This window comes from Felis catus, chromosome D2 (genome assembly GCF_018350175.1).
Source record: "Felis catus isolate Fca126 chromosome D2, F.catus_Fca126_mat1.0, whole genome shotgun sequence".
Taxonomy (NCBI): Eukaryota; Metazoa; Chordata; class Mammalia; order Carnivora; family Felidae; genus Felis; species Felis catus.
This window is the reverse complement of record NC_058378.1, coordinates 65,667,892-65,739,980: the sequence shown is the minus strand read 5'-3', so window position 1 is coordinate 65,739,980 and position 72,089 is coordinate 65,667,892. Positions and strand designations below refer to the sequence as shown.

General features: G+C 36.9%; 2 long non-coding RNA genes across 7 annotated transcripts; one reads left to right on the top strand and one right to left on the bottom strand.

The window, feature by feature from the left end:
- Nucleotides 1-46,239: 46,239 nt before the first annotated feature.
- Nucleotides 46,240-63,383, bottom strand: LOC123380908. 2 transcript variants are annotated; one of them, XR_006587305.1, is made up of 3 exons: nucleotides 63,214-63,383; nucleotides 50,925-51,030; nucleotides 46,240-46,297 (listed from the first exon to the last, which is right to left on the bottom strand). It is a non-coding gene; the product is annotated as an uncharacterized LOC123380908 (long non-coding RNA). The 2 variants fall into 2 exon arrangements; XR_006587304.1 differs by lacking the exon at nucleotides 46,240-46,297 and adding an exon at nucleotides 49,407-49,932.
- On the top strand, nucleotides 61,108-66,554 carry LOC123380907. Of its 5 annotated transcripts, none has more exons than XR_006587303.1 (3): nucleotides 61,108-61,376; nucleotides 63,316-63,483; nucleotides 66,036-66,554. It is a non-coding gene; the product is annotated as an uncharacterized LOC123380907 (long non-coding RNA). The 5 variants fall into 5 exon arrangements; XR_006587299.1 differs by lacking the exon at nucleotides 61,108-61,376 and adding an exon at nucleotides 61,727-62,011; XR_006587302.1 differs by lacking the exon at nucleotides 61,108-61,376 and adding an exon at nucleotides 61,728-61,991.
- The last annotated feature ends 5,535 nt before the right edge of the window (nucleotides 66,555-72,089 follow it).

The window sequence follows — 72,089 nt, the reverse complement described above, 5'->3', positions numbered from 1 at the left end:
AAAAAAAAGCATTTGTAGACCTTACCTTTCAGTATCCAAGTTATCCAGGCAGTGAGCAGCTCTTACTTAAATGCTACACGAGAGCCCATCCATGAGGGAGATATCTCACAGGGAAGCAAAGACTAGATCACTCACACATGTACTTTCTCTCCGCACCACTGTATAGATAGGAGGGGCCAGGCTTTGATCTGATGCTCAGTGAACACATATATGCTCTAGACTTGAATTTTCAATCTCATTTCTTTTCTCCATTTGGTATAATAGACCATAGCTTCTTTGTCACCAAGGTCACAATTGCCCTCCTTTATCCTAGTTCGTTCCAGAAGCTTCCCATTCTTAAGTAGTCTTTGAATTTGTTCTTATAGAGAGGGATACTTATGTGTGGGAAGCAGGATGGAAGCGAAATAACGGAGCAGATTTGGGCTTACTGCTATGCCCTCAAATGGAGCTGACTTTGCCGTGCATCTTGACACAGCCTATTTGTATGAATCCTGGAATGTCACGCCATACTACTTCTTCCAAGCAATTGCTCTGTCCTGTTTTCTGTCTTGACCCTCTACATTTTGATCATTTCTGTATCTACAATTTCTGACCACATTTCCTGGATCCTTAGAGATTTTCTAGTCCTTTACTTTTTTAAAAAGGCAAACTTCTTCCTCTGGCTTAGTAAATCCATTGACCATGTCAGTTCGGCAGCCGTGACCCTCACCTTTTGTCTGTGTATTTTTACTCTCACAATTCCATTTTAACAACTGTATATAAAATCTCCCTCTGGTAAAACCTGATTGCAAACACCCTAACGTCCAGCTCCCAGACAAGGAAGAAACAACCCACCTGAGTTCCGGAGAGCCGCTACTCCTCAGTGGAACTTATTTTCATCTATAAATGGGAGAGCTGACTATATTATCTAAGGAAGGAAGGAAAGGAGGGAGAAAAATAGGTTAGTATGTACACGCAAGATGAATGATCAGAATCTGAGAGGTAAAATGACATTGAGGGAAAATAAAATCTATTATTTTCAAATTTACCAATGGAGAAACTATTATGTCAGAAGGACTCAGATGGAATGGGTCATAGACCCTATTGAGTTTATATGAGAGCTATGAATATTTAACAGAAGAAAGTGTATGTATATATAATGTAGACACATGCATAGAAATTTACTGAAGCCTATCCTAACCTGAGGTTAAGAACCCTGAAATTGGAACTCAGCTCAAGACTCAGTGTAACTGGTGTTTGGGCCACATGTTTGGTAATTAATTTAGAAAAAAAATTTTATGTACTATATAATCATCTTGAATTTTTTCTAGTTGCTCCATATGTATTAAATTAGCATATTTAGGGGTGCCTGGGTGGCTCAATCAGTTAAGTGTCTGACTTTGGCTCAGGTCATGATCTCACAGTTTGTGGGCTTGACCGCGTTTTGGGCTCTGTGCTGACAGCTTACAGCCTGAAGTCTGATTCAGATTCTGTGTCTCCCTCTCCCTGCTCCTCCCCTGCTCACACTGTATCTCTCTCTCAAGAATAAATAAACATTAAAAAAATAAATACAATAATAAAAATAAATTAGCATGTTTAACTATGACACTTGTTGAAAATGTTCACATTAAAAATGTAAAGGAGGGGAAAAAAAACACCAGAAGGAAATATGTAACTCATATGTCAAAATACATACATACATACATACATACATAAACATATAAATAAATAGATTTATGGGTCAGACATCATTTTACATTAAATTCAATCATTTCCATAATGTTAGTAAAACTTTTTTTATTAAATATAGTTACCAATTAGCAAATAATAATAATTTATCACATGAAGTATTCTATTTTTAGTGTTGTAATATAATCCCCATATTGAGAGCTGAGATGATTTGAGTTCCACTTCATATCCCAAGATATTTGAAGTTGAAAGATTATCAGGTTAGGTTTTATATTAAATTGATAAAGTGCAAACTAGAGAAAGAAAGAGGTGCCTCTCTGCTTGGGTGATAAATGGTAGTGCATCTAAAATGTTATTACAATTTCACTGAATCATGAAACATAGCAAATATAATTAATCATAAAACCATACCAAATCTGCTGGAGACAGATAAAAAAAAAACTCAGCAATATTCTAAAACCTAATAAAGAGGTATTTAAAATGTTGCTTTAACCTTAAGTGTTTTCAGATGACTCCATATTGTTATTTAAAACCAGTTTTGTTATATTCCACAATAAGAACATATAATGTAATTTACTAGGGTAGACAAAATTAGGCCCCAAACTATGGGCTGTATCTGGAAGACAAATAAATTAGACAATATCCAAATGTCATAAAATTCTTGAACAAACTCATAAATTTATTTTTATTAACACGTTCAATTAGGTCAGTGGATGCTAAATTCTCAAGCTTTATCAGTGAAGGGGAAGTTGTCCAAATAATTCATGAGATCATAATTGCTGGTGCAGCAAATTCAGTTATGAAAATTCACAGATGCAATAGTTCTCCCTTGAATAAGGGGCTCAATATGATCATTGTAAAGAGAAAGCTTCTAAAGATCTTTGAAGTGAACACAAGTAAGAATTTATTTTTTTTATTTTTTTTTAAATTTTTTTTTTCAACGTTTATTTATTTTTGGGACAGAGAGAGACAGAGCATGAACGGGGGAGGGGCAGAGAGAGAGGGAGACACAGAATCGGAAACAGGCTCCAGGCTCCGAGCCATCCGCCCAGAGCCTGATGCGGGGCTCGAACTCACGGACCGCGAGATCGTGACCTGGCTGAAGTCGGACGCTTAACCGACTGCACCACCCAGGCGCCCCAAGAATTTAAATAAGTGGGGGACAGAGGGAGAGGTTTGTAAAAGGGTACAAGTTTTCAGCTATAAGGTCTATAGTGTATAACATGGTGACTATAGTTGAAAATAGTGAATTGTATAACTGAAATTTGCCAAGAAAATAAAACTTAAATGCATATATATATAAATAAATATATATATAATTCTAAATATATAAATAATGTATAATATAGTTATACCTAAATATTATATATAAAATATATACGTATATAATATACATATATATGAGGTGATGGATGTGTTAACTACATGGGAGGAATTCTTCACAATGTATGTGTGGGTGGGTGTATATGTCTAAATATCTTACATTTATTATTATATTATAATATCTTATATTGTATATATATATGTTCAAATATCTTACCATTTTATTTGTAAATTTTACCTCAATAAAGATGGAAAATAGAATTTAAGTAGTCTAGAGTCTATTTCTAACCTCGGGAATTTAAAAAAAAAGATTCATGTCAATTCCAGAATGGGATGTAAAGGAGTATGCATTCCTAGTCCAAACCATAATACAATTTCCCTGGATAGTTTTTGGAAAATCATAGATTCAGAACTGGCAGGTAGAGTATATACTATATTTGCTGGAATTAATTTTATGTAAAACAAAAACTTCCAACCCCAAACAGCTTAACAAATATAACAAAACAAATAACAAACAGGAATGTATATGATGTTGCACAAAAGTAGAAAGTCAAAGGAAATCTGAAGTCAAGTTTTCAGTCACACATGATTCAAAGACTGAAATATCATGGGAATTTTATCTTGTTCCTCATTATTCAAAAAAGGTATACCACTATATCAACCATAGTAACATATTTAAGTATGCCCTAAAAATCTAAGATAGTAAATAATTAGGTGATCTTTATTACCTGTTCTCATTTTTAGATGCAGACTCCAACAGATTCTAAACAAACAAATATCCAGCATGAAGGGTATTTCATAGTCATAATAGTTTGAGTTAATTATTTTATATCAATGTTGTAATTATTTTTGAGTGTGGCAAACTATCTCAGATTTTGTACTGTGCCCTAAAGACTTAGCTAGAGATTCAGGGTGAAGTCAGCAACAAATATTTAGGAAGTATCAGGAGATTTAGAGCCACATAATCCTGGGGTTAGATGCTTCCTTATCAGCCGTGTGACTTTGGTCAATTCACTTAACTTTTCTGACCCTTAACTTCTTCATCTGAAAAATAAGAATAATAATATCACCACCTACTCCAAAAGGTTATTTTAGTCAAAGAAATATATTATATGTGAAATCTACATATCACAGTGCCTTACACACAGAAAGAACCCACTCTAATTCCAGTCCTTTCCCTAAGCCTATATGTAACCCTAAAATGTCTATTTATTCAATAATACTTATTGACTGACTATGGACCAGATATTGTGGTAGACACCAGGAGTTTTAAGATAAGTAATACATGCTCTATATTGTTCAAGCTCTTAAATTCTTGTAAGATGAAAAGAGAAAAAAATATCAGGACCTTAATAGGTGCATCCCCTAAACCTTTCATGTTGTACTGCGAATCAACCATCTCTTCCCTAACAATCAGGCTTTATAAGAAAAAGCCCATCTCAATTAATTTAATGCAACCAGTTACAGATTTCTTTGTTCCTTCTCCATTCCATGGCTTCATTTGACTAGCCTATAAAGAAGGAAGGAAGGAAGGAAGGAAGGAAGGAAGGAAGGAAGGAAGGAAGGAAGGAAGGAAGGAACAGAAGGAGGGAGGAAGTAATGAAGGAGAGAGAAAGAGAAGTCCATCCCCCTGAGAATGGGGTTTTCCCCCACATACAAGTTGGTCCCATATACAGATAACTAATTAGCAAGCTACCCCACTGGTCAGTCAGACACACCATAACATATATTAATACTAATAGTAGGCAGATCACTAAATCAAGATGGTGATCTCATTATAAAATAGGAATTCAGAACGTGATAAAATGTGAGATGACCTAGCCCAAATATAACCTGGTAGCATACGTGTGTTGAAGCCAATTATTTACTACCTGCTAAGAGGAAGGCAGCAAAATTCTCTGATGGGCCCAGAAAAAGAGGATCTATATCAAGTGTAGCCAACTTGAATTTCATTAGTTTCTCCCAAGCACAAAGCCCTACAATTCAGCAGTAACTTCAGGTCCTAAGGGGATTTTATATGTCATTGCCACTGAAGGCAAAGTGTGTATTCAGCCTTCTTGAATATGGACTAATGGAAATTGTATTTGAACCCACAGCTCCTGGACTGAAAGAATTGCTGAGGGATTGAGTTTCTAAATATAAATACAATAACTCTCTTGTGGATAGAGGTGAAGTATCTCTCAGCCCCTTAACTTGATGTGTTCTGCCAATCACATTGGACAGTGGGAGACAAGTGTTGAATAGTAGAGATTTGGAAGTGTCTTTCTCAATTCACAATTTATTCATTAGCTTTACATGGATATATATGTAGGATATGAGACTACCACATTATAAGTCGTGAGAAAACATGATTCATGTCTATCATTTCTACCACTGTATGCTTAGAATCTGGTACAATCCCTGATATAATTTTTGCTCCGTAATGAACTCCCAGCAAGATCATTACATTACATAGAAAAGGGTCTTTTGGAGACAGTTATTCAATCTGTCACCTGCTTCCCTCTTCACACTCTGGGCAGCCAACTCTATGCTAAGTGCCATTCGATACCATCACTTTGCTATTCTATTTTATCTCAGTATTGAAGCTGGGCATCGTTCAGCAAACCACAATAACCTGAGGTTGAAATTCAGATAATGTAGGAGTCTCTGAAAGCCTGTTGAGCTAATCAATGCTGACAAAAAGTGATAGGAATGCATGGTTAGCACAAGAAGTTTTTAAAAAAGAAAAAAGAAAAGATACTACTTCATTCACGCAAAAATGTTTTCAGTATTGGAAATTTTTTTAATGTTTATTTATTTTTGAGGGAGAGAGAGAGAGAGAGAACTCAAGTGGGGAAGGGGCAGAGAGAGAGGGAGACACAAAATCCGAATTAGGCTCCAGGCTCCAAGCTGTCAGCACAGAGCCCGATGCACAGCCCAAACTCATGAACCATGGGGTTCTGAGCTGAAGTCAGACGTTTAACTGACTGAGCCACTCAGGTGCCCCATTTTCATTATTCTAAAAATAAAATGTTATGCTAATTTTAGAGTAATAAGGAAGACCAGAAAACTTCTTTATGAATCTGAAGTCCACCATAATGCCATACAAGCACATTGCTAAAGCCCAAACATCTCTTCAAATTATTTTACTTGATCTCTGTTTCCTCCTTTGTAAAATGTAGATATCAATTGTGCCTAACTCATAGGACTTCAAAAGACCTAGATCTTTCTTCCAAAGATTAATTTAGAAATTTCTTGTAAAACTCCTGAGACACAGTTTTTCTAAGATTACTTTTTTTCGATATTAAGAAGGGAGGAGCAAAAACTTTTGATTATCAATAACTTTAGAAGCAATTAATTACAACAAGTTAAACAGGTATAATATCTGTATCTCAGATCAGGACCAATAATATAAGACGTATTATAAATCTCCAAGACAGGGGTGTAGTATACCACATTTCCAAACTTAATCCCCTCATCTTCAAAACTTTATGTTCTGAAACAGCCAAAAAACTCTTGTTCTGTGTGTCCCACGTTGGGGACCACTGATTAAGACCAAATCATTCATTTCCAAGAAAGGGAAGAGAGCAGCGCCTGCATTGAAATTAAGTGAGATGTCTAGGGTGCAAAATGTAAGGAGGCACTCGTTCTTAGGGCTGACACTGCACTTTCACAATCCTGAGAGTTAATATATACATGTAAGGGTTTCCTTAAATTTTACATCCTGAGCATCTCACTTGCCCCATCCTGTCCTTGTCTTGGTACTGAGCCCCTGAGAATGAAAGTGCCTGCCCACATGATAAAGGTAGGAGTTGAATGCAAGCATCCTGGTTTCCATACAAATTTCTTCCCATATTATTACCTTTGGGGATAACTTAAAAACTCTTGAGAAACATCAAGCATCTGAAACACTAAACTGATCTGTAACAAGTCAATCTCAGAAGTGCTCTGCCAGTTCCCTCACACCACGTTAGCTTTGGGATCAAGTCTGGGACTTCATTAAGAAACTATAAAATATTAACTTGTTTAAATTTTTTTTTTCAACATTTATTTATTTTTGGGACAGAGAGAGACAGAGCGTGAACAGGGGAGGGGCAGAGAGAGAGGGAGACACAGAATCGGAAACAGGCTCCAGGCTCTGAGCCATCAGCCCAGAGCCCGACGCGGGGCTCGAACTCACAGACCGCGAGATCGTGACCTGGCTGAAGTCGGACGCTTAACCGACTGCGCCACCCAGGCGCCCCTATTAACTTGTTTAAAATAGGATTTAAAACAAAATAAAACTATTATGGATGGAGGCTTAAGATGGAAGCCTAGAAAGATGCCGAATTCCCCTCCTTCCATGGACACAACAAATCTACAGCTATTTACGGAATAATTTTCCTCTGAAAAGGACCTGAAATATAGACAAATAGTAACTCCACAACAAAAGACAAAGTGGACACATTGAGAGAGGTAGAAGAGGCAAAGACATGACCTCACCAGGAACCCCAGCTCTGATGCAGTGACCCTCCAATTGGGACGGATTCTCAAAATATGGAACTCTTCTTAGAGGAGTGAAGGGACTATACCCCACAACAAGCACCCAGACTCTGGGAGCTGACACTGAAAGGATGAATTTCCAAAATATCTGGTTTTGAAAATCAATGGGGATTAAGACCAGGAGAATTACAGAACTATAAGGAATGAAGATTCTTCTCTTAAAGGGCTTGTACACATGATAAAGCTAGGAGTTGAATGTAGACATCCTAGTTTCCATACTAATTTCTAAATTTTCTCAAACTGTCCTGAGAGCCAGTACAAACGCAATAGATTTAAAAGTTACTAGACCCACTTACTAATTTTAAAGTGGATGTCCAAGAGGCAGGAACTTGCAAGGAATTTACCAGGGAAGGATGAACTGGTAGAAGCCATTCTGGTGATTTCATCTTATCTTCCTAGTGAGACACCCACCAGGTACCATTTTTGTTGCCCTCTCTCTAGCCTGTTAGCTAGCACTGGAGGGCATGCTCTACTTACCCAGTGTCTAAATGGGCTGACCAAGCACCCCTTGGTGACTGTGTTCCGAACCCTGTCTTCTTTCTCAGCTGCCAAGATGCAAGAGGGCTGGGTGAGTGCTCTGAGACATACCCTCCACATACAGAGACCTAACAATAATCAGGAAGTGCAGGTAGCTTGAAACCTACTTCCCCATGGAATGGCTGAGCCACAACCAGGACAGGTGAGTTCCCAAGACCTGCCCTCCCTGCACAGTAGCCACCACCCCATCACAGCTGGCGGGCCCATGAAACCCACATAAGAGATGCCCAGAGAGTGCCTGGATCTGCTGTGAAAGGAGATTGTGCAACACAGAACAACTCCTTCTCAAGACCACTCCCTCAAGACTGAGAGAGGCAGCCACTTCATCTAATATATACAAACACAGAAAGACAGATATAATGAGGAGACAGAGGAACATGTTTCTCCCATTTTATCTCCAAATTCATCCCTGTTCTGTTTATGAGGACACCAGCCATATGGATTGAGGCTCACCCCAATGATATCATTTTAACTTGATAAATACCCTAATTTCAAATAAGCTTACATTTTGAGGAACTGGGGGTTAGGCAACATGCAAATTTTGGGGGGGGCATAATTCAATCAATAAAATCCACCAATAGCCTGAACTCATTATGTATTAGCTTTTCTAGCCAAAAGAGACTAAAAATGAAATGGAAAATACTGAATCACAATGTTATTTTTTTTTTACCTTCCCTAGGACAAATCTCTTGTCACAAAATGTAAGTATATATGTCTGTCATCTGCCATTATAGAACTTTGTTATCTGAATCTAGATATATTTTCATTCTTTGAATCAAGCTTCTGTCAGAGAAACTCTGTGTGGTAGAAAGATTAAAAAAAAAAAACTGTGTCAAGGAAACTTGAATTCTAGATCTGTCTCTAGTTTGATGTATGACCCTTAGAATTTTCTTTCGCCATCTTTGGTTCTTGAAATCAGGCAGATTTGACGATGTCAAAGCCCCTTATGATTCCATTTTTCTAGAGTCAATTAAATTAAAATGCAGTTTATCCTTAATCACTTACAGACTAAAAAGCTCCTACTAGTTTTTGTGTGTATTATGAAAACAAATAAAATTTTCTCATTTTCTGGAACATTGTCATGGTAAGTATGTAAATCTGTGTTAATTATAAATACCAGTGTTATCCCTTATAGTTGTTTACCATGAAATTTCCCAGGAGATTGCTGGGAAGGAAAATGTATGAAAAGGGGAATATGAATCATGGATAAGAAAGTTTCGCCTCTGAACCACCCAGAACACTAATATAAGTAGATAAGTCAGAACTTTCATGGAAAATACATTCAACTTCCAAAGTGGGCCCAGAACGGGGAGAGTTTGTGGAAAGTTTTATGCAAAGTTGTTTTTATTGTGTGACTACCACTTCTGTTCCTATAGCCACACCACTGCTGGTGGGCTGGAGTTCACTATTGGGCAGCATCTTCTGCCATTAGGACAATGAATTCCTTACCCGTTCATCATTATACCTAAATTTAGAGAGTAATGTCTATTGTTACTCCTGTGTTCCAAGTGAATTCCAAGTTTCTATGTTCAATAAATGGAACCCAGAGCCATAGCATAGCCTAACGGGTTATATTACTTGTCTAGAACTGCTGTAGGAATTACAAACTTGCTGTCTTAAAACAAAAGAAATCTGTACTATTCCCACATTTCTGAAAGCCAGAAATTCAAACTCAGGGAATGGGGAGGGTCATGCTCCCTCTAAAGGCACTAAGGGAAATTTTTTCCTTGGCTCTTCCAGCTGCTGGTGGCTCCAGGCCTTCCTTGGCTTGTGACAGCATAAGTGTGATCTCTGCCTCTGTTTTATATGGCCTTCTCCTGTAGTCTTCTCCTCTTCTTAGAAGGGCATTCATATTTGGGTTATCACCTAGATAATCAAGGATGAACTCAATTCAAGACCCTAAACTTAATTATATTGGCAAAATACTTTTTACAAATATGGGTTCTAGGTGGTCATTTCTTTTGGGGGTCACCATTCCACCTACTACATGGTCATTCTGGGAAATAAATTTCCCAACTTAATCAGGTTGACATAGTACAATCCAGAACTAACAATTTCTTTCAACTTGTCATTCATCCATACATCATTTAACCAAATTTGCTTCTACACAAAATCACTAGCAAAACCATGCTTCCTATAAGATGATACAATTATTCTTTGGAAAAGTGAAAACACACTAACCTTCTCCCCAGAGCAGACACAAAAATTATCATTTGTCATGTTTTCATATTTATTTTTATTTGGGTATATTTCTTCCTCATCTCGTTGTACTCTTTCTATATATTCTGAATTTACAATATTGAGATTTAAGTCTAATAATTATTACTCATTCTTAACACAACTTATTTTTAGATGTTTGATAAATAGTGAAGGAAAATTTTTAAATGAGTTTCACATGCAAAAATATTCATGTCAAGGCATAGAAGAAATATTCATAAACAGTAAAGGGCTCACTTATGTGATTGCTCACATGTTGATACCTGGTATTCAAAGCTTCTTTCATCCAATACCCACACCACATACTCTTTGCCTTCAGAAAGAATTTCACCTGGCAATGATTCCATGCCTGGTGGGATGACTCAAATGTTCACACCTGAAACATCTGGCTTATTAGAAGTTCTGTCTATATTTCATTGTCGATGTTTATTATTAAGATTTTTAATAGGCAGAAGACATCCTAATTTCAGTCATATCTTTCCATGTCTCTATTTTCTAAAAACATTCTAATTTCTCCTTGGTAATCAGGATCAATCATCCTAATTGTAGGTTCTCTCTTCTTTGTCTATTGGTTCATTGACATGAAAAGCCAGAAGTTGTCAATGACATTCTTAGCATCCAGTTAACAAAGTTACCTTATGGTGTCACATGTTGGAAGTATTTAGAGCAAAATCTTCTAAACCAGAAGAAACCAAAATTTTGTATTAGACAAGAAAAAACTTTTATCATAGATAATTAGAGCTTTAGTTAGGATAATGTTTACAAATTACATGCCTTGATCCCTGGATCCATGAATTCTGGAAGTAGAATAAAGATTACTGCATATTTATCACACACTCAGAGGATAAAATACATCCTGGAGGACATACCTCAGAGCCTCAAAGTGTTACATCCTGTGATGCTGTCAGTGCATATTTAAAAGGTTATCTTCTATTCTGTTAAGCTAGATGCATCATGATGATGAACAATGTGGTGAAAACAAAGAATTCCCTGAGATTAAATCTACTGGTACTCTTCATTTTCTACAAAATAAGCTTCCTAGTCAGAAGCAATGCTAAGTCACATGCGTGACAATAAATAAGGCATCCTGTGAACCTTTAGTTGGGAGTTTTGGCAGAATCATTGTAGTCAGGAAAGAAAATCTATATCCAAAACAAGTGCCCACTTCAACGAGAATAAAGTACTACCTATTTCTTGATGAAAATAGTCCAATGTAATCAACTAGCTACTTAATGGCTGGTTGGTTCCCCAGCTAATTGTGAGCTCAGTGTTAATCTGTGCTGTTGTCAGGCTGAGCACTCACCAGTAGCTGTGACCAGATTAGCCTCCATGAAATAAAATCCGAGTTTCTGAAACCATGCATAAACTCTAACCTGGTCATCATGGTCAATTTGTTCATGAGTCCATTGGACAAGGATAGGAAGGCCTAGACAGAGAGACTGACACTCACTGAATATTATCTTATCCAAATGATTACTAATATCATTGAGATTCCCTCCCAGCTGAGTTTATTCTTTTGTGAGCATTGGCACACACCTTCTCCCTATACCCATTGGTCGTCAATTTTTCCACTGTCTTCCTTCTAAATATTCGAACATTTAGGCAAACCATTAGTCACTGTCTGCAAATTAGAGTAATTCTGTATCTTTGGCCAATTTTCCTTAAAGGCAAAATTCACTGTCCTCTGGGTTGAGCATATCATTAATAATAAATCAACTCAAGCATTCCGATATCTAAATTTTGGGAAATCTTCTCTGTTTTAAACTATGGACATTCCCTTATCTGAGCTTCATTCAATGCAGAGCACCTCTGAGTTCAGTTTTCAGACATCTAACTAAGAAAACTGTGAGAACCATTCCTCACCGCTCCAGCTGACTGAATCCAGGAATTTTGTCCAGTGTACCCATTTGAAATAGTTGGCTTAACTCAACAATATGCTCTTTCCACTCTGACTCAAAGTTTTCATAATTTATCCTCATATATATTCCAGTTCTACTGAAGTAAATTAGCAAAGTCTTAAAATTATGTCAGTGCCTTCCATCCCCCTTCTGGGCTCATGCCATAGACCCAGTCTCCTGGAACCTGCTGGCACTAGATATGGTTATAAATATAGATGCAATGAGATATTGCATGGAGAAGTCTTGAACAGTATTCCCATTCCCCCACAAGTCAACTACCTCAGGAGAACCAATTACATGGTCAAGAAAGGTATAAAAATTCCATTCAGATAGGGTAGGATGAGATGCTTTTCCTGACAGTTGAGATTTGGCAGAATTTGGAGCTTCAAAACCTTCAGCCTCATCAGAATTTGCCATTTTATTTTTATTCTAATTTTCAATGTCCCACTCCTTCCCAATAATACCCTAGCATTAACATAAAAGAACCTGTAAAGTTTAGTCTTGAATTTAGATTTTCAACAATTTCAACACTGTGACTATAGGAGATATGGGTTATGTTCAAAGTAGAATGAAAATATTCTTTTTTTTTTATTCAAACATGTATCTGGAAATGTGATGTCCTATGCTAATTTTCTTTTTCTCAAGTACTTCACGACTCTTAGAAGCAACCGCAAATGCCCTCAATCATTATAGTCTTTATTTCCACAAATTGTTCTGTGGCTCTATGGCAGCAGCTACTTGACCACCCAAACTCTTGCCTTCTGAAAGCAATTTTCTCCAAATGACCAAAGGTCTTAAGTTAATAACTCTTTGGCCAAGGCCTAACAGGTACTGTAAATGTCCTATTTATCCCTGGCAGCAGTGTCATTAGTCCAACTAAATCTTGTCAGATGAGTAAACCAATTCCACATTTCTTTTCTTCAGCTTCTCTTTCCATGAAACCACTTCTGGTACCAGTAACCGAATCTTCAAAACTTTAGTCATAGAGGAAAAGTAGAGAATTAAGAGATCAAAGGACTTATTTTAGATATTAGACATGTGGCAAGAGATGGAGAGATAAAGGTCAGAAAGTAGGAGTCAGGATTAGAGAAAGTATCACTAATTGTTCCTCTGAAGCACTGGCACAGTTGAACAAATCAGAGCTTTGGGTGAAATCTGAAAAGCTAAGCAAAATCCAGCTGTTAAAGCAGATCTATAAAGGGTGAGCTCGTGAGGAGATTGACAGGAAGGTGTGCTGTTGGGTAATTACCACTCAGGGGTTCTGCAGTTGTTCATCTGGTAGAGGGCTGATGGCAGCAAAGTCTGCACTCTGGAAAATAAGCCAGATGCAAAGCAGAGGTCATCAAAGACAGATCGTATATGCTAAGCTGATCTCTGTTTATGAGCATATCTTCTCAAGACAACCTTCTGATATTAATGGGAGTTGCTGTATTTCCTCCTTCCAAGTTTCATACAAATTTCCCTCTCTCTCTCTCTCTCTCTCTCTCTCTGTATGATACCTAATCTGGTGTCATACAGAAGTAGGCATTCTGGGATACACAACTCCAGCTTAGCCAAATTTCCACCTTAATCAAGTTGACCTGGAAACATCCAGCACATATGTAGCAATGTTTATTTAAATAACTAGTCACTGATGATGTGCCTGGGTGGCTCAGTGGGTTGGGCATCTGACTTCAGCTCAGGCCGTGATATCACAGTCCGTGGGTTTTAGCCCCGCATGGGGCTCTGTGCTGACAGCTCAGAGCCTGGAGCCTGCTTCAGATTCTGTGTCTCCCTCTCTGACCTGCCCCCCCCCCCCCTTTCATGCTCTGTCTCTCTCTGTCTCAAAAATAAACATTTTAAAAAATTAAATAACTAGTCACTGTTTTCCTTGGTTTAGTACTGTAGGCACTGCCCAGTGCAAGGTAAAGCTTTCTGTGGACTACATCTAAACTCTCATACGTGCCAGGCAATATTTATCTTTCCAAATCTGAACTATAACTCAGAATTTATTGATTGCAGTTTTATTCTCCTGGAGATCCGCATTCCACAGACTTCTGACCTCCTACTGAAAAATAGATTGCATTCTGTATGTTTTATATCTACTGAGTGTAGCTTGTTGTTTCCCAGATTTTGATGCCATGATCTTTGCCAGTTTTTGTTTTGTTTAATCTCTGTGGTGGTTGTATTCCTTCTAGGTCAGTAGCTTTCTAAATAAATGTATAGAGGAGCAGAGGAAAAGAGGAGGAGGAGGGGATGGGGCAAGCAGAGAAAAAGAAGGAGAAAAGAGATTATGTATGTCTGAAAATTCTCTTTGTTCTATTGTCCCTGGATTATGAGTTTTGGTGAATATACAAGTCTAGGTTAAAGGTAATTTTTTTTCCTTAGAAATTTGTTGAACACATATATCTATGTTTTGTTTCACCAATAAGCCTATTGAGACTCCTGTTGTTATTCTATTTTCAATCCTATCTTAGCTCTCTAGAAATGCTTACAATCTTTTCAATTTTCAAATTCTGAAATTCAGCAAGGTATGCCTTGATTCAGATCTTGCTTATTCTCTGTATGGACTATTCAGCCCACTAACTATTCAATCTGGAAAGGAATCAATTATTTCCTAGTTTTTTTTTTCCTTCAAGTTAGTATTTTAAATAGGAAACCAAAATTAAATTTTGTTTTTCATTACTATTATTTGTTTATATGAAACACAACTCACACTCATTCAAATCTCTTTTTCTTTGTTAGGTTCTCTGGAGACTATGCTCCATATAACGGTTACCAAACTTATTGCTAAGTGCCTCCTACCTGATGCCATGTTTGTTATAATTGTGTAGCCCTTGCACAAGTTCTCTCTTATTTTTCATTCCATTCATCCAGACAGCAGTAGACTAAAAAGGTCCAGTGCCTGCTCCATTTCCCCAAGGGAGTCTTCTTAGTATCTATTTATTATTTCTCTCGCTGTGAACTCTTGAGCCCCACATGTTAAGAAGAAGGCATCATCATGTGCTGGCAATGTCTTTAAATTCAGGAGAGTCTGTTCATTTGAAATACATTTATGTAAATATTTCAGAAAGTTCTGGTGATAGATTATAGTGTTTTAATTTTAATTTTATTAAAGACTACCTTTTTAGAACAGTTGTAGATTTATAGTAACATTGAGAGAGAGGTACAGAGACTCCCCTGTACCCACTCCCCCCACACATGTGTATCCTCTTCCATTATCAACATTATTCACCAGAATGGTACATTTTGTTTACTGAAGATAAACCTACATTGACATATAAAAATTCATTTTATCATAGGGCTCATTCTTGATGTTTTACATGTTATAGGTTTGGACAAATGTATAATGACATCTATCTATTATTATAATATCATACAGAGCATTTATATTGCTATTAAATTCTTTGGTGATCTGCATATCCATCTCCTCACTCCTACCTGCCCTTGGCAACTACTGATCTTCTTGTTGTCTCCATAGTTTTGCCTTTTCCAGAATGTCATACAGTTGGAATCACACAGTAGTAGCCTTCCAGGTCCTTTGCGTATACACTGTGGAGCACAACTACTACATCATATGGCAAGAGCATATTTAGTTTTGTAAGACACAGCCAAACTGTCTTCTAAAATGACTGTACCACTTTGTATTCCCACCACCAACGTATGAGAGTTCCTGTCGCTCCCCATCTTTGCCAGCATTTGGTATTGTGAATTCTTAATTTTGGCCATTTCAACAAATGTGTAGTGGTACCTCTTTATTGTTTTAATTTTCATTTCCCTGATGACATCTGACATAAACCATCTTTTCAGATGCTTATTTTCCATCTGTTTATTTTTAGTGAGGTATCAAACTCTTTGGCCCACTTTTTTAATTGGGTTGTTGGTTTTCTTATTTTTGATTTTAAAAGTTCTTTGCATATTTCAGTTAACAGTTCTCTATCAGACAGGTATGATAGATAAATACTCTTTCACTTTAACTTTTTTATGTTTATTTATTTTTGAGAGAGAGAGAGAGAGAGAGAGAGAGACAGTGAAAGAGAGAAGGAGAGGGGCAGAGAGGGAGACACAGAATCTGAAGCAGGCTCCAGGCTCTGAGCTGTCAGCACAAAGCCTGATGCGGGACTCAAACCCAGGAGCAGCGAGATCATGACCTGAGCTAAAGTCTCACATTTAACTGACTGAGCCACCCAGGCACCCCAATACATCTTCACTTTTGAAGGATATTTTATAGAATATAAAGTTCTAGATGTGTGTTTTTAATCTCTTAACACTTTAAATATTCCATCTACTCTCTTCTTGCATGCAGGCTTTTTGAGAATTTGCATGGAATTCTTTTTTGTTTTTTCATCCACAGATATGGTATTTTTTCTTCTAGTTTCTTTCAAGATTTTTCTTTGTCTTTGACTTTCTGAGTTTTGCCCATAAAATGCCCAGGTATCTTTTTTTCACTTATTTATTATTCTTGGCATTCTATGAGCATTCTGGATCTGTGATTTGGTGTCTGCCATTAATTTGGGGCAAGTTCTCTGTCATTATTGTTTCCAATATTGCTTCTGTTACTTTCTCTCTTTCCTCTGCTTTTGGTTATTGAATTGTGTGTATTTTGCACCTTATTGTAGTTTTCCTATAGCTCCTGGATATTCTGTTCTCTTTTTTCAGTATTTTTTATTTTTGTTTTTGGAAATTTATAGTGTCAGGTCTTTAAACTCAGAGGCTCTTTCACAAGCTATGTCTAGCTTACAATGAGTTCATCAAGGACATTCTTCATTTCTGTTACAGTATTTTTTAATCCCCAGCATTTCTTTTTGATTCTTTCTTAGAATTCTCATCTTCTCACTTATATTAACCTTCTGTTCTTTCAAGTTGTTTACTTTTTGCATTAAAGCCATTAGCATATTAGTCATAGTTTTTCTAAATCATTAGTCTGCCTTTCAACAACATATTATAGGGCATACTAAAAGGTAGCAAGACATCTTTAATAATGTAATGAATGGGGAAGAATTATACAGTAGTCCTATGATTGGGTCTTAGTCTTTTGATAACCTGTGTCCCTAAATGATGAACTTTACCACAGCTCTTCTCAGTCTCCTCCTTCCCCTTAAGTAGGACAGGAAGGTTGGAGAGGCCACAACTGTGTATTTCCCTTCCCTTATGGGGAAGTCTAGAGGGGTTGGAGTCAGGCTGTTATGGAAACTTAGAACTGACGAGAATTCTGTGAACTAGGTATCACTCCTTCTACCTCCAGGTAGGTTAGTCTCTAATAAAACTCCAGCAAGCTGAGTTCTAGTAAAATTGTTTCTCCTGAGAGTTGACTTTGTCAAGAAGAATGGAATGCTGTTAGGTTTTTCAAAATGAAACCTTTCCCCCATCTCCTGCTGAAAGCAAAAGGGGATTTTTCTCTGATATTTACTGTGAGGATTTGGTAGAACTCTTCGAGGTAAAACTGACAAAAGTTCAGAGACCCCTCTATTACTAGATTCCTCTGAAGTTTTTAGCTCTCATATTTGTCTACAAGAAGCCTCCAGCAGTGTATCAATTATAATTCAGGTTTCCATACCCTGCCATTATTTCCCATAGAGGTTTGTGCTCCAGTAAGTTATTCTTCTCTGCGTCTGCCTGTATGATCCTCTAATTTGGGGGGCAGTGGTTTTCCCTGAAACATCACATCTCTGCCAGATCCAAAAATAACTGTTATTTTTTCAGTTTATTTAGTGTTTTCCTTGTTTTTAGGATGGAGTGGCAACTTCTAAGTTCCTTATATTCTGCACTAGAAACCACGAGTCCATAATACCTTAGTACTTTCATTGTTATAAAGAATTGAAGATTTTCTCAAATCTTCAATTGGAATGATCTTCAGCAAATTCATGTCTAGTAAACAAATACGCAAAAACAACAACAAAACATTTCCCTCAAACTTTATCATAAAAAGTAATCATTTAAATAACTTAGAAATATCCTTTGTAGAGATAGCAAACAGGATTCCTTTTTAATTCTAATAAAAATCTCATATGAAAATTAAATTCTCACTTGCTCATGATGAGTGTAATAAATTTTTGCTCCAATGAAAAGAAGCTTAAATCAATTTTGGTATTCTCATTGAGCTGCAAAATTGTTATTTTTTCTCCAGTATAATATAGATGCCATAAGCCATGCCTAAATGTGCAGAAGACATTTACTTCCATTAGGTTTTTTTTGAGCAATATGAGACTTTATAAGTGAATATATTATACCTTGTAACTACATTTTAATTTAAATGTATTTTTAAACATAGCCTTAATCTTCCTAGCTGACCAAAGTGATTTAATTTCTAAAGTAATAGCATATTTTAAAAATCTCTTTAAAATGCTCTTAGGAACTTAACTACTTTTATTATTTTTAAGCTTACTTGATTGCTTGTAATTTTGTGAAATTTTAGAGTAGTGGAGTATGGAATGTGATTTTTGATTACCAACTTTTTAGCCTCCTTTCTAGGCTTATTATCAAAAGATTTCATAAACAGACTGTTTTCCAGAGAAAATATCTTCAAGAGGCCAAACAGTAAAAAAACAATATATATAAATATCTGAACGTTAAGGGACAGAAAAATAAATTTAATCATACATAAGTGTGTTTGGGGTGTGGAGTGAAGCAAATGATGAATTATCATTTATACACAGTACATCGGAGAAAAATTAATTTGTGGACGTTTCATATCAGCTTCCTAATTTTTGTATTCAATGAAATTGTCACTTCCAATGACTTTATTTGAGTGGATAGTGTGCTGTTCAAGAGAGAAAATAATTAGTTTCTGGGTGTAAACATCAGATTTACTGATGGATAAGTAAACTGATTACTTCCCTTGAAGTTTGTGCCTAGTAAGATGATGCCAATTCTACCCAGGGAAACAAATCTTTCCATAAGAATATAACTATTTTCTGTATAATCAGAATGATACTCCAAATCAAAATGTTCCATTAGAATATATCTATAAGGAAGGAAATAGTAAATGATGGGAGTTAAAGTGGATTATAGGTTAGGCTTAGAAAGAATAAAATGAGGGGCACCTGGGTGGCTCAGTCAGTTAAGCGTCTGACCTCAGCTCTGGTCATGATCTCATGATTCATAAGTTCAAGACCTGCATCTGGCTTTGTGCTGACAGCTCAGAGCCTGGAGCCTGCTTTGGATTCTGTGTCTTCCTCTCTGTGCCCCTCCCTCTCTCTCTCTCTGTCTCTCTCTCTCAAAAATAAATAAACATTTTTAAAAATTAAATGAAGAAAGAATAAAATGAGTAAAAATCAGATGAATAATAATATATGGCTAAGTAGCACTTAAATGTTAGTGGCAATCCCATGTATTTTACACATACTAACTAATTTAGTTCTCAAAAATGACACAAGGTAGGTGCTGTTACCATCTCCTTGAATAAAGTAATTAAAAACAAAACAAAACAAATACAGGGAGGAAATTGGGACACTGAGAATATAAGTGATCTGCCCATACTACAGTGCTTAGCAATGAACATTTGTTTCTCTTTTTAAGAAGCTGTGTAAGTGCTTTCCAAATGTTTGTAACATTTTCATCCCCACCATTAGTGATGGATCCCCACCATTAAAGAGAGTTCCACTTGCTCCTATCCTCAGGGATGCTTAATAGGATCAGTCTTCCTATGTTAACTCTTATACTGGAAGTATAGTATATCATTAGCGTTTAAATTTGCATTATTTTAATGACTAATGATGAACATCTTTTTATGTGCTCATTTTCCATTCACATATCTTTCTTATTAGGATATATGTTAAAATATTTTATTCCTTTTTATTAGGAATTTGTTTTATTATATATTTATATATAAATATATATATATATGATATGTATATTAGATATAGATATATATAGATATATATTAGATATATATAGACATATATTAGATACATTCTGTCTGTCAGATATTTGTTTTGCAAATATTTTCTCATAATTTGAGACTTTCTTATTTCTCTTAATAGTATATTTTGGAGAATAAGAGTTCTTAATTATGATTAAGCCAATTTATTTATTTGTTCTGCACTTTTTATGTCCTATTTAAGAAATTGTTGCCTAATTCAAGGTCATTATGATTATTCTCTTGCATTTATTTCTAAAAATTTTATAGCCCTAGATCTCATAGATTTTGATCCATTGTAAGTTCATTTTTGTATACAGTTTGAGGTAACAAATGTTTTTTGTTTGTTTGTTTGCTTGCTTGCTTTTAATATGACTATCCATTGTCCCAATATCATTTGTTGAAATAAAACTTACACTTTCTTCACTGAATTGCTGTGGCACTTCTATCAAATATCAATTTTCTATAAATATGTGGGTCTATTTATGAACCATCTATTCTATCCATTTAAGTCATATGTCTTTATTTATGCCAATACTTTCTTGATTACTAGAGCATAATAACCTTAAAATCAAAAACTTCAAGCCCTTTCAATTTGTTCTTTTTTCAAAATCTACATTTTACAACATTACACTTTTTTAATCTAAGACATTTTTCTTTCTAAAAGGAAAGCATTACTATCTTATTCTACAGAAAGGCCTAGACATCCAAGTTGGGAGGAAACTGTGTCTGTTGAGATGCGTGCAACTCATCATCTTTGACCACAGATCCCTCCTGAGATCAGAATGGTAGTAGTTCCACCAATGGCCTTTTACATTCCAATGACACACAATACAGATGAAGACAAAGAAGAACATTAGTAGAGCCACATAGTTACTTGTGTCTTATATTTATAGTCAGTCACACAGACAGCTGAAAGAATAATTAAATATCTATCAGTCATCTACATACTTACCCACCTACCTACCTACCTACCTCTATTGCTCTGGAAGATGAGAAAGACATCTTTTTTCCCACGAAATATTACTGTGTAATTTTTCTGGCTTCTGTAATCTTGGCATCTTGAGATACCATTTATGTGGAGACAGAATTGCTAGATTAGACAGGGAAGCTATTAGTTACAAACAGGATTCCAAGTAAGATCTCAGAAAAACTAAGAAGACCCTTTATAACTGAAGGCAAATAATTCTTAGATGCTTTCCCTGGAATAGAACTTAATAATTTATTCTTAAACTTCATTTTCACAACAAATAATTACTCTTTATATACATATAATGTGTGTGTGTATGTATATATGTATATGTATATGTATATATATATATATATATATAATGTGTATACATATATGTAGCAAAAAATCAGTTGTTTTATTTTTTGTTGTTCATTAGTATGGTATTTTTACTTTTTTATTTTTTCATCTTAAATTAGTAATAATACTTGCTTTGCTTTACCTCATATACCTGTTGTAAGGATCAAAAATGATAATGTGTATGAAAGAATTAGGTAAATTGTAACATGCCATATGTACGTGGGAAAGTGAAAAATAGATACTAAATATTCTAAAATAGTGAGATGGAACATTCCAGGTAGTTTGTGAAAATGCCAGTGGCTTTTTTTTAACACACTTTTAACATTCTCTTCTTACCAGCACATTGTATTGGGGGTCAGAGTGAAGATAAAACTGTCTATGATCATAGCTCAGAGATTACACATTGAATTCTCTTTGAAAAGTTCAGAATGCTTGCTTGGAGGTTTATGTTGCAAAAGGTTTTGAGATTTTTCTCAGTACTCTGCATGAGAGAGTTTTTTGGTAGATTGGTGATGTTTTATATGAGCAGAAGATGAGAGCGCTATGCATCTTCCTTTCATATCATAGGTTATATAGATTTCTTTAATTATTTATTTCTTTCCTCATAATTAAATTCCTAATCCTTCATCCTTGGTGTTGTGTTCCATATTATTTCATGAGACAGCTAGAATCCACCATAACCAAAATTATTGATGGGACTAAGTTATCAGAATTTCTCTTAGCACAGTATCTTCTGAGCATCTGTTTTGAAATTATGGCCAGTGGCCAATCTACCAACTCATCAGTGCTCTTTCCTTTATAGTACATGCTGTTCTTTATATCATAGCAATTTTAGAAAATCACCAAAATTGTAAGTTTCATTACCGCCCATATCACTTAGGGACTGAATAATTTATTACTATGGTGTTAAAAATGCCTCTTCCCTCTCTCCAATACATTTTGAATACAAATTTAAGCAGTGCTCTGCATAGGGGAAAGAGCCTTTGAGAAGATCTTCAGTAGATGAAAAAAATAAGGTAATGTTCAAGGCTCCTCTGGGAGCGGTGAGTCAGACATCTTTAGTTATCTGGAGCTGCTACTTTCAAATCCAGACATGTGCTTTGTTCATCAGAGGTTTTGCCCCCTATGAAAAATGATGGGGTAGGAAGGGAGCATATCCAGAAGTCTCCCGTGGGCTTGGTAAGGCAACTAGCTGTCTGTTCCTAAGAGTCACCATTGTTGACTTCCATTGTTACACACCTAGCAACGCAATGTGAGTTTCTAATTTGTTCCAAAGCCTACCAATATCCCTAGTCATTCATGGCTCTAAAAAAAATAGTGGTGATAGAAGCCACATCTCTTTATCTTCCCATTCTAATTGTGATAGATCATGAAGATATTCCTTCAGTCTATCTTTGGAATCAGCAGAAAACAGTGCCTTCTTTTCTGGAACAGAAGCAATGAGTGATTGGAGTAGGCATAAAAATCACTTTCTGCTTTATGATGTGTGAATTAATGAAGGTATTAAACCATTTTAATGATAGATAAGGAAATTATATCTGCTGTTGCTGAAAGAAATAAAACTGTTTTATCATAAATTAAAGAGGTTTAAAACGTTGCAAGCTCATCAATAGTGCATGGGCAACAAAGAGGTACAATTTTATAACCCATTATGAGGCACCTTAATTTCTTAACATCTATCATTTTTTCTGCTTCATATCTGTTGGTTTTATTCTTAAAAACTTAGAGAAAACACCAATTTTTGCAGAAAGGAAGAATAAATATAGGTCAGGCTATTATCATTTTTAAGAGGAATACTGGGATTTCCTTATTTTATTAGCATGCTGCATTGTTAATTTTTATTTCATTGACACTCTTCTCTAGATAGCAGCTGTGCCCTGAGCTTGAATGGCATGATTTACTGTGCAAAGGTTGAATCCAGATTTGTAATAAATGGTTAGATATATTCCTAAGCCATCACAGCAGGAATGTCACTCCCTCACATTGGTAAAATACTATGGAATTTGTTGATTCATTAACACAGGGTATTGCAAAGTATAATGTCATAAAAAGTGGATAGAAGAATATCTTTATAGAATTTATTTTGTCAAGGTGCCTTGGTGGCTCAGTCAGTATCTGACTTTTGATTTCGGCTCAGGTCATGATTTCACAGTTCACGGCATTGAGCCCTGCCTTGGGGTCTGTGCTCATAGTGCAGAGCCTGCCTGGGATTCTCTCTCCCTCTCTCTCTGCCTCTCCCCTACTTGCACATTCTCTCTCATTCTCTCAGAATAAATAAATATTTTTTTAAAAATAACTTCTTTTGTCTCTAAATGTATATAATCTCCACAGCTATGGTAACCACTACATGACCAGCTTTCTGCAAGTACAACCTGGTAGTACCTTGCCTCAGGCCTTGTGCCATGTAATTCTCACTTCTCATCTTGGAACTACGCCAATGCCAGGATAACAGATGCCTTTAGAAAACTATTCAAAACTCATAAATGTCCAATATGGCAAAACAATCTGGGAATGAAGAATTGGCATACTGTAGCTATTCTTGACAAACTCAGGATAAAAGGCATTGACTAGTCCCTTCTTTCATCAACAAGATAATATCCCTTTCACTCTTCCCTTACGAATGGCAAGTAAAATTTATGTATGCTAACCTTTTTCATCCTCTTATTTATCACTGATGAAAGATAGAGTTATTCTTCACTACATGGCCTCAGAAACTCATGTAAAACAGTGCAGATTCTAGGTAGGCATTATCAATTGATTGGAGTTAGTATCCTTGTCCTACTTTTTCTATCACTCTAAAGAGAATACATTTCATGGATTACCACGGATTCTCTGTCTTTTATTCATTAATCACTGGTTCCTGTTACCTGAAGAACTAAGACTGTCCACATGGAAAAGAGAGAGCACTCATTGTTACAAGGTGGAGTCAGGATAGTAAGTGGGGCTTGCTTTTCTACCTACTGACTCTTCTTATACTAATCTCATAGAAGTAATAGGTAATAATTTTACTTCATCTCAGTATAATCATACTGCATATCAGTATAATAATTATACTGCATCTCAGTATAATCACTACTTCACCATAAGGATAAATTAAAAAGAGTTAAAAACACAAATGTTGATTTTGAAAATGTCATTAATCTACGATATAAAATGTAGCCAAGAACAATCATGACCAAGATAAAGCCAAGCTTTGTTTTTGCTCCCTCCATGGACCAGACCTTTTGAGTTCAGAATTTCTTTGAAACGCTGATGCTGTTTTCTTCCCATTTTTACAAAGTTTGAAAAAGAGATTCATTAGTGGTTATCCTAGATTTACCCATTATATATTGAGTACATGACTAGTAGCTCCTGCCTTGTTCCATTTTGGGAATGAGCAATACTGGAAATGTTCCTAGTAGCATTGATCACCCATTGCCCATTGTAATAATAAATTTGTAACAAAAGTTTACGTTAGCTTTGCCTATTACTCTGTTACTACCCAATCCTCACACCCATTTGTTGGGATTATTTCCTAAGATAAACTAGCTGTGTGGGGTAATAAAGGGCCTTGCTCATCAGGTCCTGTATTTTAAGAGAAATTAAGTAAGACACATAACATTAGAATTAAGAACTTGCATAGCATGATTATTCTGAGGAATTCCAGTGGCAGCAATCTAACCTAAATTAATTTTAAGCAAAATGATATTATTTATTTGCTTATGTATATGTATATGAATAATGTGGGGAAATTAGATAGGGGCTCAATGAGTTTATTAGTATTGGCCTCTCTCTTTTGGGTTTGTGTGTGTGTGTGCACTTATGTGTGCGTGTATATGTATGTGTGTTGGATTCATTCTAAAACAGGCTGTCTCATCATGGTAATTTCCTATAGCTACTGGTATGTGCCCTGTTAATTTGTGAGTATAGCAAAGTGTGTGTGTGTATGTGTGTGTGTATAGTATTCCCAAAGTTTTTAACAGAAGGTATAGAATTGAGCATCATTTTCTCTGGTTGGCCTGACTCCATTCACATATTACTCCATGGCCAGTAAGATGACATTTCTGAGCTACATTCCAATATCTATAGGTAATGCCTGCCTCCCCTGACAACATAGTTTGAAAGTACAAACTAGTTGTTCACCAGGTAAAAACAGAACAATACCATAAGAATTGAAGATCAGTGTTGGGATGACAAAAACAAATAAATTTGCACAGTTCAATCATTTCATTCATACTGCACAGCCCCTTTGGCAGACAGAAGTCTTATGGGTTTATGGGGCACCTGGGTGGCTCAGTCTGTTAAGTGACCTACTCTTGATTCCAGCTCAGGTCATGATCTCATGGTTGTGAGATTGAGCCACACCCAGCATGGAGCCTGCTTAAGATTCTCTCCCTCCCTCTCCCTCCATCCCTCCCCCACTTGCCCACTGGCTTACAGCTCTCTCTCAACAACAACAAAAAAAATAAAAATAAATAAATAAAAAGAAGTCTTATGGGTTTGTGTTTCCTATTCCTGTCCCAATACCCTAAATATTCTGTTTGTTCTCTTGTCTCATTTATTCTGCTTTCCTGGCTAATATACATCATTTTATGAGCACTTCATTAGTTTTGATATTTGGCTCTGTGCTTTGGTGTATTTGAATGGTTTGTTTAGAGTCAGATGACATCCCCTAAATGTCTACTGTGGGACTTTTCAGTTTTACTAAATGGCAATCACTTTTTTTTTTTTTTAACATGGTGATCACTCTTAAAAAGGTTCTTGTATTATCAATATTCTTTTTCAGTGACTGTCTTTATGGTGACATTCAAACACCTGAAAGGGGCCTATTGAGGTCATCAGAAACTTCTTGATGTGTTACACCTACTATGGAGTTTTCATAATAAGCACAAGGGCAGGATATGGTGTTCTGATAGTTTGGTTCATCGAGTAACTAACAAGATAGATATGGTAGGATGGTGGCAGAGACATCATGGTGAGACGGAAGGAACAAGTTAGTGAAATTGCTGAAATTACCCATGATCTCTGTTAAGGAACGTCAACTTCTGCTCAAAAACATCTGTAATCATTTTGGATTGGATTTCAATTAAAAAGAACTATGAGTAAAGCATTCAGGGTGCCTTGGGTAGCTCTGCATCTACATAATGGATATACTTTAATATATTCTTCATTGTCTCCAACAATCCTCTACTGACTCAAGTCTGAAGACTTGCAAAATTACGTGCCAAAAATGCCATTAAAACTTATGTTGACCATTGCTAATGTATGGTACGGCATCCACAGGGACGTTTTAATTCCTGGGTGGCCAATTAATTTTAGCTCTTTCCATTACACCAGTGTTTAGCTCAAATCCTTACTATTTAGCTTTCCATCTGGTATAAGATTGTTGGCACAAAAATGGAAGGATAGGATACACTGAGCTCAGGGCTACAAGATCTCCCATGATGGAAGAACAATTCAGAAAGCATGCTTTATTGAAAATAAGTTGGGATAGACATCTTCAAATGTAAATAAATATAGATATTTGATTGGGATTCATATGTGAAGTGGTCATTTGACCACATCATAGCAATTAGCCAGAACACCTCATCCATTTATGTTTCCACAGCAAGAAGATGAAATCCTAAGGGATTTTGACAGATTATCTTTATTTTCAATGTCAACTTTCTAGAAAGTCCTACCTCAATCTATCAACACATTTTTTGCATAATATTAAAGAAATAAATCTTAGTTTTAAGTCTAAATGAGGTATACTGTGAGTCAATATTGGACAATTTATTATCTAAAATTAAGTCCTTCAACTGTGAAGAGAAGCAGGTACAATTCATGTTGTAAAGCCTATATATGTCCTTCAAAGAATTAATGATACAAAAATATCTATGGACCTTTCACATAGAAAATGGGTGCCCGACTTGTGCCTCTGATACTCATTTCTGGGATCCTAAAAGTTGATAGAAATCGCTGGATGGCAACCAAAGAAGGGCAGGCTTTAGGACATCTAGTGTAATGACTATTAGGCACTGAAAATTATTGAATTAACTAGTAAGTGAAGTATTCACTGTTTTGTGAACATTCTATTCACTTTGCTCACATATCCAAATAATACTGTCATTTCTACCCAAAAATCATTTTTGGAAGAGTTTGCCCTCTGCTTCTTTAACTCACCTTTTTATTCTTAATTCCTTACTCATCTGGATTGTAGCAATTGGGTGTTATTGATCTTTCCTGCCACTGTCTCTTCTCATTCCATCCTATCACACATACTATCATTGTATCTAATTATAATCATCCCCTATCCTTTTAAAATCATTGTAGATTTTTGATTGTTAGAAGATATCATGCAGACTTTTTGGCCCATCATATGAGAAATTCATATAGAGTGCCGCATGAAAGAAAAATTGCTCCAGACCAGTTATATGAGCAAGAAAGACTTTATTCAAGTCTCTTGCAGCAACAGAGAGAGATTGAACTCAATCCTTTTGAAACAAAAGGCTGTTTGTTTCAGAGAGTGAGTACATTATTGGGAAAGTACTAGAGGATGTTGGGGGCAGGTGAGTCAATATAAAAGAGGCCAGCAGGGTTTGCTAATTGTGTTTATCCAAATGCTAATCATACCCCCCTTCAGACATTGGGAGATAGAAGCTCTATCTTTCCTAATGGTAACATTTCAATGGGATGGCTCCCAGGTTTTTGAGCAGGGTATTTCTGTGTTGTAGAAAATTTACATCTCAAAGGAGAAGATAAAAAATTTACAATTGGAAGGTTTTGGAAGTAAATAATGCTCCAGGAAAAGGGAGATCAGGGGCCTATAGTCAGGAAGAAATCTGTCTGAAATTAGTCAAATGAAGAGAAGGGGAAGGTATCTTGGTCTCTCCTTACTCTGTGGTCAGAGACAGAAAAACTATACTGCTTAGTGCCTTTCAAATGCTGCTCTTCCCTCTTGTCCTTGTTGTTTCTCTCATGCTGGATACCTCTGTGTCACTTGGGATTAACCTTATTAAGCAGATTTTTTCCAATGGTAGGGATAAAATAAACAGAAAAGTTGTGGTTGTTTTCAACGTACAATTCAAATGGTCTGGGGAAATGGTCTGGAACTCTAGAGTCAAGAATGCTGATAACCAGCTCTGTCACCTTCATTTCTACATCTTTTATGTGCACCTTTTATTTCTCTGTATTCTAATATGGGTTGTTCCCGGAATTTTATGCCTATGTGCAATTTGTTGTGAGATTTTCTTTTTTTTTTTTTTTTTTTAATTTTTTTTTTCAACGTTTATTTATTTTTGGGACAGAGAGAGACAGAGCATGAACGGGGGAGGGGCAGAGAGAGAGGGAGACACAGAATCGGAAACAGGCCCGACGCGGGGCTTGAACTCCCGGACCGCGAGATCGTGACCTGGCTGAAGTCAGACGCTTAACCGACTGCGCCACTCAGGCGCCCCAAGTTGTGAGATTTTCTAATGGAGTTCAGAAGGCCTTGTAGAGTTCTAATTGTTTTAATTTTTAGAAAGTTTTTGTGAAATTTATGTTTTCCCAAAAATTAATTCATTGAGGGGAGAAGCTATGTTGAGGGTGTCATATCTCACAGTATCATGATCATTAATCATCAAACTTATTTATGGCTTACTATGTGCCAAAGTGCTGAGTGCTTTACATCCATTATCTCACTTAACTTTCCAATAATCTAGTAAAATAGCCTTTATGAATATTATAGTTTTATAGGCTAAAAAAAAGTGTAGCACACAGAGAAGTTTACCAATTTTACAAAGCTAGGAAATAATTGAATATGTTTTCAATGTTAGATTTTTCTGATTTCAAAGCCAAGGCTCCTTAGCAATATGCTACACTTGCTCCCATACGGACATTATAATGGCCATAATAACTGGGCCATTTTACAGCCCTTTATGAAAATGTAAATTTACTTTAAAGATAGTTTTTTTTTTTTTCAGTTCTCTCCCTCCCCCTTCCTCCCATATGCACACACAGTGCTCATTAAAATTAATCCTTCATATTTTACTCATCCCATGAAAATAGATCTAGAAACCTATTACTGTTAAATTTTCCATATCCAGGATTTAAAACTTCAAAATGTTTCCCATAGATGCTCAAGTGCTTTAAACTTTTCTTATTAAGAAACTACTAACTCATTCCTCCTTTTCTGTGCTACTTAATCATGAAACTTCCAGTACTCTGAACATTTTATTGACTCATAATACTACTAAAATATTTAGCCTTGGTAATCTACACATAAAAAGCATAAATACAATATAAACAAATAAGCTGATGTTCATAATTTGAAAACAAATAACTAAAAAAAAAATAGATAAGACTATTTTTTCTTTGAAAAACCCTGAGAAGGTGCATCTATAATAGTTTTTAATGACCATGCACAATATAGAATAGCAAATATAGAAATAGCAAAAAGTAGAACTTCAACGTCAAAATCAACCAGACCATCAGATATACACATGGAGAACTACCTACATTTCAGCTTTGGCTTTATAAGCCTCATAGTAGTGATAATAAATAAAAGACTTAGATGTAGGTTTTCTCCAGAAGAAAAGTGTCATCCCGAGTTATGATGCACACACATACACGTATGTGTGTACATATGTGCGCACACATACAATTATGTATTGCATACTGATTGAGTGCTTCCAATTTTTTCATGTTTTTTTTTACTTTTTTTTTTAGTGTAAGCTATTTTTAGTTTTTTTTTTTACCACATGTAGATAGACATTGTCTTGAAGAATATAGTCTTTTTTTAATTTTTTTTAACGTTTATTTATTTTTGAAACAAAGAGAGACAAAGCATGAACGGGGGAGGGTCAGAGAGAGAGGGAGACACAGAATCTGAAACGGGCTCCAGGCTCTGAGCTGTCAGCACAGAGCCCGACCCGGGGCTGGAAATCACCGACCACGAGATCATGACCTGAACCGAAGTCAGATGCTTAACCAACTGAGCCACCCAGGCGCCCCAAGAATATAGTCTTAAAGAATGGAAGAATGGTCATAATGTGGTTGAGGTGAGGCTTAGGTACCCATCTGCAGAGACATTTGGTAGATAACTGATAAGTGTATCCTTTATGTTCTGTTCATCTGCAGAGAAACAACTCCTTTGGCTTTAATTGCATAATTAATAAAACTGAGAGTCTGGGTTTTTACCTCTAGAAATGGGGCCTTGCAAAGTTCTAAGGAAAGGAATTTGAGATCTCTGGACAAAAGTTAAAGCAAGCAAAGACTAATACCTATAATGAAAACTGCAAAGTGAATGTTTTCCCCTTTGTTTTCTTTAGGATATAAAAGTGTAGTGGGAGCTGGGAAAAGATGCATAGAAATGCAGTTTTTCAATAACTAAACATCATTATTTAACTTGCAATGGCTGCTTCATAATTTCTTTTATAGACATCATTTCACATATTGCTGCTTTCAAGACAGCAACCCTTGCTTGCATGCTCTTTCTCCCTCCTTCTCATCCTCTGTCCTCAGGTAGCCAATTAGTCAACTTCTCAGTCTCTGCCTTGCTTTCCCTACATCCTCATTTGTTCATCTCAAAGAGAAAATGCTTTTACCCTTAGTTGACATATAACCCAGTCAGTGATTAGATAACCTAGTCAATTATTTTCTTAAAGAAATATAATGACTCTTAAAATATATATTTATTTAATAACACATTCTCCAGTTCTCATTTCACACTCAAACTAGAAACAATGACTTGCTTGTTTTCATATCTTAAAATTAAGCCTTTCCTCTTTATCTCTAGTCTCTTATGGTCATGCAATATTTAACAAAGGTAATATAATGGGTAGAAAGGAGGTGAAATCAAGTTAATAATGAGAGTGATCCATTATCATTCTCAAGGGATCTCCAGTTTTGTGTAGGCAGTAATAAAATAAGGGTTTTTAATTTCATAAACCCATAAGTAGGGTTCCTAGCAATCGATCTTTATTGTTACTAAATTGAGACTGGGACCAGAGTGCTCAGGCAGGATATTTTTTTTTTCATCATTCTAGAAATCATGTGGGGGAGGTACAGATTGGGATTGGATGAATGAAGATGGTATCCATTCCTGTGGGAAACTCTATCCTCAAGTATCCTTGAAACCATAGAGAAAGATTGAAGAGTGCCCTCACAATTATTAAACAATTGTCAGAATGGAACTCCAGCAAAGGTAACAGACATAGACATATTCAGATCAATTCAAGAACCTAGAATGGAGTAGAAATGAAAAAATGACTGCATGTCTAGGGCTTTTTTGCAAGAGAAGGTGGTGACCAGTGCTCAATATTTTCTGTTCTGGTGAACAACAGTCAATGAGCTTACCAGGAACCTTGGCTTAGATTAGGCTGCAAGGAAATTCCTTGACATGGTGAGTCAGAAGGTGTAGAATGGGTAAAAGAGGGTAGTTATTGATGCTCCAATCTCTCAAGATCCTGTCAGAAGTGATTCTCAATTGAGATTAAAGGATCTATACCATTCTCACAAATGCTTTCTTATCACAGAAACTAGGATATCAGGTGTGTTTTTGAGAGGAAGGCATAAAAAGAAATAGGTCCATTTTTTCAAACCTATTGTATTCTCTTGACTTAACTGCATGGGAAGAGAGGAAGGGAGGAAAGGATACAGAAAAATAGAACAGAAAGAAATGAGAAAATGGAACATAAAAAAAATGGGAAGAACCAAGGGAGGATAAGGAGGAATCACCTGAGTAAGAAGGCATACTAAGATCATGTGTGTCAACGATAGGTTGAAACAAACATCGACTGGCTTAAAGGATAAGAAAGAAAAAGAAGTGCCAACAAATGGACACTCATGGACTGGGATAGGAGAATGTAGTAGTTGGGAGAGAAATGTTACTATAAAGTTACCTACCATAATCTTCCTCAAAGTAGTATATATGACTAAAGACCTGTGGTCTGATTGCATGTATCTCTATTATCATTTTGTCCTGTTTGGACCTAAAACCTTTTTTTTTCTCTTTCTGCTTTTTCATTTTTACTGTTTATCATTGCTTCTAGTCATCTATTCTTAAGACCAGAACAAGGCTAAGCTAAGTGAACAAATTGGCTATGCTTTAGTTATTACTTGAATGGCAAGAGACAGGGTAGAGTTGGAGCAGTTGGGAAATTTATTTTTTACTAGTTTTAAATTAGTATAATACAGTGGTTAAATGCATCACTCAGATAAACTTGAGAGTGATGTCCAACCATTATAAAGTCAGTGACTTTTGGCAATCTCTTAATCTTACCATTCATTCTAAAACATGACAAATGGGAACAATTATAGTCTACCAGGAATTATAATGAGGATTAAGCTAAATACTGCATGTCATTTTTTCAGTATGGTTTTTGTTAAATTCTCAACCAGTGCTAAATGTTATTTTTGTTCAAAGAGTAATAATAAGGAATTCTTCAAGGAAAAATGTGAGGATTTTTCTACATTTCAACAACTCACACCTTGTTCCTGTTTAAGATCTTATGTTTAGGTTCAGTTTTCAACTTCAGTGTCCAGATATGTGTTAACACTACCTGTGTTCTGGAAGCTACTTGGGACTAGTAAATCTGGAGAAAATTAATTTTACCAAGTTGAGAAGATTAAATCATTAGTAAACAGCTTTAGAAATAAAAACAGAGCTATGTCTTATATCACCCACACTATGTGTGTGTGTGGGTGTGTATATATACATACATATACACACACACAGCCAAGAGAAGTCTTTACCTTTAAGGTATATGTATTTTTTCCAAAATAGGATTCACATGTCCATTAATTTCTGGGGGTGGCTGGGAGTATTTCACAATGACTTGAAGGAACTGCTCAAATAAAACATAAATAGTCTTAGCACAGAAGATAAATCTACATTCAGTGCCTATCGTCAGGGATAAGCAAAAGATCTGAGAATGATTGCTTGTCTATGAGGAAGAGGGAGAAAAAGAATGGTGCCCTATAAATAGCTTTGTGACCTTTGGCTGTCCTAAATTAATATTCCAAGCATGTTACTTACTGGCTACTTAGCATTAAACTCATGTCCTAATCTGGTTTCCATCCATCCATTTGTAAAATATAAATATTAATATTTATCTTATGGTTTATGTAAGAGTTAGCCAGGATGTTCCTTATTTGTTTTTAGTAAGTATTTTTAATTTTAATTTTAGTATAGTTAACATACAGTGTTATATTAGTTTCATGTGTACAATATAGTGATTCAACAATTCTATACATCATTACTCAGGGCTTATCATGATAAATGAACTCTATTTTATTTAATTTTATTTATTTACTGAGAGAGAGAGAGAGAGAAAGAGAGAGAGTAGGGAAGGGGCAGAGAGGGAGAGAGAGAGAGAATCCCAAGCAGGCTCTGCTGTCAGTGCAAAGCCCTATGCGGCATTTGATCCCGTGAACTGTGAGATCATGACCTGAGGCAAAATCAAGAGCCAGACATTTAACTGACTGAGCCACCCATGCACCCTAATAAGTGAATTCTTAATTCCCCTTCACCAATTTCACCTATCCCCTCACCTCCCCTCTGATATGCTTTATTTTAAATTAATACCTCCAGTTAAAGTTATTATTGTTTTCAGCAGGAACATTTTTTACTTGAAGCACACTTCAGAATACATGGTTCTAAAAGATATATATAAAACATTCCATCCAATAAAAAGAGAATACATATTTTCTTCAAGTACACACAGAAGAATTCCCTTGTTGAATCATAAAAAGAGATATAACAACTATTACAAATTTAAGAAGACTGAAATCGTATCAAGTATATTTTCCAACCACAATGGTACAAAACTAAAGGTCAACAATAAAACAAAGCTTGAAAATCCACAATGTAAATATTAAATATGTAAATATTAAACAACACACTACTGTACAAGCAATGGGCCAAATAAGAAATTAAGCAGCAGGTCAAAATGTGTCTCAAAACAAAACAAAATATTCCAATACCTATGGGATGCAGTAAAAGCAGATATTAGAGTGAAATTTATAGTATAAGTGCTTGTATTAAGAAAAACAAAGTTCAAATAAACAACATTACTCTTCAAAGAATTAGAGAAAGAAGAAACTTAGCTGAAATTTAGTAAAGGAAGGAAATAAAGAAAAATCAGAAACAAATAAAATAGATACAAGAATAAACAATAACATCATATTGAAAGTAATGACCAGTTGCTCCAAAAAAAATTAAAATAAAATAAACAAAATTGGTAACGCTTTAACTCATTAACTAAGGGGGAAAAAAGAAGACTCAAAAAGCAAGATGAGAAATAGAAGAGAAAATGATATGAAATAACTACAGAAATACACAGTGTGAAAACAGATTACTATAAACAATTATACACTAACAAATCATATAACTTATAAACAGCAGATAATTCATAAAAAATGCACAAGTGATCATAATTGAATTAAGGATTTTGAATCCAAGAAATAGGAAACCTTCTTAGAACAATAACAAGAATGAAAGATGAATTTGGAATCAAAAATCTCCCAACACAGAAAAGCCCAAGACCACATGTTTCATTGGTGAATTTTACCAAACATTAAAAAAAAGAATGACAATCTTTATCAAAATCTTACAAACAATTGAATAACAGGAACACATTCATATTATTCCGTGAGGCCAGTACTACCCTAATACCAAAGCAGGATAAAAACAATACAAGAATGAAAAAGCCTAGTTTATTTGATCTAAGTATTGCTACTCCAACTTTCTTTTGACAGCCATTTGTGTGATAGATGCTCTTTAAAAATTAGGGATAATGAAGAGGTGGAAAAGTTCAAGAAAGACAGTTATGGTAAAAGTATGTGTTAATTGTACGTTTCCCATTGCCTATGGAAATACTGGGGTAACAGCAAGTTAGTCCAGTAGAAAAAGCTAATCTCATGTACTAACCTGAATACAAGTTATGTAAACCTGCCTTTTAGTTAAAGAAATAACCCTCATTAGGAAGCTAGGTTCATACCTAAAACATAGAGCTAGTGAAGAGTAGAGTATCCTAATGACTTTTAGATGCCACTTGAAGAATTACCAACATAGCAGTGTTGAAAAAAAGGCAAGGTGTGGTTCAAAAAAGGAAGGAAGGAAGGAAGGAAGGAAGGAAGGAAGGAAGGAAGGAAGGAAGGAAGGAAAAAAAGAAAGAGTGAAAAAGAGAAAAAGAAAACCAAAAAAAAAAAAAAGAAGAAGAAACAGTCAAATAATGGCCTTAACAAGCTGTGGTTCCTTCTGTCCAGCTTCTTCATGGTCAGTGTTGCTGATGAAGAATACAGCCAAGCATTAGAAAGAAAATAGATCCTGGTGGAAAATGTGTTGTTTTTTTTTTCTGGTGTCTTTGAATATAACCTCTTTTTGTCCTCATCCATGCATCCCATCTTTCTCTTCCATTCTTTTTGGACTAATTCTTACTGTACCTTCAATTCTTAAATGTAAATTTTGCCAATCTAGACATGTCCAGATATGTACAAAGATATGTTCTATCAAAACCTCTTAGAGATTTCCAAATTTCTATATGACATAAGGCAACTGTCTAAACTTAAATTCAGTGCCTACACGTGATCCACTTAAATGTCATAGGTTCAGAATCAAAACAATGACTTCCATATCTTCAATCCTTTAAATCAGGGGACCATTCTGAAATGGGCAGATACTGTAAAGAGAAACTGGCTATAGGAATGTAAACTATAACAAGCCCCCACTTTCTACTTATCCATATATCAATTAGTGAGTATCTGTCAAGTTTCCCACCTCATAATCTTGGTTCAAATTAAATGTGTTCATGTTGAAATGCTGGAAGTTGGAAGCTGTGAATACTAAACTGAAGAGGGTCATCAAGAAGTCACCCAGAACTCTTTTCTCCATGAGTAACATAGACCCTTCCATTACTGGTACCACAGTTTAGTTTCACACCTGAAAATACTCAAATTTTAATTTGGAGAAAAATAAGACAGTATTTTCTCTTTCCTTTGTGTTCAAATCAAGGGTCTTACCTCAAGGTTATACCCTCAAAACAAGTTACCCACAATCTAATGTGGTTAGTTCTTTTTTGTTCTATAATTATCTCATTGAGGTTTTATTAATCTCCCCATAAGTGGTTGAAGAAATAGAATGGCATTCCTCCACATATTAAAGGAAAATGCTAACCCATTCTCTGCATTCTTTCCTCCAACACTCAGTTGTAAAGATAAATTCTCCTGTCAATTTTACTTCAGCACCTGTATGAATCTAAATATTTTATTATCTGAGCTTTTACATTGACAAATTTTGAAAATGAGCTAACTTTATGTTCTTACAAATCATCTTGCTGGGATAATGAAGATGAGTGTTCACAACAGGAGCAGATGCTACAGGACACATCAGTCATTCTTTGTTCTCTTCCTACTCAAATTTGTCATCTTGATTCCATCAAGTTCATTACTTCTGAATCTCATACACTGCCTCTTATCAATTAATCATGGTTATGGTAGACTAAATAAAAGCCCATAAAATTCTACAGATTCTACATATTCTACAGATTCTACTTTCTGGAACCTGTTCCAATGGTACGTTATATGGAAAAAGAGATTTTGCAGATGGGAATAAGTTAAGGATTTTGAATTGAAGAGATTATCTAGGATTATTTGAATAAGTACTAAATATAATCACCAGTATCCTTATATAGGGGGACAGCCATCTACTACTTTGGTATTAGCCCCATTAAATTGAGTTTCTCTTTTCCAGAACAGTAAGAGAATAGATTTATGTCATTTAAAGCCCATAATTTTGTGCCAGTTTGTTATAGCTGCAACAGTGAACTAATATAGTGGTGGTCCACATCTACACTGAGAAGGATCCCAAGCACTTTCCAGAACTCAGAAGTAGTGTTGGGATTTATTGGTCTTGGTTGTTGTGAGTTAGGAAGAAGTTTAACAGCATTTGTGCTGTTTATGTTTAGTTTCTGCACATTTTGAAAGATACTACAGGACAGACAGTAGTTTAAAATCAATTGTAGAGACTAGAAGTTATAAAATCTGGAGCCTGTTGTCACCATGCTGGCATTCACCATGTGAATAGTCATCCCTTGGCATTCTGGGGAGATATGTAAATCAGACACCTTGGCAAATCACCAGTTGTTAACATCACTCAAAATTTCCTAAGCACTATGGTGCCTGGTTGGTTCAGTTGGTTAAGCATCTGACTTTTGATTTCAACTCAGGTCATGACCTCACGAACTGAGAGATCAAAATCCACATTGGTCTTCATGCTAACAGCATGGAGCCTGCTTGGGATTCTCTCTCCCCCTCTCTCTCTGCCCTTCCCCAGCTTGCACATGTTCTCTCTCTCTCTCTCTCTCTCTCTCTCTCTCTCTCTCTCTCTTTCTCTCCGTTTCTCACTTTTTCTCTTTCTCTCTCCCTCTCTCAAAATAAGTAAACTTTAAAAATTTCCTAAGCACTTTTTATGTACCAATCACTATTCTGAAATACTTTACACATGTTCTCTTTCTTTTAAAAAAAATCTTCACAGCAGTCTGATGTATAGGGGTAATTATTATAACCCAGTTAATGTATAAGGAAACTGAGGTTTAGAAAAGTTAAAAAGTATAGTAAATAGTTGAGCTGTGATTCAAGTGCAGGCAGTCCAACTTCACAAGTCTTAACCCTTGTGCTATTGGGTCTCCAGCATGCTGGAGAACTAAAATTAATTGCGACAGGAAGTCAGGAAGGTAAGGTCATTCAGTAGGCTTGCTCATGAACTTCTTAACTTGCTACTTCATAGCAGTCTCATGACTACCTCTATTCAACCTTGGCTGGGAACTCTATGTACTCTGTTCTACTTAATCTCCACAACAGTCTTAGAGCATAGCTGTGATTTTTCCTAGACGTACACTTTCATGGTCTCTAGAAAATATTAAAAACTCTGAAACTCTAAACATCAGTGGACTATTATAGCATAAAATATTTTTCACCAATCTATTTAAAGATTAGGTTAGCTCTTGACAAGAAAACAGTAAAGGGTAGTAGGCAAGGTCATGATCATTTGCAATGATAGGAAATTTCAGTAGAAACGAAAAAAAAAAAGAGGTCAAGTTACAGAGAATGTGGATGCATGTTTTAGAGCTATATTTATCTTCCCTTATGCCCAGATAGCAGCATGTTTCTCTTCACTATATGTAACTCAGTTGTGTATACAGTACATTAGGTACCTAGTTTCTCTAAGTTATCTGTTATTTATTTTAAAGGATCAGATGATCAAACAAAGGAAAGACCATGAAAATATGAAAAAGCTGCCCAAGGGGTCTCCCTCCTCTCTGGCACTAGGGAAATGCTCAGAGCTGAACTCATGTGGTGGCACCCAAGTCTGAGTCACATCACTCAGTGTAGACAAATGCTGATATGTCTGGGGAGTATTTCATTGCTCCTTCTGGCTGAAATGTGAGATAATGTAGAGAAAAGAAAGGAAGAGGGCTGCTTAAGGGACATTAATATTTAAAGTTTAAATTGTATCTGCATTAATAGGGTTGTCTGTTTCATAATTCAAATATTAAACTCAGCCAAATTTGAATTTGTAATTGGATGTGGGCCAGGATAATTTGCTCACTGCTATATTTTACAAGATTTAAGAATTAACATATTTCTGTTTATGGTATTCTTTTTTTTCTTATTTTTATATTTTCTCTTTTTTGATAGAAGATGGAATGATAAATTAATAATCATATGATCAGTTTTTAATCCTGCTTCATCATCTTTAGTTTTATCACCTGGGATTATTTAGCTTCTCTGCCTCAACAACAAAGACTGGAGATAAAATACTGGCCTTGTCTAGATGAGGGAAATGCATATTTACATAAATAAAAATAAGTAAATACTTATAAAGATTACAAAAAACCAAATATATATTTTTACGTATGTGGAGAGAGAAAGAGAAAGAGAGGGACTATCAGTATTTTATAAAATAATGAGATGCAGTGTTTGTTCCCTATTCTATACTCACACAAATCATACTTTTCCTTTTCCTGTTGTGTTTTGTTTTGTTTTTGCCACACAGTGTACCATTTTGTCTTTTTCACTTTATAAGAATGCGTGTTCATGGAGGGCAGCGTCTTTTCCGTTGAACTTTCAGCAGTGCTGATCACAAAGTAGGTGGTTAATAAATGCGTTTTCATGCCATGCAAGAGCCAGATAGCCTAGTGATTTTCAGCTACTAAATAATATGATTTGGACTTCATCCTTTCCATAGTAGGCATTTTGGTTTCATGATTGAACCTCCGATTTTGCCCTTAGGTGAGCAGCCTCCATGAATGGTTTCTAAAGAATGGATCAAAGGCTTATTTAGGTAGTAAAACCAACCTATACTTCAAAAGGGAAGGAAAAGCAGGATTGAAGGTAATAAGACTTTTTTACAGAGTCTCTCTGGGCATTTTATTTCTGCCAGTGACATGGAAAGTGTCATAGGCAGAATGATCCCCCTCATGACGCTGCCAACAATGTGCGTGTGCTCATCCCCAGAATTTTTGAATGTGTGACCTTATAGGGCAGAAGGAACTTTGAAAATGTGGTTAAATTAAGGATTTTGAAATGGGAGATTAGCTTGGATTATCCAGGTTGATCCAATGTAATCACAAGGGCCTTTTAAGAAGGAAGCAGGAGGGTCTGAGAAGGAGCTGTGACAATGGAATGTCTGATGATGAGGGCAAGATTCCAGGGATGTGGGCAGCCTCTACAATCTTATACAAAGTATAAGGCTCCCTAGAACTTTCAGAGAGAACATATCTCTGCTGACAGTTTCATTTTACCTTATAAAACTCATAAGACTTCCTTAACTCCAGAACTGTAAGATTATACATATACATTATTTAAAGCACTAACTTTGTGTTAATTTGTTACAACAGCAATGTCAACTAATATAGAGAGGAATCTAAGGGAAATTCAAGTGTGTAGGAGAGAATAAATACCCAGGAAAGGGGCCATCCTGTCAGATCGTGTTCCTTTCTGTCCCAGTGGCCAACTGTTATTTTTGCTTTGTAGCTTGGATGATGCTACCCTGAGTTTAATCCTTAAAACTGAATCTCCTGGAGAGGAAATACCACTCAAAAGGTTTTCCAGCCTGCTATTTTCAGTCCTGATTTTGCGAATCCACAGAATTATTTCAAATAGCTCTTTACATTTCTGATATGAATTTTTCTCTACAATTATAATAAATGTCTTATGTTGTTTTCTTATTTATATTACCCTTTTGCCTCTATGGGTATAATATAGAAATAATTGAACACTTAGTAAGGTTGTACTTAAAATGATACACCTGTACTCTACAGCATTTTGCCACAGGATACATTATGCTACAGGATAAATGTGACCTACCTTGCTAGATAATATGATTTATTAGTATTCTGGGAGACTGTTATTATGGTAAGGCACACAGGAATATATGAACGAATTGCTCACATATTCATATATTATATGACAAACACAATATAAAATCCCCTTTTGTTTTTGAATAAAAAGTATAAGTCTTCAGAGGAATATTACAATAGACAAATTCAAACAACATCTCTACTTCCACGAAGAAATTGCCAAGGTTGTTGTACAGGGATTTCATGGAGTTACTTCATTTTGAGTAATATCTTTTGGCCACAGAATATTTTCTGATTTATGCATAAATAGGCAAATGTCTACTACTGCACTATCAATTTTGAGTCCCTTTAACGCAAGGATTTTACTTACTCTACCACTTGTAACACCTTCCATTCACTTTGACTTGATTGTTCACCGTTCTTCAAACTCAATTTACAATTTCACATCTCAATGCCTTTTTTCATTTTAGTCCACATTCCACGAAATCTCATCTATTCTTTCAGTTCCTGATTTGAGTCTGTCCATTCTTTAAAACCAAGCTCAAATTCTACTTCTTTCAGAAGGCTTTGTAAACCCTCCTTTCTCCTTTCATCACATTAAAGAGGAACATTCACTAAATAGGTATCTATCAATTCCCAGCTTTAGGCCAGGTACCACGCCAGGCATTGGGTATACAAATATGAACAGGGAAATATTTAGATGATTTCTCTTCTGATCTTTTTCTATCCCATATAAGTAATGACTTTATTGCCTGGTACCTTATTTACTTGAAAACATATAATATAGTTGAAAGAACATGGAGATAGGAGTCAGGCAGATCTAAGTAACAGTCAACTCTATGAATGATAAGTCTATGATATTGAAAAATCATGGAACTTCTCTGAACCTTCTTCTGTCATCTGAGTTATGTTGAGATTTTTGATCATGGTGAATTTTTAAATAATATGTATCAATAACTTTGCATGCTAAGTAGTCAACGATTCAAAAATATCAGTTCCCTTCTTTCCCACAAGCCTGCATATCTGTTGAGGGCAGTATTCTTATGTGGTTAATCATTATATCCTCCATAACACACAACCCGGTTCTAGGCAAAAAGTAAGTTCTCAGTAAAAAGAGGAAGAACATGTATCAGTACATTTGTCCTCCAGCAGAAGTGATACAGTCGTGGGTAATTTTAAGTGCATAGAAACTCTGAGAACAGTTTCAGGGATACAGAGAGCATTATTGAGTATGTGTTTGAAGAGGCTGGCAATGAGTCCTGGGCAATTAGTCAATGGAATACAATAATAACAGGTTGGCAAGAACCCTAAATGTATTACGTGTATCTCCCTCAGAAAATATGACCTTTAGTAAAATCATTCTGAAGAATCTGATTAGTCAGAACATTGGTTCATAATAAAAAGAGGGAGAAGTCCTTTAATAATAGGTGGAAAGGCTGAGGTAACATTAACTGAACACTTTATGAGACATTCAATACAGGGGGGTAAATGCTAATTGGAGAGTGAAATTACATCCTAACAAAGTGAAATCATTTGAGGGAGATACACCTCTGAAAAACTCATCTGGGAGTTCTAATTCAATCTTGAATCAATTTTGAAATAAACAAAACTACGTATTCCTTCTCATACTCCATAACCCTAGAAACGTTGTAGGTCCCTTCACTGAATAAGAAACTATATTGTCCTAAAAGGTGAAAAAGCAAAACAAAATGTATGGATGAAGAAACCCCCAACAACAACATGCACATCGGGAAACTGTGTGGATTGAGGATAGTCGTGGGGGGCGGTGGTAGATCCTGAAGGTCAGAGAGCATTCAAGGAATTTCTCCTCTTCAAAACATTTGAGGGCTACCCCATCTCAGTTACCACTATGAACTTTGCTTTACTGGTTCTCTAACCTCCCTGTCTCCTGCTTCTCTCTCGAGTCTTCGCAATTCAGCCTTCTTATGTATTGGACTTTGCCTCTTATCCCAATGTGTAGCCTTCCTCTGGCCATTAGATAAGCATTTGGGATAAAAGCCGACAGTACCTTTTTAATGCCAAGAGAAATGAAGCCTTCTTATAGGAAGTAGGCAGGATATAGCTACCAGAGCCTCTCCCAATAACAAATGCCTCCAGTTGCCACTAAGAATCCAAGCAATTTCTTCAGCAGATAAATATATGCATGTCCACACATCACTACCTCAACTGCCATCTCACCACTGACAACAATTCCAGAACCATGTGAATGAGTGGTACTGACTGAATCTGTAGATGGAAAGAGAAAAAGCAAAAATTTCTGATTTTATAAAATAGAGGAAAGAGGAGGAGCATGTATTAATTTTCCCACCTATCTAGGATATAGCAAGACAATTATTAAAAGTAACCAAAAATTCTGAGAATAGTATTCTGAATTTTGGACTACTAAAATTATGGAGGTTTTTAGTTACTATTTCAATAATAATTGACTATGCTAAGTCTTATGGGTTGATATTCCTTCACATGTACATTTTCACAGAGGGGCTCTTCTGATTTCCAGCTAGAGATATACAGAGGTTCCTAAATCTCTGTTTTTATCTTTGTTCTGGTTTTATCACTTTGGCCTGCACTTAGGTGAAGGTCTTGGTTGCTGTTTCAAGGGCTTCATTCTGTTTTCTATCATGTTAGACCCAAAGTAGGACTGTTTCAGTAAAAGGAGGAGATTTTTGTGGGTCAAATATCTCAATTTCACACTGGGTACACTGTAAACTGGATCCAGAGTTTTCCACTGAGAAGGTATTTCTACCAGGAATACTTTTGGAAACAGGACACTCAAGAATTCTTTATTCCCATTTATTCATAATTCATATCTTTCTCATCACCCACAATGTATTATTACCATCTCTCTCCATTTATCCATATTCTCCATATTTACATGGAAAATCCTATCTTCTGTTCATCCTTTAATAACTTGTGAAACTTTAAGACCTGTTTCAAATCATGTTACCTCCTTTTACAGATTATTCTGATTTACTATTAGATCTTTATCACTGAATTAGTATGGCATTTATCATTTGCATTACTCATTTTAATACTTAATCATTAGTATCTGCTGTTATTACATATAAAGAGCTTAATAATGTACACACTCTTAATGGTTGGTTCCATAACTTTGAAGTCCCTATGATACCTCCTACATGGTAAGATCTATTGCTGAAATGATTCCAATAGTATGCTTCCTCTGTGTGTTTCCTCAACTCTCAAAAACTTCTCAAAAGTTTTACATTATGGTGGCAGATTTCTGGGCTCTTCCCTATAGAGACTCTGAAGTTTGTTCACTACGAGTTTGAAATATTTCTTATATTTGCAGTCTCCAGCTCTATTTCTCTTTTTTCATCTTTTATGTATTTTCTTTTTGCTTGGTGTGGTGTTATTTTTGTTTTTAGTTTCAATGGTTACATCATGTAATTGTGAGGCAGGTGAGCCAAAGTACAAACTAAAATATTGCCATGCTTATTCCATACACTTTTATTCATGAGGCCCCACAGGCATTAGGAATTCCTTTCTAAAGAAAAAAATATCTCTGCTCACTGCGTGGGTTTTCTTATGCAATATTTGGTCATACAATCATCAATGGTATGTTGCAATACTCAGGGTTAAATACTTGAAACTGGAGAAACAAGAAAGAACATTGAGAATGTGAAGTGTGGCTGTCCCCAGACATGAGGTTGAGTAATTTGGATTTGGGGTACAGGTAAATTTTGCACATTATTGATTTAGCAGAGGTAAAACTACCCACTTAGGTGGCCAATGAATTGTGTAAGGCTCTTAGCAACATTTGAAAAGGCCATCATCTGCACTTCTACAGCCATTGATTTACCTAGTAAACCATGAAATTTGATTATCCTCTTTTTTTTTTATTCTTTAACAGTCATGGCTAATTGGACGTAAAACCATCTAGTCCTATTCAAGATCAAACTAAATATGATTCAGTGAGCCCTGCCCACACAAGGCGATTATGAGATTTCCCATATACAAATCTTTGGGGGTAGATTTGGTTATCACAAATGCTGAAAATGTTCAGTTGCTCATTAAGTTCTTGGATATAAGACATTTCAGAATCTCCCTACTCTATGAAGCTTTTAGTTAGCGAAGCAACAGAGACAGGGAATGAGGAAAGCAACTAAGAAATGGCAGGTGTGACAGGGAGAGAATATAGGAAAATTTCTGCACTAGAAGTTAGGAGACCTTGGTCCCAGCCCCCAGCCTGGAGTAAATCTCCATACTTAATATCTATCAAGCACTTTGCTAATAGTTTTCATATCTCTTCTTTAATTTTTCCAAAAAATGCAGTTGTGTTTGCTTTATAAATGAAACTACATCTCAATAAGTAATTTCCCCAATATTACATAGCTGCTAAGTGGTGAAACTGGGATCTGAAGTAGGCTGTTTAACTTGGAGACCTCTTAGCCACTGTGTTTCTCTGCAACTATTTGATTTATGGAAAAACCTCAGATAGCTTAACCTGTATATGTGTATGCATGTATATGTATATGTATATATGTTTTTGTGTATGTGTATTCCAGTTCTGTATTTTCTTAGTTCTCCTATAGCATATATTAAAATGTTCATCAAAGTATATGATACTATACCAAGGTTTGGTTCACAAATATAACTGTCTACAAGAATCAATGTATACAGAAAAGGTTTGGATTTTTGGATTTTTTTTAAATAAAATATGTCAGGTGTCATTGAGCTCTTGGAAGAAACCAAAGCAACAACCTATTGTATATGGAACACAGGCCTAAAATTTATAGGATCTCTCAATTGTTTCTACATAGTTTTTATATGAGGTCTCCTGATTTTAAAATATTGTGTCAAAAAAAACAAAGAAAATGCTCATCAACAAAAAATCTACAAGCTACTGACTTGAGATGCCTAGACTACCCAAGTGCATAGTCTCACTGTTAAAAAGAGCCCTTATATTACAAGGCAGGAGAATGATATTTTTTTTAAGTTTATTTATTTATTTTGACATAGAGAGCATGAGTGGGGGAGGGGCAGAGAGACAGGGAGAGTAAGGATCCCAAGCAGGCTCTGCACTGTCAGCACAAAGCCTGATGTGGGGCTTGAATTCACGAACAATGACATCATGACCTGAGCCAAAATCAAGAGTCAGACACTTAACCGACTGAGCCACCCAGTTGCCCCAAGAATGATATTTGTGTGGATTTGAAAAATATCTCCTGGGATCTCAGTTGTCAATGTACAAAATGGGTCTTGAAGTGGATTGCTTTATTAGCTTTTGCTGATTCTCCAAATCTAAAGTTTTAGATTCTCATAATAAAATGCATGGTCTTAACCTGACTACCACACATTATGACTGAGGAGATAGAAAACTCATATATAAAAATGATGCGAGGAACATTTTATAGCACCTTACAGACAAGAGAATCATTTCTCCCCAGCACTCAAGGGAAGGAGTGATTATAACAAAGCAATGCAAAAAATTCAAAAGATAAGCCAGATATTAGAAAAGAGAGACTATAGGGGCGCCTGGGTGGCGCAGTCGGTTAAGCGTCCAACTTCAGCCAGGTCACGATCTCGCGGTCCGTGAGTTCGAGCCCCACGTCAGGCTCTGGGCTGATGGCTCAGAGCCTGGAGCCTGTTTCTGATTCTGTGTCTCCTTCTCTCTGCCCCTCCCCCGTTCATGCTCTGTCTCTCTCTGTCCCAAAAATAAATAAACGTTGAAAAAAAAATTTTTAAGAAAAGAGAGACTATGAACAACTGCTATCCTGATAAGGGGAATATATTTGACAAGCAGGTACTACTTGACAAGGAGATATGACTACAGACAGTCAAATATAGACACTATAGACAAGATTACCTTGTTTTGTTTTTTTTTTTTTTTTGCACATCTACTAGCAACAGATTCTGTCAATTCTTATATAACCAGGAATATCTAATTAACTTTCTATTTTGGTAGTGTTTTACTGGGTATAGAATTCTTGGTTGAGAGGGTTTTCCTTTCATTGTGTTGAATATGTCATCCCATTGACTTCTGGACTGCATGGATTTTGATGATGGCAGATTATGATGTATCTAGGTGAGGATTTATATGGCTTTATCCCATGTGGAGTTTGCTGAACTTGGTTATCTGTATTAATATTTTCCATCAATTTGGGGAACAGTTTGCCATTAGAACTTCAAATATTCTTCCTGCTCCTTTCTTTCCTCTCCTCTTGGGATTCCCTTATATAGATATTAGTATGTTTTATGACATCCTGCAGTCTCTGAGGCTCTTTTCATTTTCCTTCATTGTGTTATTCTTTTTGTTCCTTGAACCAGATAATCTCAATTGAGCTGCATTCAAGTTCACCGATTTTTGTTTTCTTGCCTGTTCAAATCTGCCTTTGAGACCTCCATTGAACTTTTCATTTCACTATTGACTTTTCAACTCCATAATTTTTATTTGAATCATTTAAAAAAATTTCACCTATTTAGTAAGTCTCTGTTAGTCAAGACATCATTCTTTTTTTTTTAATTTATTTATTTTGAGAGACAGAACATGAGAGGGGCAGAGATAGAGGCAGATAAAGAATCCCAAGAAGGCTTCATACTGTCAACACAGAGCCCAATGTGGGGCTTGATCTCACAAACTGTGAAATCATGACCTGAGCCAAACCATGAGTCAGCCACTTAACTGACTGAGCCGCCAGGCACCCAAGACATTATTCTTACACTAAACTAAACCCATACTAAACTAAAAGAATGTTAGTTATTCAGATGTGATTTCCTTTAGTTATCTGAACTTACTGAAAATAGTTGATTTGCCTAGAAAGCCCAATGTTTGGGTCTCTTCAGAGACAGTTTCTATTAACTGATTTTGTTTTTTTTTTGTGTGGGCCATATTTTCTAGTTTCTCTGCCTGCTTCATTTTGTTGTTGAAAACTGGACATTTTACCTCATACAATATGGCAACCCTTGGAAACCAGATTCTCTCCCTTCTCCAGAGTTTATTGTTATTTATTTAGTGACTTCCATGATCTAAATATGAAGTCTGCATTCTTTGTTGTGTGTGGCCACTGAAGTTTTGGCTAGGTTAGCTTTAGTGACCAGCTAATGATTTCAGAAGCATTCTTCTAAATGCCTGAAGCCAATAAGTCTTCCAAATGAAACAACGTCTGTGGTGTTACACATTTCAATTTCCCAGAGATTGGAGTATCAGACAGCTCAGCTTTGTTAACCCATTTAGTTTACTTATTTTCCAAGACAGAAAAATAGAAACATGATAAACATTTTGTTTTATGTGAAGGACACCAAATTTTGCTAAATTAAATTGGTCTCTGGATATATATAGGTCAGCCTAGCACTTTTTTTTTTCACCATCAACAAATCAACATATAACTATGATTGCTGACAGCTCTTTTACCAAACAGAAAGGCTTGGAAATGCCACCAGAAGGGATCAGTGATGCATATATTATGTTACAAAATTGTGTATTTCTGAGGCTAAAGCCAACTGTATATAACATACACAGAGAGATAGATTCACAAAAGAGGTTTTATATCCTCACATCACAATATCTGGTAATTATGTAACCCATATAATAAAATGTGGATTTTTTACAGATGTTTTCCATGGTTATAAGAAATATTATATTAGTTTCCAGCCACCAATGAAATTCAAAGCTGTTGCTTTGACAATGAGCTGATCTCAGAGCTTAACATTTCTTTCAGAAAATGCTCCAGTGCAATGAACATTAGCCATGTTGTAGCCTTCATAGCCATCATCACTACTGTAACAGTCAAATGCAGTGTCCAGTACAACCTCTCTATAGGTTCTTTGCCATAATCAACAGGTGATATCTTACTTCACTGTGATGAAACTGCAGGCCATGGACTGTCAGTTTCCTATGTTCTTTTAGAAAACAGCCAGCATTTAGTACCAAGTAACCACCCAACCATTTCCAAAAACCACATTCAGATGGTTCTGCTAGCTTTGAAGAAGCACAGGAAGGATAGTTTGGAAAATAACAAAAGAAACTGGAACATGTAACACTGTCGATTGATTCTTGGGTGAAAGATTATTGCTGACAGAAATAGCAAACAAAATAGGAAGGAATAATTCCTGATTCCTTCCTCCTGTCTTCCTTTTGTGTCTTTTTTTTTTAATGGGACTTAAGAGGAAGTCATCTAATGGAGGAGAGATATAGTTTGTAGTCTCAGTTCCAGAATCGTAGAGTAGAGTACAGAAGGTTAAGTGTGAGGGGAAAAAGGAATAATGTAATAATTGGTAGAACTTAGCTGGCAGCAATGAGTCATTACTTAAAAGTAAGCTGTTCTTCAGGTCTGTACTATATTTTTGTATAAAATAGGGAATGAATCTCTAAGTTCAAGTAAAAAGATATTTATATATCTATATAACTGTATATAACATGTAATTATATTAATAATGTAATATAATTTTGCATAATATAAATAGCATATAATTTCATATAAGTATATATTAATTATACATACAAGTCACAAACTTTTAGTTTTCTATGAAGATAGTAAGGAAAACATGATTATATATGTGTGTTTCTGAGTTCTTACCTTTCCAGGTAGTATTTTAGATTAAACATAAAATTAAATTAGCATACATATTTACTCTAAACCATTTTTATCACTGTTTTTGGAAAAACATTGTTTTTTTATTGAATTAAGTATATGCACTACAGTATGTCAAATCATCACTAAAAATATCAGATTTAAGAAAATAAAACTGAGGGTATCAGAGTTTTTTTAAATTTATAACACATTTATTTTTTCCAAAAGAGTTCATCCTTTACAATAAAACAGTATAATGGAACTCATATGCAATAAGCCATCCAATTTCAGTGTCTGAAAATAAGAGTAAGGCATTTTGGACCTTTCACTAGCGTGTTTCATTGTATTTCTTTTTTGGGGCCATAAAAAAATAGGCTACTGGCCATAACATATTTTTGTGTGAACAATAGTTTCATTCTTCCTCTACAGGAAGTGAATGGAACCAGAGGTTTCTGCCAAACTCAAGGATTATGCACAGCTTGTGCCTTCTAGAGGCTAGAGTCTAGAAAAATGTACAAGAAGATCTTTAGAAGTGTTTAAGACAGATGAACAATAAGTTAAGCAAAGAATGAGGAAGAGGTAGATTTTGAAAGCCAAATCATACATTGGCAGGCACAACATGCTAGGCTACATTCAAGCATTTGTTTTATGAAGAGTTTCCCCAGTAATTGTCAGGTAAATCTGAGCAACAAGAAGGAAGGCTCCTGGAGTTGCTGGTTGCTGAAGGAAGGATTTCAGAAAGCTAATCTTGGTGTGCTGAGAGATCCTCCTGTAAAGTTTGAAAGCTAAAATTTTTTTTTGAAGATTTCCTGTCTCAAGTGCACACTAAGAGTGATAATCAAGTTCAGAGTATTTCAAAAAGAAATAAGAAAAGGGTGCCTGGGCTCCTCAGTTGGTTAAGCATCCAACTTCTGCTCAGGTCATGATCTCATGGTTCCTGGGTTCTAGCCCCATGTTGGGCTCTGTGCTGACAGCTCAGAGCCTGGATCCTGCTTCAGATTCTGTGTCTCCCTCTCTCTCCACCCCTCCCCAGCTTGTGCTCGCGCTCTCTCTCTCTCTCTCTCTCTCTCTCTCTCTCTCTCTCTCTCTCAAAAATGAACAAATAAACTTAAAAATATAGAAATAAGAGAGGGAAAATAACGTCCTTTATAATGAGAGGAGTTTTAAAACTACAGATGACACCTCAAGTTAAAAGAGCATATTTGTTGGAAAGCCTGGGTGGCTCAGTCAGTTAAGCATCCGACTTTGGCTCAGGTCATGATCTTGCGGTCCGTGAGTTCGAGCCCTACCTCGGGCTCTGTGCTGACAGCTCAGAACCTGGAGCCTGCTTCTGATTCTGTATCTCCCTCTTTCTCTGACCCTCCTTCCATTCATGGTCTGTCTCTCTCTGTCTCAAAAATAAATGTTAAAAAAATAAAAAAATAAAATAAAAAGAGCATATTTGTAACACTGGAAATAGTGACCTTTCTAGAAAGACAATGCATTCAAACCAGTAAGGAGTAGTGTAAGTTATGGAAAGATGGACAATAGTTATTGCTTTTATATGTGTAGCTTTTGGAAGAGTAGACTAAAAAAGGCAGAGCCAACAAGGTAGGGTATTTATACCATTTTTATCAGAAGAGCTTCATATTGCTTAACATATTGGGTTCTTTATTATAAAAGTCTTCAAAATTAATTTGTATTTGGCACTTTTTTCCCATGCAGGATTACTTGAGCTATAATGCATTTGGAAGCAGCAAAATAGGCTGGAAACAAACTTACTTGTTTTTGATGAAAGATAAGGCTCAGCTAGATCATAGTTGTTTGTATTCATGATTCTCAGGGGATGTCTGAGGTATCCATCTTCATGCTAGTCAGAATTTCACAACTGGAAAGAAGGAAGGGAGGGCCCAGGGGAGGGAGAGAGAAAAGAACTTCACTGGAAGGATGATACAACCAACCACATGTTTTTATGTGAAGTGAAAAAGCTCAATTGAGTCAAGGAAGTCAACCCAGTAGGAACATCTCCTTCTATGTCTACCCACCCTTATTCCTAAAAAAGTTATAACTAGGTTGAAACACCCAAGTGTCATTTTACCTTACAATAATGATGGTATGTGATAAGTTAGGGAAAGTGAATTATGGTTACTTTATAAATTGACTTTGTATTCAGAGTCAACAAAATGGAACTATGAAAATTCTTCAGTATTTTTAAATATGTGTTCAATTTGCATATATATGTACCTGCAATTTTTGAGCATTATCTTGCAAATAAACATTCATATATTCCATATTCACATAGTTGGTGGAGGGGTTGACTCAGAGGAATAATGCCATTCTTGGTTTCACACAGTGCTAAACTAAAGGCAAATGGTTTTCTGGAATACGGAGTTGTTGTCACTTAGAACAAATAATAACCATGCAGAACATTGGAGGGAACTGCTTCAGATTAAGTCGGAAAAGGCTTTTTGCACTCCATTCTTTTCCTCTGTGCCCTTTTCTACTTTATCAAGTGACATTTTTTGTCCATTTCTTTTTTTTTCATTGTTTTTCAATTAGTGAGCATCTTGTGAAAAGCACAATAACGACAAAATAATGACTCTCCATGAAAACAGAAACAAATTCTTCTCTCTCTACTCCAACTCACAATCTCACCCATTCCCCCCAAATAAGGTTCCTAATCAAAGAGTCTACATGGACCTTCCAGAAGTTTATTTTTCCAAGAATCAGAAAAACAGAGCCTCAGCTTGCAAGTCCCGATCAGCTTCCATGACCTTGGTTCAAAACTGTATTTTCCGAATCTTACTGACAGAGAAGATGGGAAGTTGATTGACTTGGTGATTGTTTTGCAATCAAACTTTTAAACTCAGAGCAGCCTATCAGACAATCTACTTGGATCACATCCCCATTGTCGTGTAGAGAAATTAGAGAAAGAAATTAGAGAAATACACAACCTCGGTTTTACCTCAAAGAGCTGCATGAGAGCACATCTGCCAAAATGTAGAGCATTTGACCTGGATTGGACCTTAAATGTGAATGCCATCCTGGCATTGCTCTTAGGTTACAGGCATCCTTTAGCCCAGAAAGTAGATCATTATTTTCTGAAACAACATAATTGTCTTCCTTCTGGAGGGTCACTCTGACACAATCTCAGACTATAATTTCAGCTTTCCTGACAACGACTCAGGGTTAGCCTTCTGTTTTGCTCTGACTTCCTGTCATTGTATAGGTTCCCAGAGTCCCGCCTCTTTTTGGAGTTACTTTCCATTCCAAGCATTTACCTTCCCATTTTGAGGCCTTGGTGTTTCCTATCTCTTGACATTTATGACCTTTTATGATCTTTTCCCCTTAAATAACTTCATTCTAACCAAAAGAATAACATTGAAAGATGTCATTTCCACAATTAGATTACACAAGAGTGGGACATCTGCCTTACTAGCATACTCTACTTCCTTCTTGGCTGAATGCTTTAATGAAACCAGATGCCATTCTGAAGAAGGTTGAAGGTTGAAGGTTGAAGGTTGAAGCAAGGAACTGAAGGTAGCCTATATCCAACAGTTGGTTAGAAACTGAGGCCCCCAATTCAATATCCCTTGAGCTACAGATTTTCCAAACAATCAGAGGAGCTTGGATGTTCATTCTTCTCTGGTTAAGTCTCCAGATAAGATATTGACCCTGGCTCCCACCTTGGTTGTAACTTTGTGAGAGACCTTAAACAGAAGACCCAGTCAGTTGTATATACCTTTCTGGCCCACAGGAACTATAAGGTAATAGGGCTGTGTGTGTGTGTGTGTGTGTGTGTGTGTGTGTGTGTGTGTGTGTTGTGTTAAAGTACACATAACATAAAAGTTACCATCTTAACCATGTTTAAGTGTAAAATTCTATGGTATTAAGTATATTCGCATTATTGTGTAACCATCACCATCATCCATCTTCAGAACTTTTTCATTTTCCCCAACTGAAAGTTTCTCATTCAACACTAATTTTCATTTCCCTCTCCTCTAGCCCCTGACATCTGCCATTCTACTTTCTGTCTCTATGATTCTTACTATTCTAGGTATCTCATGTAAGTTGAATCATACATTGCTTGTCCTTTTGTGACTGGGTTTTTTCACTTAGCATTATTTCTTCAAAATCATCCATGTTGCAGCATGTATCAGAATTTTCTTCCTTCTTAAAGCTAAATGATATTCCATTGTAGTAATTCCATGTATATATTTACTTTATTTTAATTTAGTAATTGCCATACTGGTTTCTACTGTCTGTATTATTTTACAAATGAGTGTTGTGTTAAGTCACCAGGATCTGTAGTAATTTGGTTCACAGCAATACACAACTAAAAGGAATAGCTTGTTAGGATACACAAAAGAGAAAAAAAAATACATGGTCCTTGTACTGATGATGCTTATAGCCTATCAGAGAAGACAGAAATGGTCAAGTGTTCATGGGATTGCATGCATGTTCACAACTGATATATATTTAAAAAGATAAGTGTATGGTATAATAAGATTTCTAAAAATTGATTCCACCCAGGCAAGGTAGTCAGAATTACTATCAAAACGAGCAGTAGTTTCAATTGAACCAGCTAGCCAACGGCTATGGCTCAGATTCAATAAAATAAAACCCCTTGCTTTAATATCTCATCCTTCCCTTGCAGCAGAGACCATAGACCACACAAGAAGAGAGGAAAGCACATTATCAAGGCCTCCTCTATAACCAACCCTAATACCAACTGTCTAACCTCTTATATGCAATTGTTGTAGAGTGGCGGAAATTTATCACATGTCATAGGGAAGATTTTTCTGGCACATGTATTACTGTTTTGTGTAACTGTTTTATTTTATTTTGTTTTGAAATAGGCAGTGTTTCTGCTTCACTAAGCCTTAATTAACAGTTATGAGTCTTAGTATCCCTCAAAGCAAACATATAGAAAGATTCAATATTACATGAGTTAATGTGGAAATGTGAGCAGGTATTATTAGAATCTCCTGCTATTAAGACTACTTATTTTTTTTCCTTTTTTGTTTTTTTTTTTATTTTTAATTTTGGACTTTTCATTTCCCTCAAGTGCATTGTAACTTATTTTGGTTGAAATCCTAGATCTCTAGCATCTAAGCTCCAAAATAAAAATAAAGAAACTAATATATTTGGTCTCTCTCATAAGTTTGGTTTACAAATATTTTGATTCTAGACTTAAGCATAACAATTCAGAAATGACAGTTCTCCTGAAAGGTTTTATACTTATCTCCTTTCCGCCATAAATAAGTAATGGTAAAAACAAATTTATTAAGAAAAAATATATATTAGAGTTCATTTTGCACAGTGAGTTAGGATTCTCCAGTAGGGTGTTTGTTTTCCCTTAGGCATGAGAAACCTTTCTTCCTTTCATAGCTAAGACTGGGATATGACTAATGATATAGTCAGGACAGTCTGACTCTGTTTTCTTTTCTTCTTCCCTGTTGTCAGCCTGTCACAAATCCAGTGCTAACTGGCTACATGATGGCAAACAGTGCATTTTCCATATCCTATATTTAAAATGACAATATTAGAAATGATAAACCAAAAGATTTATTTTAGGGGAAAAAGACACATAGATCACAAATGAAATTAACACTTACCACTTAAAACAATATGCCCTCCTAAATAATGATCAGTAAAATGGACTAAAAGCAAGTAGTAGGTAATCCTACACAAATATAACAAACTGAACTCACAGAACCAATTAGCATAGTTTTGAGAGCCAAATTTTTTCATAGAGTAAAGGGAATGTTTGAATTTTCCAAGATTCATTGCAAAGTAGCTTGAATATTGAGTTACTCTAATGTTTATAAGTGGAATTGTCTGTAAATTCTAACTTGGCTGTGCAGGAATGGGTTGTTATTCTTGTATAAAGAGAGAATGTGCAGAATTGGAATGGGGCTGATTGTAATACTTCTTATGGCCCGGTGGGGTCTCTTTTCAAGAGAAAAAGTCAGTAAGTATTATTCACAATCATTCACTATTCTAGTGTGAAGTGAATGTCTGGGCCAAGAAAGGTTCCCTGCAGTTACTTTGTTTGAAGTCAACTTTTTACATCTCCTAGTCTACACTTACTGGCTTTGGGCCAAGGTAGGACTAGTGAACATCACAAGGACAATCAAGAGTGGCACAGGGAAAGTGCTTTTTTTCTTCTTTAATCTCTCCCAAGCAATGTGTTTTCTGAAGCTATCTGTGATTTATTTTCTTTGCTTCTCTGTCATTTCTTGAAAATAATAGAGGTCATTACTTATTAAATATGGAGATCTTATACCAGCCCATTATCCCCAAAGAAAACACAGCAGGACTATACTGGGGGAGCCAACGGAAGAAGGAAGTCAGAGTAAACAGGTCTTTCATAACCCAACCTGCTGTGGCTTATAGAGGGTGAAACTGCTTTCAACACATGCACCTGATGGTCCATCTTATTTCTATAAGAATAGAAGCAAGTGAAGGGTTAATTTATCTTTCAAGTTTTGAAGTAAAGTTTGGCCTTAGTTAACACTGGGATTAAAAAGAAGTTCTTTTTTCTTTAAGTTTATTTATTTATTTGAGGGGGGAGGGGCAGAGAGAGGGGGAGAGAGAGAATCCCAAGAAGGCTCTGCACCATCAGTACAGAGCCCGACACAAGGTTCCATCTTACAAACTGTGAGATCATGACCTGAGCAGAAACCCATAGTTGGACACTTAACTGACTGAGCTACCCAGGTACTCCTAAAAAGCAGATCTTGATTTTTTTTGTTTATTATAAAGCTTTCCAATTTAATTTAATGCTGTATTTATCTAGGAGTGTCATGTTCTGTGTTGTGCGAGAGATATGGAATATAAGGGGACTTGGTGGTCCAGTTAAACACTCCACCCAGCAGGGAGTAAATCATCTCTGCCCTAAAGTGTCTAGCTATTGTTTCTTCTCTGATATCAATGGTTTGGGATCTGACTGCCTTGGTCAGATCCTCACTCACTCTTCAAACATCAGACCACCTGTATCTAGTGTTACCATTAAGCTTGATATAGAATCATAAAACACTACCCTTCCCTCAAAGAGGTTATATTCAATGCTAGGAGACCGGTGTATATTTTCTCTCAATATATGTATGTATACACACACACAGAGATATATTTATTTGTGTATGTGTGTGTGTGTAGATAGAAAGGGAGGGAGACTGCTATGTATCTTCTCTCCAACTACATGCATAGAAAAAGAGGGAAAATATATATATATATTTTATTATATATATTTATAATATAAATATATGTATATATTTATAATATAAATATATACATATATTTATATAAATATATACTTATGTAAATATAAAGTATATATTTATATTATAAATACATATAATATAAATATTTATATTATAAATATATTTTATATAAAGGAGTTAGTAAAGGGAAAACATTAAAAAAAAACAGAGGGAATTATATAAAATGCTGAGTTTAAAACCAGGCCTATTAGAAGGGTGATACAGACAAGACCACAACCTTCTTTAATTCTCAATTTCTTAATCTGAAAAATGGGAACAAGAGACAAGTCTTGCATTCTAATTACCTCCATGCACTTCAATAGATTGAGAACACTCCTTAAAGGACTTATTCCCAAATGTATGGGTCCCCAGGGGTAGCATTTGTGCTGTGCATATATAAATTTCAATAACAAAAGACAGAACATTTCTTTCTTGTGAGCACCAAAGTCAATGGCAGAGCCGCAAGTGGCAAAGCAGCCTTCTAGTTTGTATGTATTCCGTGTACCCAATTGATTGAGCTTCCATTAGGATAGGTAGGGGATACAATGGATAAGCATATACTATTCTTGCCATCATGGAGCTTACACTCTCAAAGCCAGCACTTTCAGAGGAGACAGGCAGGCAGACAGATACACAGAAGCAAATGCATAACAAACATGCAAAAATGGGCTGGAACATGGAGACTGAGTTGGAGTTTCTAGGTGTGGTTGGATAGGCAGGAGAAGAGATAATCAAGCAGTAACTGTGACAAGTATAAGGAGCATAAAGCAGGTGGATGTGGTTGGTGGGGGTTGGGTAAAAGAGAAAAAGATAGGAGGCAGGAGTTGAGGCTGGAAAGACAGGCAGTGGCTAGACCATGCAGGCTCTTCTTATGTTATGTAAGTGCCCTAATAATTTTTATCTCTTTTAGGAACAATAGAGACACCTTTGAAGAAGTGGTATAAACAGAAGAAAGATGGCATACCAGAGACAGTTTTGTTTTTACTAAGTGCTGTTTAGATATAATGTGGAAATCAATTAGTTTGGGGTAACATGGATTAAGGAGACCAGGCAGGAGATTCATGAAGCCTTTTCTAGACAGAGACCATGGTTGCATGAAATAGACTGTTGATAACTGCGTGTATTACTTTCCTGTGACTATCTAACAAATTTGGTAACTTAAAACAACAAAAAATGTTTCTATTCAGTTCTGTAGATCAGAAGTCCAATATATCCCACATATTTCAGGATAATCTCCCCAAATCAAGATCCTTAACTCCATCTGAAAATTCTTTTTCCATAGAATACAAACAACAACAACAACAACAACAACTAACCAAAATGCCAAATCTGAAGGCACAATCTCCCTAGACTTACATCAACTACAAGTTTAGGGAGTCACAAAAATCAGTCTCCATTTCAATAATTTACTAGAAAGACTCACAGAACTCATTTTAAGCTATTATACTCACAGCTATGGTTTATTACAAGGAAAGGTATAGGTCACAATCGGAAAAGAGACACATAGGTCAGAGCCTGGAAGCTTACAAATACAAAGTTCCTTCTTACCCCAGGATATAGTATGCTCCAGGCACCAATGTGTGACAGCATACTTTCAGTATTGCTAACCAGGGGAACTCAGTCAAGTTTTAGTGTTGAGGATTTTGTTATCTACTATTTTCTGGTGTCCAGTGATATCCAAGTGATTGATTGATTGTCCAGGAGGTTGAACACAATCTCCATGTCAACTGATACTAGACAATTTAAAATGACCACCCCAAGAGGTTCCTGGGTGGCTCAGTCGGTTAAACACCCAACTTTGTCTCAGGTCATGATCTCATGGTTCATGTGTTCAAGCCCTGTGTTGGGATCTGTGCTGACAACTCAGAGCCTGCTTTGGATTCTGTGTCTCCTTCTCCTTCTGCCCCTCCCCTGCACACTCTCTCTCTCTCAAAAATAAATTACAATTAACAACCCTTGTTATTTTTTACTTATGTACTACCCCAGTTCAAATTCTGTTTAGAATTCCTTATTAAAGTTCCCAAACTTTTCTTTCTCTTGCAGTTCCCCACCTATTTATTGACTCTTTGTCCAAAAAGTATTTAAAAAAACACCTGCTTTGGTCATCTCTTTACATCTCAATTTCATTACTGAGCCTCCACGTACACGTAATAAAACTTTGGTTATTTCTTTTGTTAGCCTGTCTCATTTAAATTTAATTCTTATTTCAGCTACAAGATCCTAAGGGTAGAGGAAAAAATTCTTCCTTCCCTTTGATCTTAAGGAAAGCTCTTTGGGTAGAGAAGTAGACAGCAACAGACTACAGAGGAAGGGACAGGGGAGAATGTCAAGAAAATTCTGAAAATCAGTTTTACTGCCAAAAGAGAGAAGAAAAAGTGAGGAACTACATGTTTGCCCCCCCCCCCCTACTTTATGCAGCTTGACTTTAAGCTCTTCAATTCTGGAATTTCTACCTCTAGATTCCCTATTCTGTAGATTTCCCAAGGTCAGATCTCAAGATATTACTGAGACAGCCCCAGGGCACACCTCAGGTATTCCCTCAGCTTCTGAGATGCCAGTGAAGCTACTGCAGGAGGCAGATCACAGTGTGTATAAGTGTCCAGCATTACCTGATCCCAAAGTCATGAAACTGTTCGAATGGTCCCAAGAATAGGAAGATGACATCTGAGGGTCCCACAAGGAATTTATCTTTATTAACAAAAATGCAACTCTGGGGAATATCTCAATAGGAACAAGTGTTAGTTCTGTTAACGTAGCTGGGGTTCAACAATAACAAACCCATTATTTTATGTGGCAACTAACAGTGACATTCTGTTTTCCAAAAGAATCTGTCTTATTAACTGAAACTGTCCATTTTCTTCCCATTAACTCCCTTCGTCCTGCAACTTGAACAAATACAAACTGACATGTACATGCTTTCTATGTGATCTCCAAGCCCTGTTTTGCTCTGCTTCTTTTTTTTACAGAGCCAGTTTCATGACAATCAAAGGTTGCCAACCATCACTTGCCACTTGCTCTCAGCGGTAATTTAGCATCTAATAGCCATAACTCACAAGCATGAGGAAATGCAGAAGCTAGGCAGATGGTGATGGGGCACAAATGGAAACGCCTTTAAAAGGGGAGCAAACTGCAGCCTTAAGGACCCAGGACAGGCTGCCCCCAAATGTTCCTAATGGCATGTTAATTATTTTGAATTGAAGCTACCTGGGAAATGTTCAGGAAGCATCCTGTGCAAGGACAGTCTGACCCTCCTCTGTCCCCCAGAAAGCAGGAAACAACGCTCCCACATGAAAACCACCCTCCCTGTACTAAGATGTAAAATGACATCCTTGTCACCAGAGACAGGAACTTTAAAGTGGAAAAGCTGTAGAAACAAACCTTATTATTTTTTCTACTCTATTTTCACCACCTCAATTTTGCTTAGAATCTCTTACTAATTAAAGCTCCCAAACACCTATTCTCTGTATCCTGTCAATTATTCACAAATTTATTGTCTCCATCTGAAATGTATGAAAACTGGGGCGCCTGGCTGGCTCAGTAGGTTAAGTGCCTCACTTCAACCCAGGTCATCATCTCATGGTTCGTGAACTGGAGCCCGGCATTGAGCTCTCCACTGTCAGCACAGAGGCAGGTCAGATCCTTCACCTCTCCCTGCCGCCCCCCGCCCCGCCCTCCCTCCTCATACACACTCTCAAAAATAAACATTCAAAAATAAAAATAAATAAAATGTATGAAAACTGCCTGCCTTGCTCATTTCTTTGGGTCTCAATCTCATTATTGGGCTTCCGTGTGCATATAATAAAACTTTGTGAGGTTTTTGCTTTGTTCTGTTTTGTTTTGTTTTTTCTCTCTTGTTACTCTGCTCCATGTCAGTTTAATTCTTAAATCAGCTGGAAGAACTCTGGAGCAGGGAAGAGTGGAGAAAACATTTTCTTTTTCCCCAACACAGTTCAGAAATGGGAATTAAGCTGAAGAAACATGCTCCGAGTGTACATGAAAAGGAAATAGAAGAAACCTAAAGGCAGATTATTGGCAGAGGTTGGCCACTCTGAAGAGGGACAGCTGATGTTTTCTGTACTACAAGCAGCAGTAACAACAATGACCATGATATTGGTATCTTCCCTCTTTTACCAAGTGCCGTGTGCTGCCAAAGGTTTTGCGAGGTGATCTTTTTTGTGCACATGAAGTTCACATTCAGCATATAGAATACGCTCTGCGCACTGGGAAAATTGTTTAACTTCCCTGAACATTAGTTTATAAAATCTATAAAACGTGACTAAGGTCACAAAGATGGTTACAAGTGGTAGACATAGATTTTAAAGTTAAGTACGGCAGATTTTTTTTTTAATTTTTTTTTTCAACGTTTATTTATTTTTGGGACAGAGAGAGACAGAGCATGAACGGGGGAGGGGCAGAGAGAGAGGGAGACACAGAACCGGAAACAGGCTCCAGGCTCTGAGCCATCAGCCCAGAGCCCGACGCGGGGCTCGAACTCACGGACCACGAGATCGTGACCTGGCTGAAGTCGGACGCTTAACCGACTGCGCCACCCAGGCGCCCCAAGTACGGCAGATTTTTGAGGGTAAATTTTTGCCGTCCTACAGGGTTTGGATCGATAAGGGCATCTGTGAGCTCTTCCTATGACCAGGAATGAACTGTGTGGCTCAGAATTAGAAGGGTAAAGCAATGTTCCCTTTCACACAACTTTCTGCAAGTTTCCCCTGTTGGTAAAATGGAGAGGCTGGCCTACGCGACTGCTCTTTTCCTAACGTTAACATTTTACCAATTCTCCTTGCTGCAGGCTTTTGTGGAGAGACTTCTTCATTTCCTTCTGTTGCCACCAGGCCACGTAAACCCTAAATAGTCCTTCTCAGTTGTAGACCAGAGTGAACACATGAAAGAAAGAATGACTAAGGATCACAGCTCACCGCGCCGTTTCAGATATCAGAGCAATAAAGGTATATGCAAGGTACGGAGCGAGAACCAACCTTTCTCTGATGTCCCTGGACTCTGGGGTGTCAGTGCAAGCAGAGAACACTAAGGCGGCAGGAATCCACAGGTATCAGAGAGAATCAGTCTCCAAATGCTCTTGCTACAACAACCTCTTGATTTTTTTTTTTTTCTTTCATCTTGATTTTCCAACATTGAATAACTCTGGAGTCCAGGAAACTCAGCACCTTGTGCCCAGGGACAACCAACCAAGTGAAGTGGGAGAGGAAGGTATTAGCAGTCTCTACCCCTTGTCTATATGGCGGTAGCTTCTCAGGGAGGGAGGTGAGCTGGTTGCAGCCGCAGACACCCCTGACACTGAGATCCGTTTTCAACTCCTAACACCTGCCCACATGTGAACTTTTATTGCCTAGGCAAACAGTTTTTGCAGGAGTGCCGAACCGGCCGAGTGGGTCTAACAAAGAGAACCTGCTAGTGCTGATTTACTTACAGTGGCCTGCCACCAGGTCAGGGGGAGAGATAACCCGAGAGATTCCCAAACCCACATATTGGAATTATGGACTTCTATAAAACCGTACATTCCTTTGAATGTTCTGCTCAGCTCCCCTATGAGGTCAATCTGCACCACCATCTGGTCAGTCCTTCTCCGTGCCGGTACATTTTTTTTTTTCCAATAAATTGGGCCTGTTTGTCTAACTCCTTATATTACCATGCTATTAAAATGTAAAAGGGGGTTGGTGTCTTAGGTGATCCCTATCCTTCTCTAACCACAACCCTAATGCTGCTTGGTTTTCTCTTAACTGTGAACAGATCACATTTACTTTTGACATTCAAATGAACATGTTCCTTTTTCATTTCTTTAAAGGTATCACCTGTTCTTAAATTCAAACTCTTCCTCCACTGCCCTTACTTCTTGGCTTTGCTGTGGTTTTTTTGTGTGTTTTGTTTTTTTTTTCATTTTTATGTTTGGCTTTTTTCTCTGTTTTTACTTTTTTTGAAAGTCTCTTTTATTTACAAAGTTCACTAACCCCAAAAAGTCATTTTGACAAATTTTGATTTTTATGTCTCTCCAGGTAAAAAAAAAAAGGCTCGGTCTGGCAGTGTGTTTATCGTGGGTGAAGGTAAAAGGAAGACGTTAGGTACACAGAATACTAAATTCTACTTGGCAGCCAAAAGCCACGTAACTTTGCCTCAAGCCTTTTAGAGTATGTTAAACATTTTAAAATAGAGTTCTTTCTGTGAATAACTCACATATATAGTTAGCCAAACCCACGCAACCTTTGCTCTTTTTCCTGCTATTTCAATAGATTGTTAGAGACGATATGCAAATATCCAGATGGGTTTTGTGTTTGCTTTTCACACCTAGGGAAAAACTTGCTGCAGCCCCACCATTGCTGGAGAGAAGACTGGGATTTGGGCAATAGCGAGCCAAGTTCTCAGTTGCCCATGTTGGCTTAGTTCATCAGTTTTGTGCAAGTGTAAAACTACCTCTTTTCCCTTAGAGCCGTGGCCCTGGGGCAGGCCGCAGAGAAGTTCGCAGCTCTACCTGGCCCTTTTCAGCCGCTGCCTTTTCCTAGACGGTGCCTGGTAATTGCTCGCTCTGGGAGCATCTGCCGTATGGGGTGGTCCTGGGCAGAGCAGGAGCAGGAGACCTCCCACACTGCAGGGTTGTTTTATCTCCCCCCATTTCCTGCTTCTCCCTTCCTCTTACAAGTAGTTGTCAGTTTGTTACACTGAAACACTTGTTGTGGGTTTTTGGTTTATTCTGACCCACACAGGACAGCCAGGTAAACCACCTCCTTCTCACCTAACGTTTAGGCCCCGCCCCGCCCCTTCCAGGGTCCTACGCCTTTTACCTTGTGTTTCATCAGCGAGGTCCTCGTTACAGCCCAAGATCTTAGGATTTCTGAAAAGTCAGAGGTGAGTGGAATCATTCTTCCCCATCTGCTTCTTTTCAGGGACCAATGGACTCCACGAGGATGATGGTAGAAGCTCTTTAATCTCTCCACCACGAGGTCCTCCTAGATAATGAGTTATGAAAAGAAGCTGAGGCATGCAGAGCTGGAATCACCTAAGATTTGAAGCTTTCAGAAGTTAATCTACTGCTCAAGATCACCTGTGGATAGGTAATGCCTACCCCCCCCCGCCCCCCATTGAAAGTAGGCACTTGACTCTAGAGACAAGAGACCTCATCACCTTACCACAGTATTTTCCAAGGCGTTTTACCCCAGGGGTCCCTTTGAAAAATATTTTTAAGTTTTTTTTAATGTTTTGTTTATTTTTGAGAGGTAGAGTGTTTTCTTAATGTTTTATTTATTTTTGAGAGATAGAGTGTGAGCGGGGAGGGGAAGAAAGAGAGAGGGAGACACAGAATCCAAAGCAGACTTCAGGCTCTGAGCTGCCAGCACAGCTGACGCGGGGATCGAACCCATGAAGTGGCAGATCATGACCTGAGCCAAAGTCGGGAATTTAACTAACGGAGCCACCCAGGCACTCCTGAAAAATGTTTTTTTAAACTGCGACTGGAGCATGTGTGAAACCATGCGCATATGTGTGTGTGTGCTCCATGCAGCTCAGGGACAGTCTAGACAGCCCGCCCTTGTGATTACAGGGGCCTCCATCGCTGCTTCTCTGTGGTGCTGGCCCTAGAGAAACTTCCTCTGTGCTCAGCTCAGCCCAAATGCAGCTGCTGAAGTTCTGCGTGTGCGGTTCCATATGACGTATCCGTGCTGCTAAAATGAACCCCCTCTCAAGAGGAAATTCAAATCACTTATCATCAGCGACGTTTCCAAACTGCTCATTAGTATATTTTAAAATGGCCTGGAATCAATGACATTTAGTCACGAGTAAGAGCATTCTTCGAGATTATTTTAGCCTGTCCCAGCTATGTTTTCCTGTTTGTGTGTAAACATGTATGTACGTATACACCTGCCTTTATATATATGTATACAAAGGCGCTTATGTACATATCCATAAATACGTGTTACTTGGGGGACAGTAGGCAGAAATACTTTTGAAAACTCTTTCTGCTTCATGTGTAGCCATTTCCTTCTAACATACAAGGCATTTTAAGAACATACGATGAATTTTTGTTTTAATTTTTCTCAAAAGCAATCTCTTAATTTGAGAAACAGAATAATAAAAGGTAACTTTGACAAATTACTCGAGGTGAGAATTGAATTAAGAATCAGTCCTGTTTCTAATGGCTTGTGTGAATGTGTATCTATTGTAGCATGTCCATGCATGAATTATAGTTATAGAAATAGGTAATGGTAAAGGTTGAAAAATACTCAACTACCCTCTATTTACCCTTCATTTATCAAACTGCTAGTTCAGTGAAAACATGTCACATACCATTTGGCTCAATAATTCTATCCTAAGAGTTTAACCAAGAAAAATATTTTTTTTAAACTCTGTAGAAATATAATTATATGAACGTTCACCAGAGCATTGTTGCTAATATTGAAAAACTGAAAACATCATTATGTAGATTAAACAATTGGCTATATATATATACACACACACACACACAATATATATATGTATATATATGAATTTAATTGAATACAATCTAGCTTTAAACATGTCATTGCCAAATGAATGTACTGATGCAAGAATATGTCACAGTTATGTTAAAATATAAGTTAAGCCATGGGGATGTAATGTACAACATGGTGACTATAGTTAGTAATACTGCATTGTATATTTGTAGCTGGGAGAGTAGATCTTGTAAGTTTTTGTCAGAAGGAAAAAAAATATTTAACTATGTAGGGTCGTGGATGTTAACTGACTTGTGGAGATCATTTCACAATATATGCAAATCTTGAATTGTTGTATTGTACACCTGAAACTAATATAATGTTTTGTCAATTATACTGCAATAAAAAGGAAAAAAAAGAATACTAGTTAGAGGGGAAAAAAACCCATCAAAACAGCAATTAAAATATCCACAACACAGCAAAAAATAAAAATATATTAATTATAGCTCATGTAATACTTGTAAAGCCCAAACTAATCTTTTGCTCCAGAGAAAAATTTTACCTTGAATAATTTACTTGAATTTATTTACCTTGAAAAATTTATTAATAAATACAATGCCTCTTACACTTCTATGCATTTCAAATTTTATGGGAAATATTTGAGGTTTGGTGAAACTTTTCCTCCATTAGCTCCTACAATCAAATCATAATAGCTTACTTACTCTAAAAACTAAGTGTTATGATACATCATAAAAAATAAGTTAATAAAAATTACAGTGTAAACCTCTTTTTGAAAAAAATACAGGTAGGAAAATGTGTGGAAGTATATACACAAAAGTGTTTAGAGGTTATTTTTAGGTAGAGAGTTTATGAATTATTTCTATTTTTTCTTCATATTGATGTTTATATTAAGATTTTTATTATAATTAATTAATAGGGAAAAAATGTCTTATGCCTTCATAAGCGTTGATTGTACCCTTGTAAAAACTCCAGTTTCTTTCTTTGGTTTTGCTTGAATAAGTGATTATAATCGTCAAAAAATATGTGAAGATATATTTGTAGAATATGTGACAACAGGAATTTCACAATTTTTATAATTTACCATAGAGAAGCAATTAGGCAAATTAAAAACAATTTTCAGAGTAAAGCATGTGATTAGTAGATAATTCATATATTCTCCAATTGTCTTTCCTTGCTAGGGACATGACTACGGTGGAGAGAGAAAGATGGAACCTTATCTTGGAGGGACCCATAGCATGCTTCCTCCTTCCAGTCTTCAAGCCTCTCTTCTCACTGTGAGGGAAGCCCTGACATGGGAAGTGCTGTTGTAATTGCAGAAATGGTTCTACTGTCAATCTTTTGAACTGTGAAATTTAACCTGATCACATGGAAAAAAAAATGCACCTCAAGTAGCTTGTCCCACTGGAGAAAAATGTTACCAGGGAGGAGACTGGCCTCAGGCCACTGTGTGCCAGTCAAGTGACAATTCTGTTTCTGCCTTTGTGCCTCATTTCAAAGTGAATAAAGGTAGAAACCTTGCTGTGAGTCCTGACCCAGCTCATCCCACCCAATTAAAGACACTAAAATGTCATTGTCATTTACCTTAAGTAGCTTCAAAGTAACTCATTCTTGGGGTGCCTGGGTGCCTCAGTCGGTCCAGCGTCCAACTCTTGATTTCAGCTCAGGTTGTGATCCCAGGATGCTGGGATCCACACTGAGCATGGAGCCTAGTTGAGATTCTCATTCTCTCTCTCTCTCTCTCTCTCTCTCTCTCTCTCTCCCCCCCCCCCCCCCGTCTCTCTGTCTCTCCCTCTGCCCCTCTTCTCCACTCACAATCTCTCCAAAATAAAATTTACAAATAAAATAAAATAAGTAACTCACCCTGCAGAAAATCTGAGCTTTTAAGGCTATCCCTGTCCTTAACCCCAAACTTCTTCTGTAGGCCTATCTCTCATAATTTGTCCACATTTAGTATAAAGAGTGGAATCAATGATTAAAAGAGGAGTTCACGTGCTATAAGAGGTAATGGTGGTACCCATACTGAAGGGAGGGAGAGTGTTCTTAGTCTGGCTCTTTCCCATAATGGTGATGATTGGACATAGAGAGAAGACTTGGATATTGCCCGGGGCTCCAGCTAAAGGGCTGAGCTGTGAGATCTGGACCTAGGGGCACCAACTGGGTCCTTTGTACAGATACAGGTATAGATGCAGAGAGAAGGTTCTTCCACAACATTCAGGCTTAGGACAAAGGGCTCTAGCACCAAAGGTCCTGGTCAGGACTAGCTGTCCACTCAGAAATTCTGAGGTATGATGATAGACAAGAACCCAGAGTTGGCGTTATGCACACATATAGGCAGACACACATTTGGCATCATTAGCAGGGATCTGGATCTTGGCCTTAAAATGAGACTCAAGAAAGGATTCCAGGGACTGGGAACCACTCTGAAGGAAAATGACAGTGCCTTAATTTTATAGATATTAGCATAATAGATTGATGGACACTGGGGATGTGGTTTACCTGGTGTGATTTGAATGGGATCTCAGAGCACAGCTGGCTCACAAGCAAGCATGAGAACACTGAGCATTCCTGTCTGAGGTTGTTCTAAGAGTTGAGGGTGGATGATCCTGCAGATGGCCTCGGGCAAAGGGATCGATCAATTGTGCGGCTCTGGTGCAGCTTTTGGATATGAATGCCAGAAGGACTGTCCAGCATCAGAAAAACCTGACCTTCTTTCTGAAGAGTTGGATCCCTGGATCAGGTGTTGGCAATAGAGAGGGAATGCTGCTCCAAAGCCTGCTACGTAATGCAGACAAATAGGCGCCACCCTGCCTGGAAGCTTGTCAGAGCACTGGAAAGATCACTGTGCCACAGACATAACCACGAAGGTAATGGAGCAGAAGTCCAGCTTTAACACAAATTGTCTGCCCTCATATAATGTCTCTCTGATGTGCCTGTTGTTCCTCAGGGTGAGGAAAACAGAGAACAGATGAGTCACAGAGATAGAAGTGTGATCCTTCTAGCCTGCTTAGCACACACCTATTTTCATGTTCATTATCTGTGCTCCCTACTAGAATGTAAGCCTGTGAGGATAGACATGGTGCCAGTCTTACTCTCTGGTGTGCCCCAGAGTCCCATACAGTGCCTGGATCAGATTGAGTAGTTGTAGAACAGGGCGATGTCGGGAAGGCATGTGAGGTGTTGCTTCTATGCTGGACTGGTCAGATTGGCCCATGTCTGCTGGATCTGGCTACTGGGAAAGAGGAGAGTAAGTCAAAGTCAGATATATATGATGTGATATGTGAGCTCTCCAAGGCAGAGACCAAAAGGGGAAATGAGTAGGACGTCAGATGAAGAACTAAGGTCTGAAAGAAAGAAGGACATAGTTATAGGTAGCCCAGAATGGGATTAACTTCCAGAGAGACACAAGGCGCCATGAGAACAGCAACAAGCTTGGAGGAAGCAGTGCTCCTGTTCTTCTAATTAAAGGAGCTTTCTACGACATGGTGAGGACTTCCATTGTCCCTTCAGACTCTCATCACAAGGTGGTGGTGGTGGTAGAGATCTGATCTGTAACCATTTCAAAGTAAACATACTGTTTGTCAGCAGCTCACCTCAGCCTCCAAGGTCTGAATAGCCAGTTGAAGCCAAAATTGAAAGTAATAGTTGTGTTTAATCACTTACTATTAGAATGTAAGCAAGAGGCCAAACTGGAGAAGGAACTGACTTGCTTTTCCATTTTCCTATACACACCTGTTGCAGAGACTCATTGCCTACTAATCACCACCACCAACCCCCCCCCCCAAAAAAAGACTAGCATAGTTTGTGAACCAAGGGACCAGAAGGAGAGAGAGGGAGAAGACTAAAGGCAGAAAAGTATTGAACACCAAATCATAATGTAGAAAAGTGTCTTCAAGATTCTGTCACCTTCCAAGGTGGTCTAGGCAGGGGTATCTAAGAAAGTCCTCAGCCAAAACCCCAGATAAAGGGACCTGAAAGGTCCTTAAGCTAGTAATGCAAATATGTGTAAGAGTGTGGCTGGCCAGAGGGTCCTGAGGTTTTTTTTACTGCAACTCCCGTTAGAGACCCCAGCACATTGGCTGTCACCAAATCCAGTGTGAGGAGGGCAGCTTTCTCTGAGGAGGCCTGTGGGTAGCCTGTTGCCATATCATTGCCATATCAGTTGCCATATCATTGTTCTTGAGGACCAGTTTTCTTAGCAATATGGATTCTGGGACTGTCAGGGAAGGGTCTGGTTCTTTGGCCATGATTTTTACATGGCTTCTGAGTGAGTATATGAGAAGGAGGGGACTCCAGTAAGTTGCTTAAACCAAGAGTTGACAATTGTACATGTACAATTATTTTGTAAACGATGCTTACTAACATAAAGGTAAAACTGTCTGGGTTCTTTTCTATAAATTACTTAGGATTTAGTTTATAACTTCTTTTCCTTGGAGGATCATCCTTTTAAAACTTTTCACGTATTTGACTAGAATGCATATGTAAACTTTGGAGAATATGGTGACACATGTGTTCATACACACTGCACACACATGCATACACAGTGACTATCTAGAGCCTTCACATTTTAATGACCATTAAATAGTAGACAGGGTTTACTTCATTTAGCCTTTCTTAAGAACCATGACATTTGGGGAAAAAAATAATTTTTCATGGCGAGCTCCTGCTAGGAAGAAATACCTGTTGACTTCATAAATCATTAACATTTACAACTTTGGGAACATTCATTTATTTGGTCATCCACTCACTTATCTGTCATTTATTGAACATATACTATGTGCCGAATGCTTTGCTAGGACAGGAGTTAGACAAGGCTGTTATTCTAACCCAGAAAAGGAAGTTCAAATATATACTTATAGGGCAATACAATTAAGGCAATGGCAGATTTTATATTTATCTTTATATTTATACTTATATTTATATTTAGGGTTAGGTTTAGGTTTATATTTATATTTATTTATAGTTATTATTTACAAAAAAAGTCTTTCTAAGGAGGAAAGAGAAAGGACACTCAATGGTACAAAGAACATCATTGGAAGTGTCCGAAAAGGCTATGGCATGTATGGAGAAGTAGAGATTATTTACTTTGCCGTGAGGTTGGGTAAGGTTGAAGAATATCTAGAGAAAAAGGTTTAAGTTGGACTTATATTGTGTAGGATCAAGAAGTAAGATGAAGGAGGGCACTTGTTGTGATGAGCACCGGATGTTGTATGTAAGTGTTGAATCGCTAAATAGTATACCTGAAACTAATATTACACTGTATGTTAAGTAACTGGAATTTAAGTAAACCCTTAAAACAAAAACTAGAAGGGAGATTGAGACAGAGAAGGAATGAAGACATATATAGCAGTAGAAGTGGTTGTGGGAAAAATGAACAATGAAGGTGGAAATTTGAATCTTTTGCCCACTTTGTACCCAGACAGGTTCTGTGTTGTAGATATCAAATGTATGTTATTTTTTAAATCTTATATCTACACTGTCTGAGACAATGTACAAGCCACTTCCTCTGGAATACACTCATTGAATCCTCACATATAGACGATGGAGTGGGAAGTAGGATCACAGGTGGAGCCAAGGGCATGACTTTGGTCATGTCTGAAGGGGACAAAAATAGGACAAGGTCCAGAAATACCTCATTCATTCCATCACTTTCATCTCATTGTTCCTGATGGCAAGCATGATAGAACCATGGAATATCACTATAAGGAAGAATAGCAAGTCGTCTACACATCCCCCAACCGATGTAGGATATCTCTGTAGCACGATCCGTGCTGGCAATTTTTCTTGGTTCCCTGGAAAACCCATCCTTACACTGTGCTCTGATTTCTAGGACATAAACATAAGTTTTAAGTATCTCATTTTAAAACTGCAAAAGCCTCTTCACAAACACAAGTTTTAATTTTCCAGTGTGGTTTTAAGGATTCTGAGGAAGGGAGCATATTATATGCCGCCTGCTTGCTAATGTCAGGACCTAGCTCAAAATGAGACATAAACTTTGTACCTTCTAAATCTCTTTCAATGCATGAGATTAAACAGAAATGGATTTTGAGGAGTTGGAATACATGCAGACAAATGACATTAACGTATGATGACATAAGCTGCTGATCCAAGGAGGTAGGCCACAATTGACTCCACCCCCTGTGTCTTCCGTTCTAGATTGTTGTCTGCCTCTTTATGATTTGTATGTGACATTTCTGGGGTTAAAGGGGAGACTACTCACAAACCTTGAACTAGCCATGAAGCTAACATTCTTTGGTAGGCACTTGCTTTGAGCTTCAATTCAGGGAAAAGCTCTTTTGGGAAGGTGTACTTTCGGTCTTCCCACTATTAATAAATCTTCACTGTGATATATGTTACCACATCTGCCTGGCACAACAGGACTTGAACGCCTGTTCTTGTCCACTTCCATTGGGATACAAGCCAGACTCTTAATTGTGCACATAAGGGAATATAAAAGCAATGTCGTGGACCTCATACCCTTCTGAAAAGCAGGCAGAGCATATACATTTTCCATAAAACACCTGCCATGGTGCAATTAAAGGAGAGATAAATCTTACCATCTTGATGACAGCCTGTGAAACCGAAACCAGGCAATATAGATTTCTCTGGGAAAGTGGAAACTTGTATTCTTTGACAGTGTAATTATTACACTCTGTCAAATTACTTGGCTTTTGTTCAAAAAAACCACTTAATACTTCATGCAGATATTATTTTCACCATCACATATCACTTGGAGAAAAGTTAATAATTTAGGAACTTTCATCTTTAAACATGGCAAATCCAACAGATGCATGAAAGACCATAACTGGATATCCCTCCCTCCCTGAAAGCTTTGTGTCACTGCTTCAGCCTCAAAGTGGGGTTTCGGACAGAACAAGGGGACTGCACTGCATAGGATATGCGGAGGTTCAGCGTCAACAAGAATATTGGAAACAGTTTAAGAGAATGCTGTGAGTTTACTTTAGAAGAGACACCATTCCTCTCCAGCAATAGTCTCTTTTATTTTAGGACATCTTAACTTAAAACAAACGTCTCATGTTTGCAGTAGACAGTCTCCAGTTAATGTGTACTGGTGAGTAAAATACATTTTTATTCTGGTGACAGTAATTATGGTAAGAATGATAATTTTAACTGGCATTTACGAAGAGATTAATATATGCTGGCACCTTTCTAGGTTCTTTAAGTATACTATCTTGTTTAACTCCCTTAACAGTGTAAGATAGGTTGTGTCATTA